The following is a 70592-nucleotide window of genomic DNA, read 5'->3' on the forward strand; positions in this document are numbered from 1 at the left end:
GACAAGCGTCAGCTCCCACCCAGCAAGCCAGAGATTCCCCTAACTCACAGTGCTTCGTGTTGTTCCTATGTTTAATGGAAATGCACACCAAAAAGTTCATTAAAAAATAGACAGTAACGTCAAGTAACAGTGGTGCCACACGTTCCGACCGGCCCGCCGCAAACACAGCTAATATAGCTCATGCACACCCCACCCACAGGACGTTCCGCCGCCCCTCCGTGCCCGCGCCAGCCGCTCCGGCCTCGCCGGGACGAAGACCGGGCAACACCAGGACTTGGTCAATCAGGATCTTTGGCCCCTTTTAAGCCTTCAGACTTATTTACCGCGGTCTTTCCATCGCTTTGGCAAGCAGGGAGCCCGACGGCTTCACCTGCTGAGGGAATTTTGCCTCCGCGTTGGGGGAAAGAAAAAAAAAATTCTCTTAAATGAAACTCTGGAACGGCCTACAGCCGACGTCCCCCCGACAAGGCGACAGGAGAAACGCAGCCATCACACACCTGCTTGCCAAAGCTGCCCCAGGTTTTGGGAGAAAGAAAACCCGCTTTCCAAAGCTCTAGGGTCTGAAATCCCTGGTAGCAAAAATTTATTTCCATGACTGAAGACAAGGAGAAATTTATAAACGTATTCTAGCAACCAACCAATAAAACAGTAAATATTCCATTCCTGTGACTTCTACGCTCGCCCGGCAGCACGACATCCGAAAGGGCCCTGCCGCGTGCCGCCACGACAGCCGGGAGCACGAGCCCACGTGCACGTCACCTGTCCTTCCTCCTTCCCAACCCTCCCGCGCCGGGGAAGTCTCTTTTGAAGGTCCACAGTGTGTCCAGACATCCTCCGAGTGACTAGTGTCCAACGTTAAAAGGAGAAAAAATAAAGCAGCACACTCATTTCAAAGCCCAACAAAGACATCGACATTGTTAGATTCTCCTAAAAATAAGTAGCTCCAATTCATTTTTTCTCCCCGCGGAGACCGTGTGCCGTGGCCAACGTTCAGCGCATGAGCAGGCTGTGCTTTGGTCCGTCCACTCTCTCCAGCTTCTCAAAGTGTTTTCTGGCGTTGCGGATGTTGATCAGCGTAGCCGCAGAAGCTGGGATGGAAAAGGGACAGGGGAGATAAAAAAAAAAAAAAAATTAAACGGGATGCGAGTAACCAAGCCCTCAGAAGCTAAGTGCTGCCCAAAAGCAACGTCCCTGCCCAGCAAGCTCTCTAATTTCACCGCCTCTGCTCCCCAGCCGTGCAGAATTTAACGCTGGAAGGTCCGGGCTGTTTGCTGATCCCAGCGCCGAGGAGCAGCCGGAGCAAACCGCCGTCAAGCGCCTCGCTCGCGGGGCCACAGCCACTCAACCGCCGCTCCCCAAGCGCAGCGGGACCGCGGCCGGTAGCTCGGTCACGGGGTTCGCACCGGGTTTCCCTAATTCAGCGAACCGTTCCCAAAGAGGGGGACAGGGAACAGCCACACTGCGCCCGTACGGGCCGGCACTGCTGGCTGCAGCTTCTTCTCTCAGATAAATAAATAGATGCTGCTATAATTAGAGCCCGCGCTCACCACGGCCGTTCAGGCAGCAGCAGCAAAAAACCCAACTGCGATCCACCTCTGCTTCCTCTCCAAAAAAAAAAAAAAAAATCAGCGCGGCTGCCAGGTCCGAACAGCCCAAAATAGGTTACTAGGCACGACCTGCTAAACCGGGTCACATCCGTCATCGCCGCTGCTACATCGCCCGCTCCCCAGCTCGGCTGTCGAGGCACGCGCCTGCCTCCCCAGAGCCGGTCGCTGTTTGCCCACTTTCCCCAGCAGACCCCTCTCTGCCTGTTAATTACAATGTTTAATTACAATCAGTTTTACTGCTCTGTCTGGCGTTTTCCAAGAGAAACACACTTCAAACTGGACTCATTTCTGTCCCTGCAAACAAAACCCGGCGGGAGGCTTCCACTTACGTATTGAAGGGTCCGACATAACCACCATCACGTAGGTATTTGATGTAAAGATGTCGATGAAAGCAGCAAAGTTAGAGTTCCTGACCTCCATGCTCTGGAAAGAAGCCGCCAGCTTACTAAGAGGGGAGGGAAAAAAAGAAGAGTAAGTGAACGATTACCGTACCATCGCTCAAACAGCTTTTGTGCGGACACAGCCGACATCCCATTATTTGAGTCGTTGGTCACAAAGAAGTGTTGGCAACAATACCAGGTGTGACTACGAGATTGGGGTTGTTTTTTGTTGGTTTTGTGTTGTTTTTTTTTTTAAAGGAAAAACTCCTTAGCTTCAGGCTAAATGAGAACAATAAAAACGATCTGCGCATTGGATGGTGAACGTAACTCCAGATACGCAACCCCGCAGTCTGAGCCTGCGATGCGCCAAGCGCCTCCAAAGCAAGCTTCCTGCTTTTCCATTCGAGATATTGATGAACCACGCCTGCAAGCCTCCTCTTCCTCCCAAACCAGCAGCGTGGCGCAGCTCCGACGCCAAGCTCCCCTCCGCCGCACCGTTGACCGCCACCGATTTACCAGTTCAGTCCTGGAACTTCCCCACCTCGCCCAGGAGGACGGGGCCCAGAAGAAAACGGTTGTTTCAAAAGAAAACCTCTTCCAGCCATCGGCAAAGGAGGAAGTTACAAAAGATAACAATGAACTCCGCCGTGTTTAAGCATGGTGCAATTCAACTGCGGCACCTCAGCTTGCTGAGGAGTCCCAGAACCAGCGTTAATCCGGAGAGCAGAGCCTTCGTGCCTCCGGATGAAGGCGAGAGACCTGCTGAGGTGTCTCCCCCACCTAACGATTAAACCAGCTCACCTGCAACTTAGCTTGAATTGCTTAATAATGTTGCTGATTTTCTCGAACCTGTGGACATCCCGCTGTTCTTTGCATTGATAGTGAGAGATGACCTGGAAGGCAGAGAGAGAGAACGTAGAGTTCAGTCAGTAATTTATTTCAGCGCAGGTTTCTCAGTCCCAGGACAGGGATTCCCTTCGCCTTTTGCTGACTGAATCTCGGAAACCATTTGGAACAGCACTTGCGGTGCTTTCAGGGCAGAACCAGACTCAGTAATAGAGTCGCCTGGGAGCGCAGACGAAAGCACACAAGATATGCAAGAGACACTACTGTCCATTCGAGGTCCAAGGTCCAAATACTCCAACTTAGCAGCTATTTAAATCCTGATTCAAAGAAAAAGGAAGCACTCCTAGACCATCACCTCAGGTAGGGGAAACACACCCTGGCCAAACGCTGGAATGGCTCTTCCTTCCTATCGCGCTGCAGATTCTCCAGGACCCAACCTGAGAAATTTCCCGTTCTGCAACAGATCGGGTGCACGAGCGCTGCTCTCAGAGGCAAAGCGAGCCCTCCCTCCCTGCGGAAAGCGGGACGATGGCAGCTGGTTTCCTCGGGAGCTCTCTCTCCAGCAGGTAACCCAGCCAGCCCAAGCCTGCGCTAAGCCGCCGGCACTCGGATCAGTTCCCTCCTCTCCCTCCCACACTGCGCTCCAGCGGCGACACGCAGACCTTAGTGCCTGGCTGCAAAGACCCAGAGGATCCAAGGTTTCCATGGCCCACAGCTATCTCTCCCCGACCACGTTCCCAGGGCTGGCAGGCTACGGACCCTTACTCCTCAGCCACATCAGCTAACGGGCCGAGAACCGCCTTTACTGCGTAAGGGAAGGGTACGCAGACAAACAGTCACAGCATCTTTGCTCCCACAGCAAAGCAGAAAGGAATCCTTTAAAACCCTTGTGCTGTGTGCTTCAAGCTCTTAAGAATCGTGAAACCAACGCCGCTGGAAGTGCCAGGTGCCCCTGCGCAAGGACGTTAAACTCCATGGAGTCACATAACAGGCTTGTGAGAACTAAGCTGTTGGGGTTTTCCTGTTCTTGTGTTTTGTTTTGGTTTTCCCTTGAGCACCTGAAGGTGCTCATCAAGGGAAGGATCATCACGTGCTTCCTACTGTTTAAACCCGCCCAGTTATTCACACAGATACAGGCTTAGCCAGATTCAGAGGTGACATTCACAGCAAAGCCCTCATTGTGCGCAAGTTCGTTCTGTAACTTTCCAGATAGGTTTTCAGGCTACTGTGATTGGAACACAATTTCAGAGCGAGATTTCACTTCAGGAGAAAGGAGTCCTGGGGGAAGTTTAAATATATGAAAAAAGTGAGAAGAAACAATCTTTTAAAAAGTCACCCTTACACTGAAAATAAGGATAGGATTTCTGTAGCAAAGATTATTCTTTATCAGTAAAAACCACACTTGTAACGCAAGTATTGTTACGTACCACCAAGGTGGAACTGTCTGCTCTCTACAAAAGGTCTAAAAGCAGAACCTGCCACGAACGGCAGGTGCTTACTTCTAATAGCTTAAAAAGGGAGAAAAGCAAAGGCTCCTTTTCCACATCCCCTCTGTCATTTCCAAATCAGACATTCGGCCACCAACGAAGGCACGCAAAAAAAAAATTCAAAATCATTCCTTCAGGTCAGCAGGAGCTTTGTAAAAAAAGCCTGAAGAGACCAATCCAGAAACCAGGAGTATAGACGGGCAAGCAGCAGCGCTGGTTTTAGCCAACACATTTCACCTCGCAGAGGCAACAGGTTGGAAGCACAGTTACCGCACAGCCGGTAACTTCGAAAGCTACCGCAATCCAGTCGCTTGTGAGCCTCTGTCCATACTCCGGGTTTGTAGAGCATCAGACAAAAAATAAAAAAAAAAAAGAAATCAAGACCAGGTAAAACGCCAGGCCAGGAGGAACTGAAAAAGCTTATTTCAAGCTAACGAAGGTTCTTGCCCTGTGCAGAAAGGAATTCTCAAAAAAATCCCATGGCTGACAACAGAATGGGGATGTGAAACCCTCTCAGAGCTTTGGAGAGGGAAACACCAACCAAGCCCTCAGCTCAGCTGCTAGAAGAGGAAATTTTGGGAAGGTCCCGTGAGCCACGGAGTCACAGCAGCTCCTATCAGCATCACAAGGCCTGGATCAATGCGTTCTGCCGTCTGGCGCTGGCACCTCTTTCTGGGCTACTGCCACAACAGCACTTCCCACCCGGGGAGCTCCCTCCCAGGCCGGGCAGAGGAACCCGAAGCGCAGAACTGCGGTATTCACCAGGAAAGTGGCTCTCTCAAACAGAAGCACTTCATCCGCCTCGATGATCTGAGCAAAGTTCCTCAGGTTCATCTCCAGCTGCTGCACATTGGGGATCAGCTGATAGACTATACTGGACCAAGCCTGCCAATAAAGAAGGACACAACATCAGCACCCCTCTGCCTCATCCTCTTGTTGTGCAACACGCTCAAAATCTGATGATTTGCAGTTCTGGGTGTTGAGAGCCTAAGCAAGACCGAGGAGCTTCTCCCACCTCTGTGTCCAGGTGTCTCTACCACAGTGGAGACCACCAGCGGTACCCCAGACCCAAGTAAACTCTTTACCAGGTCAGGATCTCCTCCACATCAGTCACAGACAAACCGCAACACTACTAAACAGGTTTAGATCATCCTAATTTTAAGCTGGAAATGCTTCTATCTACTGCTCCCAGATAAACCAGCTCATGTTTTCAGAGTTTTGTTAATCTTGGGGATGGTGAACATGCAGACGGATACTTGGCAGCTCGTCACTGACCTGACCAGAAAGCTCTGATCTAACCCAACGAGCCAGGAAGTGGCCCAGAAGGGACCACACACTGAAGGCAGCGGAATTTGCTTTGGAAAATTTGCCAGGATGCTGAAATCTGCCATCCCAAGTCCCACTGAAGTCAGGAGCCAAAACGGTCCTCACCTTCAGACAAGCAACTCCGCCGCTACGCTACCGACCCTGTATGAGCATTCACCGGCAGCAACCAGCGTGGGCCAGGCAGCACCCACCACTCCCGCGCCTCTGACGCTGCACTCAGGGGTGACCGAGAGCAAAACTCCCCACCCGCTCCTGCGAGGGAAGCGAATTCCCAGCAGGGTGAAGGCTGGTGTTTTAACAGTGCTGCAGAGAAACACAGGAAACAATTCCATGCCGGATAAACACGACTGAAGAGGCAGAAGCTCTTCTTAAGCGGCCAGGCAAAGCGTTCGTGCAGTATTAACATATCGACACCGTGATTCCAATGTGTGGAGGGGTTTTACTTTTTCTAATTAAAACCAGGCTGCTTAGACGCTGCTGACAGCAGCTAAGCTCCAGAAGCAGGGCCAGTCACTAACGAACCAGTACCAGTGAACCACTCGCCTTCCTCGTGCTCTGGTTTTGAAGTGGGAGGAGGGGAGGCCAGATACGGAGAGGAAGAGGAAGCCGTACAAACCTTGTAAAGTGTTTCATCCCAGATGGAAGTCCTAAAACAAACACATTCCAGGGGACGAGAAAGGCGCTTCAAGTCTTCCTCACGCTCCTTAAAAATCTGGGAAATAAAAAAAAAGATCAGCAGTTGAGTGTAAGTATTTCTGCCCTCGGTGTGGTTGCTGTATCGCATTTACAGCACTCAAGCAGATCTCGAGCACCTACAGCACTGGAGAAAAGACAACAGCAGAGCACGCTGGCCAGGATGGGCTGGCAGAAAGCCCTTCCCTGGAGCAGCAGGGACAAGCAGACCACGGGGACTCAACGGTGAAATAGCTACGGGTGTTGTGCAGTGGGAATGGAAGCAGACACGTGTGAGTCTCTCTGAGGACCTAAATTTGGACACGTCCCTGATCACGGGCAAAAAGCTCCGTCACTAAGAACAGGACAGGTTCATCAACATGAGCAGCTCTGAGGCGTGTGCTTATACTCTTCTCCCATCATACTCTGCCCGTAGGAGTTAAGGTTACAAAAAAGGGGGAAGCAGGGGAAACAGCAGAGACCAGCCAGCCTTGTGCCAGGCTCCCACAGAGCTGCTGCTTACAGCCAGCAGTGTGCGTCTGCAGGGGAAGACGCCACGACCACCTTCAGCTCAGCTTGCTGACTTCTTACTTCAGACAAAAGCCAACAGCCTGAAGGGGCCTCCAAACCTGCTGCGAGGCAGGGAGTGGCCAAGCAGCCAGGGACCTGCTCGTTTAACCCACAAAGCTAATTCTTCTTCTTTTGGGATCAGGAGTCGGTTGCTTTTCAGTTCAAGCTGAAAACGCAAGGTTGGCAGGAACTCCACATCTTCTGATCTCCCTGCAATATTTCAAAAGCTCCAAAAAGAGCAGAAAACATCAAACATCTCTGAAAGGCCGATCCCCAGCCTTCGCAGGATGCTTCTTGGGGCAGAGGAGTGCTTTAGAGGGGACCTCCGGGCAGGCAGGCCAAACTGACTGAGAGTGGAACCAACCAACAGAAAGCTCCTTCTCGTTAACTGGGAAAGTCTCAACTCTTTTTTGTTGTGGTTACGCTTGAGAACAGAGCCTGTGCTGGATTGAAAGCAACAGCTAAAGAGAAACCAGCTGTCACTGTCACCACCACCATCCGCAGAGCCATCCCAACGGTGGATTTCTTCGCTGGATTTCTTTCAGTTCTGCTTCCCTTCTGGAGCCAAGGTCTGGTTAACGTACTAGAATCAGTGCTACAAAAGAAAAGGCTTAGGGTAGCTGTCACTAAAAAGCATTAGTTCTGTTCTCCACTAGAATATACGCAAGAGATAGCGATGGCGCACAATTTAGAAAAGGTAGAAAACGCTTAGATGGCCTTGACAATTCTCAAGAGCCGAGAAACCCTTCTAGGAACAGTGCAGGTGGGGCTGTATCCGAACCTCGAAATCGCAATGCGTTAGCACAGTCAGAAGATGCTCTGTTCGAAAGCATTTCTATGGCAACTATCAGCTTCTCACCAAATCCCGCTGATCCTCCTGCACCAAGTCCATCTTGTGCACTAGACAAAAGATCTTTGCATCAGGAGAGTTCTGAAGAATTGCCTCCAAGCATGACTGGTAGTAGTGCATGTCCTTCTCCAGTTCACGGCTCTCCACATCAAAGACATAGATGAGGACTTCTACGTTGCGGAAGATGTTGTCCCGCTGACTGGTGAAGTAGTTCTCCATGAAGGTGTCCTGCCTGAGGAGGAGCAGAGCAACAAGGTTTGCATTTTGAGCTAGAGACCCCATCAAGAGCCCCACAGGTGGCTAAATCCCCCAGGACATCCGGCTCCCTAGGCGCTTCCCACCAAGCAAAGCTGGACACTCCTGAAGAGCATCTGCCCAGCAGCCTCACAGGAAGCTGCAGCTCCCCTCACATCGCAGCTGGCTGCTCCACGTCCTGCACAAACAGAGCTACGTTGGACCCACACTGGCTTTTGGAGAGCTGCACATGAAAAGCCACAGCAGCAGAACCTAAAATATAACCAAAACCAATCCGTGTGGCCTCTTATTACAGGATTTAAATCTCCTTTTACTTAACTGGCTTAGACAATGCCTGAGGACCTGAGAGCTGATGAAGCTTAGCAAAGTTGGCCAGCTCTGCCGAGGCTCTGTCAGCAGGACAGTGTTCCTGGAAAAGCTCCTTCCAGAGGCCACAGGATCACTGTCAGCCCTCAGCATTGCTTCTCAGCACGCATCCTGTAAGGATCAAGCTGGCGGTGAGCAATTCTGAAACCAGCGTCACCTCCCACCACCTCAGGAGAAAGTCCAGGTGAAGGGCTCAGGCTTTTTGCCCGCAGGTGAAAGCGGCTAGCAAGGGAAGGGTGGACCTGTGCACGGCTCCTTTTATGCAGGGATAACTCAAGAGACAGCATAATCGGGCCAACCTCTTCCACCCACAAGCCTAAGACGTGGCATCCATTCTTCCCAGAGCTGTCTCACCAGTTTTACAGCGCATGCACGAAGCTTGCTCTGTTCCCTTCACTCACAAGCCGCACACTGGGCCCTCCGAGGCAGGAAGATCTCCGCTTTGTTATGTCCCAGCCTTGCTCCCCAGAGCTAACCCCCAACAGTTCCAAAAGCAAAAGAGTAAACAGTACCTACCCTCCGCAGTCCCAGAGGTTTAACACCAGGTTTCCTAGGAATCTAACATGGGAGTGCTCCACGTCAACTGGAAAGAGACAGCAGGAGTTTAAGCGACTGTACCACGTGCCCGGATCAGAGCGACTTCCTCGAGCAGCCAAAACCGCCGTTGTTCGCAACACAGCCCACCGTTTGTAAAATCCCACCCAAACACCACCGTGGTGGGTAAATCTGTAGCCGCAGGCACTACGGAAAAAGACAGCTCCCAGGGTAACTCAAGCCTTCCTGCTCCTACCCAGGACGCTACTCTCCCGAGAAGCACAGCAGGTGGTCCCCCTTTAACAACACGTTCGCTGATCTTTGTGATATGTTAAGAATGACACTAGTTCCAGCACACTCCAGCACAAGGCCTTAAGAAAGCCTTAAAAATAAATCGGTAACACAAAGAATGTAACCTTTACGAACAGGCCAAATTCACAGCAAAGAGGAAACGTACACCAAACTGTGGAATTAAGTCCTCACAGTGAGGAGCGTTAGATGCTGACGATTCATATCCCTCCTTCAGAGGAATCTGCTTTTTCAGATCAGTGGCTTTGGAGAAAAAAAAAAAAAAAAAAAAAAAAAGTAAAAAAAGCAGCAGGAGACACTAATTAAGCCTAGCACATCATCCTGCCAAAACCAGAGGTGCATAGTGAGATCACTGCGCCTCCAGCCACACCACTGATCAGCTGGTTACAAGGGAAAGCTTCACCAGCAAGGAGGACCTGGAGGAGGCCCCGAACACTCCTCCAACAGCAGGCGTAGCAGCAGCACAGGCTGCTTCCTGATTAAAAAAAAAGAGTTCAACAATCAAGCAGTAAAACTGCAGCCAGTGCTGCCTTCCCTTTCACCCCAGCTTCCTACCTGCCCTCAGCCAAACTCAGCAGCGAAGTTCCCCGAGAGGTGTGGCAGCTGGGAGACCAGCAGACACCCACCTCCTCTGGGAGAGGCCGGGATCGCTGGAGGGAACAGCCTCGCCCCTTTAATGAAGGGGCTTTGCGCCCTCAGAATTTGCAGTTCAAACAAGAGAAGCCTTACTTGTGGCACCCAGGCGCCGCGTGTCCCTGGCGATGTAGTTTGCAAAGATAATGGACCTCATGCTGGTCTTCCCAGACCCACTTTTACCCATCAGCAGCACCTGGGAAGGGAAAAAAAAATAAATATAAATTAGCTACCGCAGAGCAGCAAGTCCTTCACGGCTCCCTCGGGGTTAAAATCTTACTGCCAAAGCCACCAAGAGCAGCACCACAGCCGGGAAAGCAGGAGACAGACGTCTTCACCTCCTTGCTACCCGTGGTCAGCGAGTCGTCGGTAGACTGAAAGCCTTTCCATCTTGAACCGTGCCCCCCACGCTCTCAGGGATCTCTGCCCTTCCAGGCATCGCACTCCTGTTCCTTCAACCAGCTGCCCACCACGCAGGGGGTGGCCCACAGCCACTGCCCACCGAGCCCCCTTTTCCCAGCGCGCTGGCAGGGGACTCGGAACCGGCACTCGGGGAAGAACAGGAGCTGCTCCCGAAGCTGCCGCGGCCTCCCCCATCCCCAGCCTGCTTTCCAAATGCTCTGGCACCACAGGGGAAGGCTGGATGGCTTTGATGACAGCAAAGGACTTTGCCAAGAGAAAAGAACAGCTTTATCTCAAGCCTTCAAGACCAGGCTGGAAAAAATGCCCTTGCCCGCTCAGCACTGGTATTCTCCACCCATCGCTTCTCTCCTAATCACGCTCTTTTCCTTCCCTTAACGTGACTTGTTTTCTCTTCCCCAACAGAAGTGAAATACAAGCTACGTTTCAAGTTTCAGGTGTCAGAATATCAGCAAAAAGTTAAAAGCAGATGGGACGGCCCAGTTCAAGTGCAGCAGGCTGTCTGCAGGGGAGACGCTTGGCTCCAGAGCCCTGTCTGCAGATCATCAAGGGAGAGGTAGCACCTTCGGTAGCCAAAAACTAGGAGATGATTGCAGAGGGGGAAGAGGGGAGACAGTCACACAAGGCAAGAACTCCACATTGTGATCTAAAAATACAACCTGAAAAACCCCAACGGTGACAGCCAGCATGGACTTGCTCACAAAAACAGCTGTTCCACAAGTTCCAGTTACAAAGTCAAAGTCAGCCTTTGGCAACCACTCTGAAAATCTATCGTCAAGGATAGGTTTAACCAGAGCGCAACCGGCCGAGTCTGCCTGCCCAGCCCACACCAGTGCCACACGCTAGCTGGGAAGGCGCTCGCTCGACTCCCGACCTCGCTCCGCGACTGCACGACAAGAGCTGCCAGAATCTCGGGGCAAAACTGGAGAGGCAGAATCGCACCATCCTGTTTGCAACGCTACCCTTCCCAGAGCGACTGCAACATCCCACAGGCGGGCGAGCGCCCTTTCCAAAGGGAAGCTGACCACACGCCTCCACAATTTGGCAACACGGACTTTTCCTCAGAGAGGCAGGCTGGTCAGGTCACTCCCACCAGCCAGCCGTTCTGGAACAAACCCCCAGAACGCTACGCTGTCTTCTCCCCTGAGCTACACGCAGAGCGGAGAGAGGGAACATCAACATCTCTTATTTCAGACCACCTGCAGAAACTCAATACAGCTCCAAGGCACAGCCCAAGCCAGCCCACAGGCGAATCCAATTCCCGAGTTTCAGACTGCGGAGGCCTTTCCAAGGGGCCAGGCAGGAAACCCAATCCTAGCACGCTACAGAAAGACAGCCGGACATTCTCTACGCAGCCGCTTTAACGGCTTTGAATACGCCTGCTGCTGGAACATCCGCCCCCCCCGACCCTCCGTAGGAGCGCTACTCCCTCCCGGAGGGTTAAGTTTCATCCTCCCAGCAGCCCTCAGTGAACTCTACGGGCTCCCCAGACAAGTTCTGCAGCAGAAGGGTCTCCCCACCAAGCGGGTGACAGCGCATCCTCTTCCCTCACGCTGCGGAGGCTTTTGCAAGGCGCACCAGAAACGCTCAGGCAGCCGTTACCGTGGATGGCCGACGGCAGCGGATGAGCCCAAACCCCACCGTGACTTCTGGCACTTTAGGCAAAGGGCGCATCTGCTGACTCTGAGAGCCGTAAGACGCACCTGCCAGCCAAAGACCACGCCAAGGTACAGATGGAAACGCAGACCGACACCAGGAAACGCAGACGGGGAAGGAAAACCCAAGCCAAAGGACTCTCCCTTCAGTCCTTACCTTTTTCTTCATGGCTGTGCTTGGCATCACCCACCTGCAGAGAGAAGACCATCCTCTTACACTGCTCTTTCCTCACACAGGCTCCACTTCGGCACCAACCCCCCCCCCAGCAGCCCCCCCCGCGAAAGGGGAAGCTTCCCACCCGGACACAACTCCCCGCGCCCTCCGCCCCTCCAGCCGCTTGACAGCTCCTGCTGCAGCCGGCTCGGGGAAACTTCGGCAGGAGCCTCCTGCTCCCCGAAACCCCTCTCACCCGCCCGCCGTCAGCAGAGCTCCCGCAGTCGCCCGGCCGAAGCAGGCCTCGGCGGGAGACACCCGCACGGCTGCCACCCCGCTCGGGTCTCCCCGCACACGGCGGCCAGGGCCGCCCTCACCCGCAGGCCCCTTCCCGAGCACCGCCCGGCCGCCGGGACCCGCCCCAACGCGGCCCGGTGCCCGCGGCCCCCCGACCCCGCTCCCCCCACGCTCCGTCCCCCCCGCCCCGCCTCAGCCAGGCCCCTCCGCTACCTCTGGCCGCGACAGGCGCCTCCCGGGCCGGCTCGGCGGTGCCCGCCGGAGCTCAGCGGCACCGAGCGCCCCCCGCTCCGGGGTAGGCCTCAAAGCCGCGGCCTGGCGTGGTCCCGCCGCGCCGCCGGGGTCTCGCCCGCTCCCGTCGCGGCGCCCGGGACCCCCCCCGGTCCCCGCCCCCCCCCCCTCCCCAGCGGCGCTCACGAGACCCAGCGCTCGGCGGCCGCCGCCGGTCACGTGAACGCTCACCCCGCCCTCTCCCGCGCGTCCGTGCCCCCTCCCGTCATGTGATGATGCGGCGGCAGCGGCGAGGCGGGCGGAGCGAGGAGAGGGTAGGGGGCAGGTCGGGGCGGCGGCGAAGCGCCGGCCGCCATCTTAGGTACGGGCACCCCTTTCTGGCAGGAGGGGCTTTATGGACGCGGAGGGGGCGTGGCCACCGAGGGTACGGGCCAGCGTAGGGCTATGAGGCGGGCGGAAGAATCGCCTGTCAGCGCCTCCCATATGGTCTAGCGGTTAGGATTCCTGGTTTTCACCCAGGCGGCCCGGGTTCGACTCCCGGTATGGGAAGCTTCAAATTTTCTTTGGGCCTAAATTGGGGGACAGAAATCCTTTTTTTTTTTCCGCAGAGCGCCCCGCTGCCTCTTTCGGACCGCAGTTTTGCACCCCAATTTCTCGACCCCAGGAGTCTCCCGAAGCTGCAGGAAGCGCGCTGCCACTGCAAACTCCATCTCAGTTTAAAACGCTCAAGCAAATTGGACAACGGAGTACCTAACTACATGGGTTTCTGTGCATTTTTCTCCAACGCAGGCAAGAAAATTGCTGCTTGTGTCCTACAGTGTGTTTTAAACCCCCTTGACTATTGCCCAAGGCAAATACTATTGTACCGCGACTCTGAAAATCTGCTAAAGGCATACACACTGAAAAAAAGCAGATATATATATTGCATATACGTAAATAAGTGTGTAGGGGCAGTCATTTACGCTACACCACTTTGCTCTTTGCTGCTCTCGCGTGCCTCCCTGTGACAGGACAGCAGCCTGAGGAGGAGGTTCACAGCGCTCTTCTGGACTGACTGGGGAAGGCGTTTTCTTCCTTTTGTAAATCAAGGAGAGGTGGCTCCCGGCCAGAATGTCTGTGAACGGGAGCTCCGCATTGTCATGTGCAACGAGAATGTTCTTTCTAGACTGCTATGAAGAACGGGGCAATTGCACATTTCCTGTAACAGCAACCGAAGAACTCGAACAGTCACTTTCCTAGATCAAAGAACAGATTGCCTTCTGCTTGAGAAATGCCTTTCTCAAGAGACGCAAGGCTCTTGGGAGCCCCCTACAACCACAGGCTGTTATCCACATCGCTTACCAAGCCACGCAGACGTTTCCTTACCTACTTGAGGGAACAGACATGTAAGTAATGAAAACCATTCTAGAGAACTGGAGACAAGAATAGGCAGCTACGAAGTGCGTAAGGGTGCAGAGAGGACAGACAGGGCTTATCGAGTGTCGGAAAGACAACCTGCATTGGTGGGCTAAAGGCAGATGTAACAGGCTGGTGGACTGCTAGGAGATCCCCCTCCCTTCTCCTTAGGCAAGTAACCTAAATTACTACTACTTTAATTTAAAAAGAACTTGTACAGTTAAAATACTCCAACACTTCCCTCTGACAAAATGACCCTTAACTACTTAAGCGTTGGAATAGAAGCGATTGCCCCAGAGGATTTCAGGCTTTTAAGCTTTAAGCTTTTTTAAGCTTTCAGCCTTTCCCCCCACCCCTATTCCCCATTACTGAAGGCTTTTAAGAGCCAGCACAGACGTGAAGAATGGTTTTACGTGTCTCCTTCTAAGAGTGGGAAAGATGTCAAGAAAACATCCACCCCGCTCCCTTTTTATATTTCTCATTTCAAACCCTGAGTACAATATCCTCATCAGACCTTGAACCTGAAATTGTGGAGCTCTGTAGTTTTGTCTGACTCCCTGCTGTATTTATTTTGCGTTCACGCAAACTGTCTTTCAGCAGCAGCTATGATAACGACTTTGTGTTCTGTAACAACGCGCCAAGGTCCACCTCTGCCATGGGAATTTAGAGGCACTTCCCCTCTTCATTTCTCTTGCTGAACCCTTACATGTCTCAATTAAGCAGAAAAAAACCTATTAGCTGTGAAACAGCGTAGAGCAAGCTTCTGTCAAATTAATGTTCTGAAAAGCACTGTGTGTTTAGCAGTTGCTAGGTCATAAAACACTACTTTGCATAACCACTAGTACAAGCTACTGCTACTAGGTAGCTGATTGCTCTTCACTTCTGGAGGGAAAGTAGAATAACACACGTTTTTTCTCCCCCGCCCCCTTCCGTATGTACACTGCCCCTATTTTTAAAGCACATTTTCAAAGAAAAATGTACAAAGTCAGATTACTCCGCTAAAATCCATCTAATCCCCTGATATTCTTACAGGAGAGAAACTTGTCTCAAATTCTAGAACCGAGTAAATTTTATAATTTAACTGCACAACGCCAGCACTCACTCACTGCCAGCACCTCATCTGAGCTATTGTTATTTATAAAGTGCCTTCTGCTACACAGACTGTACATTGTATACTCCAGCTGTTAATGCTAGAAGCTTTATTGGCAGAACTTTCCCTTCAACAATCCAAAAGGCTCCAACGCTACAAAAAATTACAGCTCAGGGACTGCACAGAAATAACACCACTACTTCACGAGACAATCTGCAGGCACTGAACAAGCAATCGTACTTCTTCGGACTTCCAACCTCTTGCTTGCACGATTGTTACAATAAATCACCAGAAGAGCTCCAGCTATGCTATTTCCTTGACAGCCTGCTCCGGGTTTTGTATGAAGCGGTAAGGGGCGTTTGCACGCAGACAAAAATGTGAAGATACCAGTACTGTGATCATCTTTTGCAGTAGTACAGGAAACAAAGTAGAAAGACTTTGCTCTGTTCCAAAAATATCTGGACTTCGCTAATTGTGGTCCCACCCAAGTGCCAGAAAGACCAGAACAGCTTCATCACGTATCTACTGTTTAGTTGGCTTCATTGCGCTTAATTAAATCACACAGTGACTCCACAGGATTGTCACTGTTGATCAGCACCCACCTTCTTCAAACTGAGCTGCCAAAACTTTAGTAAGACAAAACATTTTGGCTAAGAGTGGGAACTTCCCGCTCCCCGGGGTGAAAAAGCAGCCTGTGATTCACCGTTGTCTGACAAAACGCATAGTAAGCACTCGAGCAAATTACAAGATTTCTTCCAAGGTGTCTGACCACTGTACCGCCTTCACGGCAAGTTCTCCTTAGTACACTAAATGTTTTCATCTGCTTTAAATGCTTTTATGTAAGAGAAACCGCAAAACGAGGCAATACAAGATTTAATTTTCACGTGCCCAGGGTTTACATCAGTAATGTACGCTTCTCGCGGTGTTTAAGGAATGAATACGTGCTCCTGCGCAAGTCTGGCTGCTTGCAGAAGACTGCACGTGTCAGCAGGTGACACGGGGGCAAGCAGGGACTCACTCTTGTCCTCTGGCCGCAGGCACTTCAGCGGACGTCGCCAAAGACGCTGTCTTCACGTTCTACTGGAAGGGCCTTCCCAGCATCGCCTGGAAGTACTAGGAGGGGAGATTTAAAAGGCAGGAGTTTGGTACCACCCTGAGCTGCCAAGATTAGACAAACTGCTCTAAGTAGAACGGGTTTGCACAGAAACCACAGACTCTTTCACAGAGGCACAAAAGTATTAAAGTATCCACACCAAAGGAAGTAAGATACCTAATCACCTCTGGAGCTATTCGCAATTTTAAAACAAGAGAAATAGACAGCCAGCCCTCCCTTCTGCCCCCAGCCTAACGGAAGGACATCAGTAAATCTTGTTTAGAAGCTTTTTACTCAGTCTTTAAAAAGACCCAAGCTGCAGGTTAGCAGTCAAACTCTCTGACACAGGTGAGGTGGGCTGAAAGGCAATTTCTTTGTGCCTGTAGGTGAACAGGCTGCCTCCCTTGCTACAGTGGCACCCCGTGTCAGCCAGGAGACAACTGCAGTACCACCAGAAGGGTTTCAATGCATTGAGAGCTTAATTTCAGAAGCGGATCACGCACAGCACGTACCTAGAAAAAAACACCCTGCACAAAGGCGTGAACTGACCCGTCACGCCCAGGGGCTGGCTCACGGGCACACTGAGCGCACAGCCCATTTCCACAGCGTGAATTCTTACTGAACACATCACTGCTTGTGAAATACAGCACACTGCAGTCATGCTTTTGTCCAGGGGGTGAGTCTGGAACAGGAGAGAGAAGAAAAAAAATAAATAGACGGAAGACAAATATGAACAGAAGCCATTTGGAATTCAGCCACTCAGCCGTTCTCGATTTATTGCCCGTGAAGTGCATGCATTCAGAGTTCTGTACATTTATTTTCCCAGAAGCCTGACGCCAGGCTGCAACGCGTATCAATGGAAAGAACCGCACAACTGCCTTGGCCTGTAAATTATTGGCTTTAACCAGTGGCTACAGCGCTGGCCTGCCTGCTCAGAGCTAACGTTAAAGCATCAGAGCAGCGTGATAAAGCAGCTCGTAATTCTGGAAGTGGACATAAAGGAGCCTGTTTTGCAGTTGCGAGCTGAGTTATAGCATTCTCGCTAACAACCCGCTGCAGGGATTGGGAGCTTCCCTACGACACCAAGGAGCTGGGTACCGATTAAATACCGTGTTCTGAAAGTGGGAAGAGAGATCTGAACGCCCATCTTCGACCAAACACTCGTGACATAGCAGAGATCTGGTGTACCTCTCAGGTTTGCTGTGGATAGGCTGTTCCAGCTTCTTTACTTGGCAGGTGACACATGCCCTATGAGGAAGCAAATAAAGCAAAAAATAAAAAAATTGAGATAAACAGATTTGAGAGAGCGTCACAGAGTTTCACTGACCTCTCCCCTACCACTTTTTGAAGCGCGTGGGTCAAAGTACTTGTAGTCCTGTGACCACACGCAGTCCTGAGAGGCTGATAACAAACGGTGCTTGTTAAACCGGAGTGAAACTATAACACTGTATAAGTTTAACAATCTCACATGGATTTGCCACACAGACATTACGATAAACCAAAAAGGAGAAGCAAAATACTTAGGAAATACTCTGTCCCTTGGCAAGGCTGCGTTCAGGTAGGCACTGAAATCCACCTCCAGCGGGGCGGATTCTCACCTGGACACAGGGCTGATCAGCGGGCAGCCTGCAGGGCAAAGCTAACGCCCTGCCAGGCTGGTCAGTTCAGCTTTTTCTAAGATATCTGGATGTCATGCAAACCTCAAGCTGACAGAAGAGGCAGGCTCTTTCTTGAGAGTTCCTCTGTTGCTTTTCGTATCAAACTGCTTCGTAGTGTCTATGTAACCCCCTTCTCAGCTTTACAAGAGTCATAATTCACCAGGCAGTGCATCCCCTCTAAAAAGGCAGAAAAACCCACAACTGACTGTCTAAGCAACACGTTTTGCCTACATTCTAACTTCTTTCACGAGATGTAATCCCCAACGTCCCCAGCCTCCAAAAAACCCACTTACCATGAATTCCGATTCCGGTTTCGGCAGCAGCTGTGACCACACAGACCTTTTCTCCAGTTGTTCTACAACCCCATGCAAAGCTTTTGGCTAGGAAGAATGACAGCACCAGAAAAAAAAAAAAAAAAGAAACAAAATTACAAATAACAAGAACCTTACTTATTTACCAAACTCTGGCTCACATATGTACTGTACATTGCTGTATGTATATACATATGAAATACATACATGAAATATGACAAGGATTACAACAATTGTGAGAAAAATTAACACAATTACAGATGTGAAACCATACACCTATCTTCCCTTGACCCCGCTCTCAGCCTGTGCTCGTTAGAAATGTGAGAACTTTTTTTCGTAGTCTGAAGCTGAGCTTTCAAAGTAATTAATTTGTAGGAACAATGTGAAAAATGTGTGATTTCATTCAGGTTTCCCCAGGGTCATCCTGGAAAGATTACAGACCACCCTAGGGAATCTGTTTCTCTTCCAAAGGGTTGCAGCTACGTGGTGAGATACTCCGTGGGACTTTAATCACTGCTTTATTCAGCTACTTGTTGCAATTAGAGGTTGTAAAATTACACAAAATCGGGGGTGAGGGGGAGAAGGATCGGAGTAAATATACAAAGTATTTCTGTACAAAGAACAAAATGTAAAATACAGAGAGAGGAGAAGTGACTGCAACTCTGAACTGGACAGGTTGAGCCCAGGGAAGAGGCTACTGTTGCAAGGACGAAATAAAACGTAAAAAGCCGCAGTGGGAGCCGGAGATGAGATCTTGGAGACACAGGCGCCGTTCTGGCGGCAAGGCACGGTACCAACATGACGACACGTACCCGTTGGGATGCGTCGGATAGGAAACTGGGATGCACCCGGAGAGGATCCATCGCCCTGCTCCTCTGCGCCTGGGAAAGTCACAGAAAGAAAACTCCGGGTGAGCCCTGCTGCCCCTCTTAACCCCACAGCTAAAGCCGGGCTTTGGGGCCCAACTCTGGCACTCGGCACCGACAGAAGTTCACGCAGCCGGTTCTCAGAAGCGCGTTTTTCTCGTAGAAACCCACCAGCGACCGTCCAAGCTTTGGGAAAAACGGATGTCCGAGCAGAAACATCCCCTTCCCTCGAACGAAAAGAGCGAGCATCGCCCTGCACCTCAAAAACCACCCAAAACACTTCCTGCTATGCTTTACAGAAAGGGAGTACAGGTGCTCTGAGGGCAAAACAAAAATTGACGCGGCTCTTTATAAACGAAAAAACACTCGCGGGCGTTCAGCCCCGCACTGCCCAGCCCGGCGGACGCCCGCAGGGCCGGACCCAGCACCCGCAGCGGGACACACAGCGCCAGGCGAGCCACCCCCCGCCCGCAGGGACGCGGCTGCTCCCCGCGCCTCACCGGCCCCCGGCAAACGCAGCCAGGTCCCGGCCCCGACCTCGCCCAGACCCGCCGCGGCCACCGGTGCGACCCGCGCCGCCCGCATGGCACTGAAGGCCGGTGCTTGGCGGCCCCTGCCACCGCCAGGCCTTCCCCGGTGCCTCCCGCTCGCTCCCGCCCCGGCCCACGCGTCTCCTTACCGCGGGTGGCCCGCGGAGCCTCGCCGGGACCCGCGCCGGGACCCGAGCCGCCCGCGAAAGCCCGCCAACCCCAGCGCGCAGCCGCGCAGCGCATGCGCAAGGTAAGTTACGCATGCGCCGTGCGGGCGCGGCCTGGGCGCTCGGAGGCGGAGCCGGGCCCCGCCGGCCTGGCCCCTTTCCGCGGGCACCGACACACAGGGCCGGCTCCCGGGGCACGGGCACCCCCAAATCAGGACCTCCCCTCCGCCTCAGCAGGGACGGCAATTAGATTATCTTCTATTCTTTCAAAATCTGCCGTAGGTGGAAGGCGCTGCTCTCGCTGTGGCAGGTCCAGCACAGCAGCACCCTGCGCGGTGCATAAACGCGGCGCGACTGCAAGATTTCAGGCTGAGGAGCAGTCTGAGAAAAGAAAAGCATCAGGAAAAGCGCAAGAGGACGCTGAGGGGAGCCCCAGCCCTGCTGTAAGGAGCAGCCCGGCTTTTAGGCGTGGCCACAGGGACAGAGAAATGTGTTCCTGCAGCGCATAGGAGAAGAGGGGCTTTTAAAGACCACCTTTAATTACCAAAACATGTAAATGCAGAAGGGACCGGAGGTGTCTACCAACATGCTATGGAGCATAGGTAAAGTGAAAAAAAAAAAAAACACAAAAATACAGAACAACAATAAAAAGTCGTGAGAACAAACTTGAAGGAAACTAGGATTCAGGGAAAGTGATGTGGCTCCATCACTCACAGTTAAAAGTTTGAAAGTGTGCTCTCCTGACACGATAACCGGCTGCAGCGCTCATCGCGGCTGGTTTTGCAGGCTGATCCTCCGAGGAAGGAGAACTTGGAGAGAAGCCGTCGCATCCAGCAGTGCAGTCGGGTTCATTTTAGCTCTTTTCCTTGAGGCAAGTGTCCCGAGTCCAGAAGGAATCTGTGAGAGGTATCAAAATCCAATAGACTGGAAACAGAGGGAAGATGAAGTGCTGTCCCTCTTCTAGGAGGTGAAAGATTGAGAGAACTGTGGCATAAGCGTGTGCATAATAAGCCTTTTAAGATTAACTGCCATGGCCAAAGTTAAACAGCAAATTGTAAACAAATGAAGGGAGAAGCAGCAGGACATGGATCTCACTCAAAGCTGCCTCCACCTCCGAACGAGAGAAATCCTGTTTCTCTCACTAAGGATAAAAGTCCTTCGTCTACAGCGGTTAACACATCACCAGCATCTCTGTATGTAACATACAACATCAGACATATATAAAGAGAAGTAACTTTACCTACAAAATATATTTTTAAGATCTGTGAGAAGCTCAAGCAAGTCACTTAAGTCTACAAACGCTTTCTACAGCACGCTGTACTTGCGCAAACTCAGTGCAAGCGTGGGGCCCGGGAGGACAGCACTGCAGCAGCCGTTGCCTTGAAGAGCAGAAAATTGCGCTGGGTGGAAGCCAGAGGTCCCTCAACGACAGGCATTGCAGAGCGCTGCGCGGGTGCCATGCCTACCACGCGGCAAGGTGATGACAAAGAGACTTTTATTACCGAGGCGATGACGAGCACACGGCAAAAATGTGCAGCTACAGTGTTCCTGTCTTGGGGAAAACAGCAGCGACTGTCAGTCCTTGCGGGGAAGCTGGCTGATCTGAGAAAGGTGTTTTAGTCAGGAACCAGCACAGGCAGCAGCTTCACAGCAAGGAGCACGCTTTGAGGGTGAAAACCCTGCGCTACAGAAAGGAGCTTGCTGTTCTGCACAGCTGGTCAGAACTGGACTTGGGTGCAACTGTTACTCACAGTATGAACACCAGCACCCCTGCTCACCACCAGAAACGGGGCTTCCTTGGCTGGAGAGACATCCGTTTGGTTTTACTACTTCAGTCTATTCACCTTTTTCTCTTCTCCTGAGCTTACAGATATTGTCTCTGCTCATTTTCACACATGCAATCTGATAACGAAACAAAACAGAAGCAGTGAAAGCAAAGCTAAGCCAGGAACAGTTAGCGATATCCACGTGGCTGGAATGGCTTATTTATTCCTCCGTGCTAGCCTAAGCAGAGAGAAATAACAAACAATTGTTACCCAGGCTGGGACACCTCCTTCTGGAGGAGTTTCTGGTGATACCAAGGATCCTCTAAACCGCGTTTCTGCTCTGTTATTTTATCCGGTTCCTTAGGGCTGCTGACCCGTCCTCTCTTGTGTTCCCTTCACCATTTACTGCTGGTTCCATCACTATAGCAAACAGATAAACTTTGCATCTGATTTAAATGAGCTACTGTAACATTTAAGCATCAGTTCTCACCACCTTCTTTTTCTTTTCTGTTTTCCTTAAAGGAAAGATCTTACAGCACCACTTGCTGTAAAGCACTGCAGCTGAAACTTTTTGGAAACAGCAGATGCCATGTTAAGCTTTGGTTATGAGACAGCGAGTCCCCTAATACCCCACCATCCCGTCGTCTGTTGCAGTTATTTTTGTTCTGGGTCAATCGCATTATTGCTTACAATAATTCTAATAGGAAGGAAGGGAAATCTGTCTGTGATTCACTGCTATGCGTTATTCAGCACTTGGTAAACATCCAGCACACAGCTCTTTCCCAGCTTCTCCAGAGCGCTGGCACGAGGCACTGCAAATCAACATTTTGGGAATGAGAATTTCATTCATTCAGCCCGCCCCCAGCCATCAAAACATGCGTCACGGAAGGCAGAGCAGCTTGAGAGCCAGAGCCTCCCAACCTGCCCAGCTGCTGGGTATGTTCATCGGGAAACAATTAGTCTCAATCAGCCTCCACGGAGGAGAAAAGCAGCGCTGACATCTCTCCCCACTCTGCGTGGCCACGCCAAGTTATCTGGCTCTCTTCAAACAACTGGAGGAGACCCAGCCCCTCAGCTGTAGCCTCGAGATGGCTGTCAGGAGTCCAGGAGTTTGCTTCCAGACTAACAGCAGAGGAAAGCGGTGCAGGGGTGAGGATGCTGAAAACGCGCAGGGCATTAAGTAGTATCTTCATCTAGCCCCTCAGCGTGGGCTTGCTGGCATTAGTTATGTCATTTTACAGAAAAAGCAGGTCAAATCTATTCTTGTGACTCACGTTTACTTCTAAAAAATACAAACTTGGTTATCAAGGATTCAAGTTCCACCTTCTTTGCTGAGGAACATAAGACAGTCAGGCAAATCCATAATGGTTTACTGGCTGAAAAATGCAAGCTCTGACCCATCTAAGTGCTAGTACTGTGCCACGGTAAACCCTGAGGAAATCTGACATAAATACCGAGTAACTGTCTGTAAAATATTCTCTGACACGCTGTGTTGCGCTGGCACACATCACCTGAAACGGGTCTTCGGGCCGTGATGCTAGTATCACGTTACCAGCGTATGAAGACAGCTTTGTCCAGGGAAGATCTCGATCTTAAAACCCCTTTGGTGTTTCCTCTTTCATAAAAAAACAAACAAACAAACAAAAAACCCTCCAAAAAAAACCCAAACAAACAGGATTAGTTGTGTAAATCAGGATTACTCCTAGAAAATCACATTCAAGGCATTTGTGTCTTAACAAGTCTGGGTGACATCAGAAACTAGTGAATTCAGCCGTTTTGCACGCTCCCCACGTCCCCCCCCAGATTCCCCTGACGGAAAAGCACGGTATAGGAAACGGATTCTGCAGAGACACAGCGCTGTGGTTAAGTCCCCGTGCTCAGCAGCTGTCACTCCTCCCTCTATATATGCACATCTGGAGCGAAAAGGGACGACTGAACTCGCACAAAGAGAAAGCTTCCCTAGCTTTTGTCTTTTATTGCGCTGACACACGTCTGTAGACTCTGCCGAAAGCACTCCGAGCGTTTCTGGGCTCTTGCTCATTACAGCAAGTATTAAAAAGAAAAAAAACCACCCGAAACTGTCAGATACAAGAAAGATTTGCCTCAGCCCAGTATCAGCTTTCCGGCAGGAGTGGATGGGATTAATGGCTGCTGGCAGGCCGTGCGGCTCAGCTGAAGCGAGTGCCGCGGGAAGACGGAGAGCTCCAGCAGGCTCAGAGACATAACTCACTCCAGATGCCTTCGCTCTGGGTTCTCGTTCTCTCCCCTGGTGCGATAATGACCCTGATTTATTAGTGAAGCCACAGCAGCACCCTCTTCCCAAGCGGTGTGCTGTCGTTACAGCTCGCCTGGCTTCTTTGTTAATACTCTTCATCCCTCCCATTTCAGGAAGAGCAACGCTACGAGGCGGAGGAGAAGCTGTTGCCTAGAGATCAGTCCATGACGCTGATATCCAGGCCGTGCTGTTCACCAAGCGTTATTAACCAAGCCCGGGCCATTTCTGCAGGGGTTATTTGGCTGTAAGCAGGTTTATGGGGGGCCAGTGTTAAAACAGGCAGGAAGGGCACACAGCCTCTGTTTTCCCTCTCGCACAGTGGCAGCACACACGATCAGTTCAGGTTTGCGATCTGCACGCTTTAAGGCGCGGCAGTTTTCAAATCCCAGGCTCACCATAAAGGTGGGAAATATTTTCCAGAATCAGACTGGATTTTAAGTACTGGCCTTCCTAGCACTATTGTCTTTCTTCTTCCATCCCTTGATGAATCTGGCTGCGGTCTACTGTCTGGACCTGAAGCGCCACACGACATTCAGGACCAGTGACAGACCCCGCCAACCGGCCGGCTCACTGAGCCCTCGGCACGCCGCAGCGTGTACGCCAACAGCACCCGGTCTCTAATCGCAGCATTTGCATCCGGCACTTCACACACACAGCATGAGCCTGGAACGTAAGTAACGCTACCCCGGCTCCCACTCATTTATGTAATCGCTGCCTCCACACAAACACGTGGTGAAACAGACTCAAAGGAAAGCCCCAGGCGCTCAGGACCTGCATCCTGCTGTCTGGCCCATCGGCTAAATCGAATCCTGGCACACAGAACACTTGCCAGGTCACTCAGACTCACTCTCCCTTGTCTAGGGCAACGCTAATCTTGTTGATTTGCTGGGCAGGGTCCCCGGGACCCCTTCGCTCTGGCACTGATCACCAGGCCCAGGCCAGGAAACAAGTCAAGCTTTCAGCATTGTGAAGTTACCAAAGCATAACCCAAAGCGTCGCCCCAAATGTCTGTTCTACGGGACACAGCCAGCTCTATGCCCATATGCCCTTTTCGTAAAGCAAGGAGGACCCTGGGCCAAGCTTCGGCTGGTGGAGCCTTTCTGGAGGAAAACAGGGCGACAGCTGGCATCTGACAAGGGATGTAAAGCCTGGGAGCATCCAAGCTGAAAAGCAACTCGATCTCCGCTTCCCAGGCAGGAAGCACTCGGGATTCATTCATGTCACTGGGTAAAATTTTGGTTTCAGGTAAATTTAAGCTAATTGCTTCCTCTGGCAGTTTGTTTCTCTCACTGAGCTCAGGTTGCTAAAGGTCTGGAATGAAATTTAAGATACAGCTTTTGTAGACAGCTCATTATAAGAAGTACAAGCATGCTGAGCCATTTGAAAGTTGGGAAAAGCAGGCACATTTTTACTAAATTATTCATTGTAATGGCTAAATACACACACCATCCTAAGGGCAGGGCACTAGCCCAGACTTTTGTTCAAGAAAGGCTGCTTGGGTGGGACAGCAGGATGGAGCCCCTGCCTATGCAGGAATCTTGCTGCAACCATCTATTTTTGTTACCTCAAGATGAGATTTCTACAATGCATTCTTTGTGGGATCGCACCCCGAAATGACTGGGGAGTAAGAGGTACCGTAAGATCCTGCTTACGAAGTCACACGTCACGCAGAGAAAACATCCCGTAACTGCTCTGGGCCCTGCACGCGGTGCCAGCAGGCTCCAGGTGGAATTCCAGATGTTTGGTCTTCATCCGTAAAGCACCGAGTTCTTTAGCAGCAGTGGGGGCCCTTTTCCCTGTGCCAGAATGCTGAAGCTGAGACCAGAGGCGAGTCTGGGGGATCGTTCGTGTGAGGAGGAGGGAGCTGATGGCAGAGAGCTCCGTATGGAGCTGCTGCAGCCCTCAAATCCTTGGCGAAGTTGGATAAAGCCAAAAGGTGATAGTCTCTTCTTGTGCTGAAATACTCATCAATATTTCATCGGTTGTAGGATAGTACAGTCTAAGGGAAAAAAAAAAAGGAAGTATTTCAACATCAGCAGCTCTGTTATGTATTTTAATGTATGGCACAGGCCCTTCAACACTCTCGTAACTTACAGCAGTTAAATCACAGCTACATTTGCTTTGTTGTTAAAGCTGGGCCAGAACCCTACCTCCGAGACTTAAATTGTCTCACATCCAGACTGTTCAGGGTGTAAACATCGTCTAGAGCGCTTCCCAGCCTCAAAACTTCTGGCACTGACAGACCCTGTAGCGGCTGACACAGGAGTCTGCCTGGATGCAGGGTGAACAGGTACGTAACGACGTTCCTTAGCTGCAGACGTCTCTTTAAAGACTCCACCCTCCCCTCTCTGTTCTAGAGTTTTTTGGCTTTTTTGTCCTTTCGCCCCCTCCACCCATTTCTCCCTGTCTAACCTTCCGCCATCTAGAAAGGCAAGAAGCTTTCTCCGCTGACAAAGTCCCTTCTTTTCTCCTTGTGTTAATCCTTCATTATCGCATTGTTCTCTGCCGCTGCCCTTGTCTCCGACCCGCAGCCCTGCCTGCCACCCCCGTCGCCCAGGCGCTAATCCACACTACGCACTGCTCCAGCCCAGCGAGACGGACCCTGTGTCACGGGCCAGGCGTGACGCAGAGCCTCGGCGTTTCTGACGCAGAGCGGGTGCAGGTATCCCCGGGGTCTCAGAGGAGCGGGAGATGCTGGGGAGCTCTGGAGCACAGCTGGGTCTAGCAGCTCGCACAGCCTCACTCTCCCAGCTGGCAGAAAGGGAAGCAGGAGGCATCTAGAGATTTGGGGGGATGGAAGGGAGGGGAGAAGAGGGCAATGAGACAGCAGGAACTGAACGCAGGGAAAGGCAGAAACTTCCTTGTTCTCTCAGATTCAACTATTAAAAAAAAAAGGGAGGTAGTCGTTACATTACCCAATGCTCAGGCTCCTTCTCAAGCAGCAAGGTACCTGCTTCGGAGGGACATCGCCCCTGGGACCAGTAGCGCTGGTAGCGCTGCCTATGCTAGCTGTGGTCAAAAGTAGATTTTTAAAGAAATTCCAAGAAACAGTTTTTAATTTGCTTTTTTTTTTCTTCAGTTGTTGTTAACAGGCAGTAGAAAACAAGCATTCATCTAACAGGAAAAGCTGGTAATAAACCGTCCCGTTAAAACAAATTACCTGGATCTGCTCTCCAAAGCTGACAGCCCAGCAGCGTTCAGTCTCCTATCTGCCTATGCTTGGCTTGTTATTCAATTAAGACAGAGATAGGGATGGCAGTCTAATTACACTGAAATGTGAAACTGGGCCTGGAACAGCACACTGTGTATATGGCCCAGGAGACAGCAAGGGAAGGAAGTTTCTGGGATGGAAAGAGAGCCGCTTTCATTTATTAATGGTTTTTCAAACGAGGGCCATCTTGGAACCCCAGCAGAGATGTACCCCCACCGTAAGGGCTGTACCTCAGGCAGTTTAACTGGGCTCTGTGTAACCCTCGCAACTGACAGTCGAAGGTTCGACCTTCTTCAGTCCGTCCCCCTGCCCAACTCATTAGCTTCTTCCTGAGCGGGCCGGAAGGGAAGACACAACGTCTCCTCACCACCTTGTGACTCAGAAAAGGTGCCTTTTTCTCCCCACTATCATTATCTGCCAATGCCTCAAAAACTACCAGTAAAGCCTTAAACAAAATGTTCCATTAAAGTATCGTCCCCTTGTTATTGAAATGGGGGCAGGCAGAGCACCGACCAGTCAGCGGGTGCAGCAGCCATCCTCTATCACCCTTCTCCCCCATCCTCCTTTCCACATTTAGACCACAGTTCCTCCTGTCAGAAGAGCGAGAACGATGGAAGCCTACAGGGAACCTGCTGCACAGCCCAATTAAATGCAGCTGCTCCAAAATACCAGCGCATCCCACAGCTGCAGTGTCAGTGTTAGCTTCCCTGCCTCGCAGCATCCCTGGTGCTTGCGGAAAACAGGATGGAGATCTCCTCCCTCCCAGCCCTCAGCTGGGCAGTGCTCACGCTGCCCAAGTGTCACCTGATGCCTGCTGCTTACCTCCTTTCCTGTCCTTGTCATCGCTCTCCTCAATTTGAGTACTGCGCCAATTTTCTTCCGTGCTTGACTCCTGGTTAGTTGAGGAGAGGGCGCTACTTTAAATGAGCGCTGGTGCTTGCCAAGAGCTGAAAAGAACAAACATGATCTGTGCACTCCTGAAGTGAGATGAAGGCAGCTAAGGCTCAGGATATTGAAGTTATATTTAAAAATAAGAACTAAAAGCAAAGTCTTTCCTGTCAGCTCATACAATGCTTCAGGAGAAGCAAATGTTTCCGTGGGCAATAGGAAACGAACGGGTATTTCTTACAGCGATACTCATGTCAGCATGAGACAGCCCAGTAACCAGCTCGCGGTATTACCTTCAGGAGTGTCAAGGGCTGAGGGAGTTGAACAGCTTAGAAGTCACTTTCTGGTTCTTTGCACCATCGGATTTCTCTCCAACTCCTGGCTGAGGTACACTGCGGAGAGATCACAGAAGCAAGTTTGATTTCCTGAAGCTGTTGGTGAACTTGCCCCATTGATTAATGCAGTTGCAATATCCCGAACTGCAAAGTTGGTTCCGTTTTTCAGCATTACATTTCCTCTTTTTTTTAAGAAGGAAAAAACTCAGCTGAACACTACTCCAGCTCCATTTCAAGTCTGCCTATCCCAGAGTGACAATCCTCTGACCATTTACTGTCACGCCAGGAACAGGATTTGACACGTTCTATATAGGAGATGTATTTTCAGGGCCAGCTAATGAGCTGATAGCTGTTTGTCCCCTCAACAGGCAGACAAGCAGTCGTGGCTCTGAGAAACCTTCTCAATTCCAGTCACAGGCATGCCAGTCTGGAGCGCGCAGATGAAATGGAAACGCTATTTTCATCTACGTTGAACATGTTTTCAGCTTCTGATGGAGATGGAAAGGCACTGGGTAGCATTGAGCGAGATGTACGACTAAGGAGCCGCTCCGGGCCAGCGGCTACGGAAGGGTATTAGGAGGGAGGACTGGAACCAAATTCATCTTTCCAAGAAATGAGCTAGCCATCCTCTTATCAAAACTGGACTCGAGCCTTCGGTTTGGAAGGGATCACGCTGTCGTAGTTATTTTTCTTCATCATCCTGAAATCCTCTCCTGATCCAGCTCTGAGAATGTGTCTGTTTGGAAGGCTTGCATGATCTCTGGGGTTTTTTTAAGGGAGTGGAGAGGGAGGGCTGGGTTTCAAAGAAATGTGTGAGGCAAAAGGAGTTCTGATAATCCAAGACTGCACTGGGATAATTTCCAATGACTTTTAACCTTTTCAGACCAATGGATTTACATCTGCTTAAACCAGCAACACTTTTTGATCCTGGTCTCTCATTTGGCAAATGAGGAATCTGAAATCAGAATTATTCTAAGGAATAACAAAATGTTTGTCGATCCGGTTTGCTGTTACAGCCTCACCATGTAAGCAGTGGAGCCTCAGTGCTCTGTGTCTGCCACGGCAGAGTAAAAGTGAATTACGGGGAGGCAGTTTCCGCCTCGGCTAAGGAGAGCAAATGACCGAAATGCCTGCTCCTGGTACATAAAAGCTGCAATTACAAGCTCATTATTTAAGCAGTGTATTTCTGATGCTTAATCTCCCTGGATTCATTCAGACACTTAGAAATCTTTCTGACAGGATCCTCAAAAACTCAGCAGGTCTGAGTAACTTTGAATATTTTACTCTACATTCCTTAGAACAGATTTAAATAAATTACATTATAACCTCTGTATTTTAATAATTGCAAAGCCTGCAGGGGAAGAAGTAAAACCACTTTCCACTTAATACGAGTTTACCAACATCATTTAAAAAACCCAACAACAATAAAACCACACAAGCACTCTCCCCCTTGATTTTAAGAACAATTTACTTCTTTTTAACTTTTTTTTTTCCCCTCTAATTTAGCATGGCAATGATACGGAGCTGAAATTAGCAGGAGTACTACAATAACAACATTATTTTCTCTGTTCTTTATGAGCTAATGGCTTGAGGCTCTGAAGCAATTTTGATGTCAGGCAAGATGGAGCCTGGCTTCCCAGCAGACAAAAGCACAATATCGTTCAGCAGATTAAGCCGCCCGTACCTGCCAGTGATCTGTTGAACTCCTTATTTATTGCTCCTACAGGAACTTTGTTGCATTGCGCTGTGGTTAGTACTCCTGTGGTCAGTGAGATCTGCCATACTTAACCCTCCTGCCAGGTTCTTTCTTCTCTTCATTATCCTGCCAGGCAATTTAGTTCTTTCTTAGTCAACAAATTGCTACAGAATTAAATTAGTATTGCTGTAGAAATTAGTCACAGAGTACAGGCAATATTATATGGGGCTCGATGAAAATATTCTCTTGAACAGAGCACGACAACTATATTCAACTAAATAAAAGCGATACATCAGTTCTTTTCAGTCTCTTTGGGTCAAATTCTATTACCTGAGTGTAAAATGAGAATGAGTTTGCTGATTAGATTGAAATCCCTGCATGTTTCACTCTAACGAAGCAGAGAGCAGAATCTGGCTGTTAGCCTTTGTCAAAGAATTTGCATTTCCATTATTTCCTTATTGATAATTCTGAGATTCAGCGAGACTTGTCCAATCCTTGCTAGCTGGCTCACAAAATGTTTCAGGAACAGAACAAAACAAACCGGCCATGTCATTTCTAGAAACTGCACACAATTTTCTTCTCTGCTAGTAGGACAGCACTGACCCGATGGCCAGTGCTTCAGAGTTTTATCTGTAACAGCCCTAAGCCGAAAGCTGGCTAACAATGGCCAAAGGGGTGTTATTAAACAACCAGCAGTTACAAAATGAATGCATGTGTCTCCTTTTAGCCCTCTCCTGGAAGATGCTGGGTTTGAAATAAAGGCGCCGGGAGAGGAAGGGGCACAAAAAGTAACGCCTGCGTCCACCACGGCTGCAGCGCGGTCGGGCTGCTGCCCTCCTAACAAATACAGCGACCTTTGAGCTCGCGCTGCGGCGTGAAGGTCGCTCCTGCTCCCTAACGCTGCACACTAATGCATTTACCAGGCTTCTGCGTTCTCCTAAAACCCTTTCATCTGCAGGGGTGAGCTCTGAAGGGACTCAGAGGCCAGCCAGAAGAAATTACTGCAGTTTTGCTGTTTCCACGGCGCTGTAACAAGGGGAACACAGAGTTAAGGCTGAACCAGGTGAGAACAGAGTTCTCTACCTCAGCGGTTTACTCACCTACGAGTGACCGTGCTGTAAAACTTGCCCCCACGGCCAGCTCCAGCAGTTCTTATGCAGCGGACACTGGAGATTCCCTTGTTTCACATGTATAAACCAGGAAAAATTTCTGTTCTCCGTTAGCTTTGTCCGCCAGGAAAGCAAAACCTCAAATTGCTTCATAGGGCGACAGAAATCATCACTGAACGAGACACAAATGAGGAACAGAGGAATGTAATCTCACTGCAAATTTAACTGTCCAGGGAACTGCTCGAAGCATGATGGGACGCAGGTTCCCACGCGTGAGTTCTGAGCAGGCTGGAATAGATGCTTGCTTTTGTTAAACAATGATGCCCTGGGTACCTTATACCTTACTCTCATACAGCTGCCATCCACAGCCACATTAAGTGACCCAGATAGAAAAAAACCTCTGTTTGGAGCATACTTATTTTGTCTCTTTTTGCTTATTTTTATTCTGTTTCTCCAGATAATAATGGTAAAACATGTGTGACTATGTCACAGAGTTTAAAAAAAAAAAAAGCCTGTGATGTAGTTCCCCATTTTTCCTAAAAGGGGATATCTGTGTCTGCTTGTCCCTTGCAAGCAACCCTAAAATATATTTAGACAGAAGCAAGTAAAAGGGAAGCCTACAAATAGCTTCAAACTCATGAAATGATAAACTGGAAAGAATAACAATTTGCCAAAAGATAATTAAGACATATAGCCCTCTGTCAGGAAAAAAAAAAAGATGAGTAGGATGTAGTAAAAATATCATGAGATGGTTCCAGTACAGTATTCTTTCTCTTCCCTCCTGACATGGGGACAAAAACCCCTTGAGAGAAATCAGCACTGTATTCAAATTAAAAACAACAGCTGCCACCTTCTACAACGTAGCAAATAAATTAATAACCATGTAGGGCGGGGGATGCAAAAAAAAGCCCTAGGCACACAGCGCAACTTGACTTGCTAACAATGTTCAAGTGGAAACCAGTAAAGCTGAGTCAGATGTTAAATGGATCTGCACAAGCAACGAAGGACAGCGAAGAGCCTGGTGACAAACGGCGCGGTGCTTCTTCCTGCTTATTCTGCTCGGCACGCAAGGGCTCGTCAAGGTCTCCAAAGAAACAGCCGGTCTTTGGGGATCCTTGGCAAGGAAAGCTCGTCGTGTGTCACCGACGGCTTAATAATGGCACGTACCTACAACGTGCTGAGGAATATTCCTGCTTCTTCCCCGCCTCTGTTGCTGAAGAGGGGTCCACATCAACTTCAGCTGACCCGCGTAAAACCTAAGAGGGGAAGAAATAAATCAGTAACCTGATTCTCCTCCCTATCACTAGGTGGTTAGTCTGCATTTTACAGTCATGCATCATCTTAAAGCACAGGCTCGCAGCTGAGAGTGAACACATTACAGCAAATTGCCACCTGCCTGCTAACTTGTCTCATGCCGTGCGTGTTCCCCCCCAGCCCTCCGTCCGTGGGAAAAGGATGCGACCTCACCGCTGGCGCAGACGGAAAACGTGCACGTCAGCTCCCCTGAGGGAAATCGTTCGCTAAGCCACTTCGTTTCTTTTGATCACGTGCTAACGTATTGGTTGTGTTTCCCCATTGTGGTTTGTTAGCAACTATGCCAGAGAAGAAAACCTGTATGGAAGGAAAAATTTAGGCCATCTCTACTTTGAGGCCAGGGGGTTTATCGGTGCCAGTTACTCCTGATGCTAAATGGGATCAACGAAGACTGAAGCAGACCAAAACCTACCGTTGGCTTGACAAGTCCTGAACTCCAGCATACGTATTCGACAAATTCACATTTCTGAGAAACTGTAATTCTGCCGTCTCTTAATTTATCAGTTCTTGGTCTTTAAATACTAGCATTTATTTTCAATTGCTCGCAGACCTTACCACTGACCTGTAAATAACTTTAATCTGATAGGTTATTTTGTGGGATAGTAATTAGCTCATTCTTAGGTTACTTCAGAAAATAAAATCTGGTCTGCACCTGGTTTTATTTGTTTCCAGAAACAAACCCAAACCAGTGCTGCCTTATGCTTTTGGGAATTTTGCTCCCATTCAACGTGTTCCCTGGCCACCTCATGACAAAAAATAGCGTTGATCCCAGCAACAGTGCTGCCGTGACAGAAGTGCACTACCCTAGCAACACTGCTCCGGAAGGAAATACCTTTTCACCCCAACAACTACAGAGCGCTCCGGCTCTCTAAGGCCCTGATGCTCTCTCTAATGTGCTAAATGTGTTCTAAATAACACTGGTGTGTTAGTATGCCATCCCTAATTGTTACCAGTTCTGATTCCCTTAAGAAATGGTACTTCATCCCTCTACCATTTGTACCTTTTCTTGGTGCTAACTTTTCCAGCTCCTGATGTTTAGCTCGAATTTTTGCTGCCGTAGCTTCAGGTCATCATTCTCTGTCCTGTCACAGTATGAAATGGATTATGCTGTCCCACAGGAAAGGGATTAACAAAGTAAGGGATGTGTCCTGGGTTACCTCCAAGACAGAGCCTCTAGTTACGTCTCCTCGGAGGAATCTCTGTCCTAAATTAGATGAATGTAGTTGTCTCTGTCCTTCCATTGCCCGCGTCCTTATTCCAATGCCCTCCAAGACAGAACCTGTCCAACAAATGGCATGGTTTATTCTTGATCACCAGTGATTAAGTTACTCTGAATAGCACAAGAGTGCTAATTTTCTCCCAAGAGTTTCACATTCTCTTGAGAAACAGTCACATCCTTGGGCTTCAAAAAAAAAGTTTGGGCTGCTTAAACCATTCAAGGGAAAATTGTCCTAAGGATTGATGCTAAGACTCTCATAACCATCTCCATGAACACCAGCTTATACACAGCATGCTCAGAGCAGCCAGAAAGAGGAGGAGATGTCTTTTACAAGACAGATGATCCAATCAGGAAAAGCTAATCCGAGCCTGATGCTACGAGTCCTTGTATAAAGGACAGAGAGCAACTAATCTGAGCAGAGACGCTGCAAAGAAACCAACTGATTTATTTGTCTCAGAGCTCGTATTGTGGAGATACGTACTTCAGAGCTGTATCTTCCAGTAAAGGATGGGAAGTATGAAAGAATGAGCTACTCAAATTGGCAATGAAAGTAAATGCAGAGTAAACAACCTCACAGAATGTATAAGGCTGCTGAAAAGAGTTACAAATTAAGTGGCCTCATTGCTGCTCTTCAGAAAACCAACTGGTTTTAGCAGAAGGATGGCAAGGAGAAGAGGGCCTTAAAGAAGCCCTAATCCTGAGAAAATGAATCTGGTGGCAACTCAAACAGATGAACTGGCTGAAAATGAATGAGAAGGACTCTTTACTTGTATCAGATAAGGGAAAGTCATACCTCTTTATACCCTAAGGGAGAATTAGCCACCTCATCTGAACATATCAACAAAATCATCTGTTGCAGACAGGGTGAGATCTACCTCACTGAGGTTTCAGGAAGTTGAAAACCTCCGCCTAATTGTTTTGGGATGAGATTAAGACTATCTAAATACCCCTTGGGCTTGTATTTGATGCAATTGTGGCAGATAAGTCCCTCAGAGGATTCAGAAAACTGATGCCCTGTGCACTCCTGTATTTGGAAGGACTTGCCAGTCAGTCCGTCGCCTCTGGATCTTGTGCTGATGCAGCTCCTGGCGTGTAGCGCCCAAGGTCCAGAGACATGCAGATATGTTGCTATGTAGCCCAGCTCACGTTGGTGAACGAGCCTAAAGCAAGAACTCCAAAATTACCTTCTGACACCACTTAGGGCCCCTCTGCAGCCAGTGGGGAGAGGATGGTGCCTCCCTTCGACGCTCTGGATCCCTTGTTGGTGGTAATCAGTCTGTCCACAGGCTGGAGAGGAAATTCCTTCTTAAGACGGCTACAATGCCTCAATCTAATTGTCTGAATCTGGGCATATGAGGTCAGGAGACGAGAGCCATGTGCTTTCACAGACTGAAAACTGAACAAGAGCTAGAAGGGTGAGCGGGTTTCAGAAACAGACTGCTGCAGAGAGAGCAGAGCAGGCTCTCAAAGGGATTAATTGTCATAGCTCCACTGAAGCCACGGGAGCGATGACAACTGGCTGGCAATTTGCCTCAGAGAGAACTTCTATAGTTATATGAGCAGGATAAAAGATATGCATAGATGTGGTCTGTGTCAGACACTCACCCACAACTGCAAGCTTTCTCTTTAGACAGGTACCGCCGTAATTGTTCTGTACAAGAGCCCTTAAAAGGCAAGTGGCTGCTCCTCAAGACTGCAGAAAGGATGAGATGAGGCTCCGGCTATAACCTCCTGCAGCAATTTCCATCTTCCTACAGCCAAAACTATCTGAAGAAAACAGAGCTGTGGGATTTCACACTCTGTACGTAGATTCTGGTGCCGCCTGCTAGTCCCACTGTTTACACAAATGTGCAAAACTCCCCAGCAAAGTCATCCTCTAGCCAGCAGAAGGGCTACGTTTTTGCCAGGGCCATCCCTCGTTTAATTCTGTGAGTGGAACAGGAAAATATGCCAGGGCCTTGTCCTCCATTTATTCATGCCATACCAAGCCACATCAGACAACGAAGTTACGCTGGTACAAAAAAACCCAAGCTTTTGTTTTCTTTGTGATTATCTGTGTCAAGCAAAGGGCTGAGCTGTATACAAGAAATGTCCAATTCTGTCTGAAATACCTCATTTCCTTGCCTTTGAACCAGGCTGCAAGGTATTAATTTAAGAAAAAAAAAAAAAAAGTGTCATCCAAAATCACGGACTTCTGTTTATTAAAACAAAAAATGTTCAGCGTCTTGGGGCTGTAATGAGAACAAGAGGTTTATTAGCAAGTCTATTTTCTACTCAACAATCTAACCAGTTTCTTGCTGTGCCATTTCCCTAATGGGCCTGTGGATTAAATGCAAACTTTCCTCTACTAAATGAGGCTTCAGACTAACGCTGGAAGAGACCGTGTATGTCGATGAAGAGAGTTTTAAAAAAAAAACCAGAACTTGTTTAAGCCCTTTGCTGCCCTCTGGTCCCCCTGGAGAATTCAGAGTCAGAAGCGGACTCAGAGAAGCAGACTAAACTGGAGGCTGAACTGGAATGTTCTCTGCCTGTTTTGAAGACTGGCACGGACACGGCGGTGACACAAGCGGCATACGAGAGGCCAATAGCAATGCCAAACCTCAGACCCACACAGAGTCCGTGGTATCATAATACCTACCAACAAAACAACTTACGCCACAAAATTATTAAATTATTTTCATGACATCTGCGTCGATAACTCCTGACTGTTACCAGCAGGAGCTCTATGGATATGACGGATAAAATATTAAGGGAAGTTCTAAAGAAAAGCTGTTGTGAAATACACAGACTGCAGACTTTTCTGTGTGGTGTCAACAGTTAAGGGAGTTCCTCCCCAGTTTTTCCCATTTTGCTTTCTTACTTGTACTTGGTGCTGCTGGGCCAGAGAGGGGGGCCACCAACAGAAAATCCGTGTTTCTCCGAAGGGGCAGACCACGTGCCATTAACTCTGCAGCTCCAGAAGATCGTACCACATACTCCTTATAGTTTAAGTGAACAAATCTGGTGTGTGTGGAAAAGCTGACAGGTATTTCTGGTTACACAGGTCTGTCAGTAGTTTACCATTTCAGAACCATTTCCTTCCAACCGTCCTTTACGATCTTGGATACTGAGAGCTCCTGTCAAAACGCAGCTCTGCCAACACACTTCACCCAAATTTACATCATCAGCTATCCTGTAATCCTCTGTCCAAACACTCACTGGGCAGCGGGCATCCATCCACACCCACTCCTGCGTTTGCCCGTTCGCCCCTTGAGCCACCCTAGAGCTCAGCGGTTTCGTTTCAGTCCCTACTGGCACGGTGCCGTTATTCCAGGACCAAAGGTCCTGCATGCAGAAAGCCAGGTGTATCCACTTGGCAGGAGTCAGGAATTGACGACGACTGAGCTAGAATGGGACTCACCAGATGAGCTAGGCCTTGAACTTGCAGTCCCAATGCTGAAAAGCCAGGGCTCTAGCACGCTGCCCATGAGCTGCCCCGTATCCGCTCACACGATCGCACCCGGTAGAGGCACTGAGGCAACCCCTGCTTCAGAGAACGTGTCCTCCTGGACCCTGCCTTGAAAGAAGCCCCAGCACCGCAGGAGGCTGTTGCTTCCACTCTGCGGCGGAATGAGCACTTCTCCTGGCACAAGTTACCGCAGCTGAAACCCCTCTGCGTGCCAGCACCGGGGCGGGTACCTAGCCCAGCTGGCCCTGCAGTATTCCATCCAAGCTGTCAGAGCTCATTTTCGATCTCATTATTCTGGGGGCTGGGGCCCTGCCAACTCATCTGCGATGCTCGGGCAGCACGAGCTCCCCTGGGATGCGCTTTGTTTTCCAATCTCTCTCTCCAGCCGTACACAACACAAAGCTCCGTCACGAAGCCTGCGCAGGGTGTGAGGTTTCTGCGCCTACCAGACACAAACCAGCGGCACACGCGTCTGAGGCTGGAGGTCTGAAAGCCTCTCCTCTCCCTCCGCTCTCCCCTCCTCTCCGCCTCCGTGCGCGAGCCCCATCCCGTTTCCTCAGCTCCAGCTCCAGCACGTCAGCCCCAGTGTGCGCACTTATTCCCTTTGTAGCAAACTACATTTGTTGCATAATTTATCTCTTAAACATCTTTAAAAGCAGACAAGTAGCGATGAGAAGTCTAGCTTCACTTGGTTATATTTTGAAACATTTTTTGCGGAAAAAGACACTAAGAGGCATGCAGACAATTTTGACAAGCTTGCTTCTGCTGTGGGTTATTGTTAACAAACAGGCACGGAGGCATCGCGCTGTCAGATTTAGATATTCTTCAGAACACATTTGTCCCAAATACAGCGATGCTACCATCCCCAGGATTTATATCAGCACCATGCCACGGTGCTGCAAGGCTCCAGGCTCAGCCCCGCTGATCCCGCAGAGCCTACAGCGTAAATCTCAAACATACGACAGATCCCAGAGCTTGTGGATAGAAACCCCTCTCAGGTGTCTCAGTACCTGACTCACCTTTTGCACAGCCAGCACTGAAGTGTCTGCAGTGAACAGAACAACCTTACAGCTGTAGAAAAAGTCAGCCCTACTGAAAACTGTATGTACTCACCTACTTTGCAACGGTGCGAACATATTTAAGCGCATTTGTCCTGCAATTAGCAAGTCTGCTTCTCTCCCCAAAATCCGTTTGTATTGGGATTGCTGCGAGCAGGGTCAGTGTGGTCATCTGAAGCACTGGGAACAAAGAAGACGCTGCAGATCAAAGCCAGTCGGTCTTAGGCTGGCAGATGGCAGCACGGATAGCCTCACCTCCGTGCTCTCTGTTCACACACAGGCACACACGTGCACACGTCAGCCTGTTGGAGAACACTGACCTGCTGGACAGGGTGAGGCTGCAAACACCGAGTTTTTAACCGAACCCTCAGGTGAACATACTCTTCAGATACGTGTCCAGCTGTTCACACAGAACATCAGGCACAAATACTGACTTTTAGAGCAGGGACCTTGGAGATCATTCTTGAAATGTGCAAAGCATCTCAGAAACCTCTGCATCACTAAAAGATTCAGACTGGTATTTTCAGATAGCTTGATCGCTTCCACTTACACCTAAGCGTGACCTCATCCTCCTGTGATGAGACTCTGAAGCGATGAGTTATTACCACAACTGTGCCCCCAGATGTCCGATACGGTGGTACACACAGTGCAAAACACACGGATGCATCAGACCCGTGGGCAGAAGTCAGCTGGCTCTGCAGTGCTGGCATTTGAGTTACAGGATATTATTTTGGATTGGTTTTGTGAACTCCGGTTTTGATCCCTATCTGAATATGAAATAATTAGGTATTTAGTATTTTGACATACCTGTGACTACCTTTGACTACTCTCTCTACAGTGACTGAAAGATTCTGAATCTGCCTGCTGCCAAAAATACCACTTGCTGCTGCTTGGCCTTGCGCAGAATCTCTGCTGGCACCTTGCTGCCCCGTTTAAGACGCCTTAAACAACATATCAGTCCCGCAGAGACCTGCTGCAGACGTGGACCTTCACCAGTTCCGTACCAGCTGGCCACCTTAGAAAACTCAGCTTCAAGAGAGAACAGTGCTCATTTGACCATCACAGACAGGTGACACGGAACTGATCTTAGTCTCTCCTGGAACGTCCGTAGCAACAGCTTCAAGCAGCCAGATAACCTCAGCAGGGCTCTGGGATATTCCTGAGGCTTTTTTTGAATGCTCACTGATAACTGTCATGTAACGCACATATGCCTGCTCTCCTCCTCTGTCTTGTTTTCTAAATGCTTATTTCCCCAAAGCAGGGGGATGCCGGCTAGGCAGAGTTCAACAGCCGTGTGCGCTAAAACACAAGTTGAGAGGAAGGGGAAACAAATGTTCTGCATTTGCCTTCCTTCTTCAAGCCTTACCAAGAGCCTTAGCAAGCGAACAGGAAAGGATTCTTGCTTCATTTGGTATGGCGGTGCGTATCACAAGATTATTCTCTACCGTTGTAATGTCAAGTGCCCTACCCGCTGCTTTCCAGCATCAGCACCTTGCCAGGGAGGTGATCCCCACCTAATGCATCTCATGAGTCCGCATTCTCACCTTGTATTTAACTTTCAGTCTTGTATCGACCTACTACTCCCTGCTGTAACCTCTGGCTATGTAACTGCACCAAGAGCTGCAGTCCTGCATTTAGCTGCTGTATCTCTAGACACAGAGTTCACTGCAGTATCTTTGCCGTTTCAGACCATAACTTTAAAAATTCCAGTAATTTCAAAACATGATGCTAGCATATATAAATCCTTTTTCATCCACAGAACTCAAAGTGTCTCTCGCAGATGTATTATCACCAGAACTCTTTTTTCAGCAGAGGGTAATATTTAATGTACAGAAAAAGACTCTTAATAGAATTCTTATATTAGAATTGAAGGAGACGACGCAGCAGCAACCACCCAACTGTATGTTCTCTGAGAACAACGTGGCTTCAGGACTCCACCTAAAAACTGTTCAGCAGCAACAAGAAATGAAGTTTCCAGCACTGTGCAAGAAAAGTGACAGCCAAATAAATTCAGTAACTTGTTCAAGATCACTCCAGAAATCCGTTTCAGTGCTGGGAACAGAACATACTTTGTCTGTTTTCCTGCTGTTTATGTTATTCACTGACCCAGGTGGCTCCTCCAGGGCTCCCTGAACAGCCTGTCTCTCCCTTTTCTTCGTATCCACCCAGTTCTTTACCTCCTTGCCGTACCCTCCCAGCTTGCCCTTAAGGCAAATGATGCATGTTGAGTAACATTCAGCACCTCTCCAAGCCAGTCCTTCCAATTCCTTAACCATTTTGTTATCTCCCTGACTTGTCACTCTGGCACGGAGGGAACAGAACTGAATTAAACACTGTGAATCCAAGTTTTCTGCAATTCAGAGTGATGGAGACCCGGAGGCATGCTATCACTCCTCCAGTCTGTGGTGCAGACAGCCCGCGGGGCAGGAACCGGCTGCCTTCCCTCGCGATTCCTCCACCCGCGCGCTCCCTCCGGGGCAGGCAGCATGTTCCCTGTCTCCTGACACAGCTCCCCATTACCAAGATTACCAATTACTAGTTTTCTCCTCCTGAACAGTAACAAGTAACCCAAATCAAAGCCAAAATCTCCCGTATTAAGTTTAAGACAGTTGTGGAGAGTAGCATGATCTCCTGCAGCTCTGTTGATGATATTAAAAATTAATTCATCTCAAGACATCAGCAGAGCTTGCCACAGAAACTGAGGAATGCATTCTGCTCTGTTCCGTACCAGCTTTATTTTAGATTTATACTTGAGAACGGAGCTGACCTACAGCAGACAATTCAAACTCCCTTTCTATATGGACAGGTATTTTTTTTTGGCTGTCATCTACCAGTCAGTCCAGCTGCAGAGCCCAGAAACGATCTGTCCACAGATGCTTCATTATGACACCTGGGAAGAAATCAGCAAGCAGTTTACAAAATATTTCAGCTAGAAGCTGCCCTTGCCTGTCAGTCTCATGATAAGAGGAGACCTAAGAAGTTTAAATGAAAAAAAAAAACTGCCTCAGAAACTCACCAGCTTGCTGTGTCCTGCGATACATCCAGAGGCAACAAACCATGGGTTCATTTTCTCTTCTCCGCTCCTTTGCCCCTCTGCACACTCAGGTGTGTCCTGGCTTCATGGTGTTAACAAGCACCTTTTCCCTCCTTCCACCTGGGCGCCTCACAGGAGCTGCTGGCAGCGTACCAACCCACGGAGAATTTCGAAGGTGGCCACGTCCTCCTTTACTTTCCAGGAAGACTACTGGAGTCCACACTCCCAGGGCAGAAAGCAGAAGAAATTCTGCATCATCTTGTCTGAACTGGACAGAAAGAAGTGGGACGCTGTCCCTTCCTCAGCTGGGAAGATGAAATACTGACACTTTCCCGTAGGACATAATCCCTCCAGAAATCCTGCTCAGGATTTTGACTGACAGACGTTAAGCTTTGGAGGAATGTCCACAGAGGCTACATCCAAACGTTAAAACACTAAAAAAGCCTGTTAATACTGTAATTATGTGACATCCCGGTACCGGCGCAATTACATACAAGAGCCCTGCACGGGGGTAACTCCAAAACACTGCACGCCACTCTGACGCATGACTCTTTATTGACGAAGAGTGAAGAAGGACAAACGTTTACACCGCTTCTGTGACCATGAAGACCAAAACTATGACTGAATTCTGGTGAGATGGACATTCAAAGGAGACCAATTTCAAAGAACAACTGGAACTAAAGTGTTTTCCAGCACTAGCTTTCTCCTGCTGGATCCACCTCCCTTCGTAAGTGAACTGTGCAGCTCCGTGCCGCTGCGGCCGCCCCACCACCAGTACCCGCGCTAGCGAGTTTAAAGCAAATTCAGGTATAGCTGAATCTTCTCTGTAGATATACCTTGTTGCTTGAGGAAGAAACATCGCAGCCCACATCCCTCTCACCACCGAGCAGCAACATCCCAAGACGAGCTATCATCTCTCGGTCGGTGTCCTTTGTCACCTTGATGTGGACTTGCAGAGCAGAGCCACCCTGGGGATGTCACAGCCCATGCCGAGCTGGGATGAGCCATCATCTACCCAGCCCCCTCACACATTTCTTTTCCTGTCAGCATTAAAATTGTCAGATTGGCATTTGCAGCATGACTCTGCCAAGATGAACTTGAACTACACACACATCTGTCTTCTTCACATCAGTGTGAATCTTCTTTCATCGCTTCCAGGGTTGTTAATCCTTCTCCTGCGAGACTGCACCAGCATGGTCCTTTCTCCTTGAGGATAATCAGACTGTCAAACAGGATTCTGGAAAGGACAGAACAGTTCCTTTAATTTTCCTTACTTCTTTATAATTAGGTATTCAGTCCCATTGGAGCAGAAAAAGGATAGACAGTTCAAGGACGATTCTGGGATTTTTTTAATGGCATTCATAGGTGATGGTCAATCAGAAGCCCATTTCAGAACTTAGAATTAAGAGGAATCCTAAAGATGAAGCTAGCAAACATTAAAGTAAGGAACCAGAGGGGGTAGGAGAGAAAGAAGTATTGACTCGCAGAAAACGGCTGACACAGAACTGTTCAGACAACTGAAAATGGGGGACCCAGCAAGCATAAGGCAGCCCAGGGTGGTGGTGGAGACGCCATCCCTGGAGGAGTTTGAAAGACATGTAGATGTGGTGCTGAGGGACGGGGTTTAGTGGTGGGCTTGGCTGTGGTAAGTTAACGGTTGGACTCAGTGATCTTCAAGCTCCTTTCCAACCGACTCTATGATTCTCTTATTCTGCTCCCTAGACACGAGTGTAGCACAAGACCCAGCGCATCAGTGGCATGCATGTTCTGGTTGCCTTTGGCACAAGAAGAGAAGAAAGAAGGTATTTCCTGCTGTGCCTATCTTTTCTCTCCCCTCTACACTGCATCTACAAATTCTAACAAAACACAGCCACTTCTGCCAAACACAGAACACAAAACAACTGGGTTCTTAAAGCACAGGGAGCTTTCAGTTTACTACATACGACACCAAAACTAGCTCTATCAAACTGCTACGTCTACAGAAAGTGAAAAACCATAGTTTACCACCTCCCCTGGAAAACCATTTTCGGCAGTATAAGGCTCCTGGCAGCCAAGGGTCTTGCTGGTTTATTGGCAAATCACAAGAGAGAGAGCATCTTCAGCTGAAGCATCAAAGCCAGGCAATGATTCCTCCACAATCCTGTGCTCACAGCCTTGGAAAATTGCCTGGGTGTCCCAGCAGAACCAAACAGGATAAAGAGAGAGTGATTCAAGTAACGAGTAATAACAAGGCCTGGAAAAGACTGGCTACTTACAGACAAATGTGCTCTTTGCAGTAATTAATAAATCATGGAATCATGCAGTGGTTTGGGTGGGAAGGGACCTTAAAATCATCCAGTCCAACCCCCCTGCCCCGCCACCAGACCAGGTCACTCAGAGCCCCGTCCAACCCGGCCTTGGGCACTGCCAGGGATGGGGCACCCACAGCTCCTCTGGGCAACCTGGGCCAGCGCCCCAGCACCCTCACAGGGAAGAAAATGTGACAAGACAGAGAGGGGCAGATAGTAAAGTAAGCATGAACAGGTTACAGTTCAGATCTGATACAGTTTAAAGTTTCCACTCCCAATTTGGAAGCTCTGAATTTTGTTTTTTCGTTTATTTTTAAGCTGAACCACCCCAGCACTCAGATCTGGATTCAGCTTTTCATTTCACCAGAGGCGAGGAGGATCTGGGGTTATACTTTTTGGACTGAACCCACCACAGCTTCAAATACTGGCACTCAGCCTGACAAAATTCAGCTGCTCTACTGCGTGAGAAAGTATTAATTGCAAGGTGAGTGTAGATTGAACCTTCCAATAAGAAAAGTCATTTATTATGAGAACAACTTCTCTCTAAGCAGCGAGTCGGCGTAGTCTGAGACTCGTTTTCTATTTTCCTTGTCAGCGCAGTTTCACAAGACCCGCGTTCATTAGCAGTCCCTACTAATCCCAGCAGGGCTTGTAACCAGACGTACGTGGGAGAATGAAACATGGTACTGGCCCTGAGGAGCACTCCTGAACTTCATGTTTTATCACTACAATTCTCCTAGAAAGTTTAGTCACCAAAAAGTCATCCCTGGGACAGACAGCTTATAAACTGTCCTCGGAAAGGAACTCCCTGCTCCAGGTTTCAACCTGACAAGTAAAGCACAAGATAGGAACGAGAAATGATCTTTCAAGACCACACAGCAGCTCAGCAACATGATTGTGATCCAAACCTGAGGTTTTTTGGCTCCAAGGCTACAGTTCCAGCAGCCAGATGAAAGGAAAGCAGCACAGGTATTTTCACCATCTGAATGTACATCGCCCAGCTAACGCTCTTCAGCCAAAGCATACCCTGAAATAAATGCTGCTGGGTGCTGAAGATGCACCCAACAGGCTGGTTTCTCCATAGGTGGCTGTGGTGAAGAACAACCTGTGGGCTGGGGCTGGCTCATCCACTCCCCCGGGGACGCTGAGGCCGCAGCAAGCCCGCAGCGCCGGCACTGCGCACACCGCCTCAGCTCGGGGTGACATGGAGAGGGGCACCGGGGGCTCTCCCGTCCTCCTTGTGTAATCATACAATCAGGCCACGATCCCTGCTCTGTTTTTATCCTGGTGCTAGAAGGTGAAAGCTTGCTGTTCCCAGCCACATGTATTTATCCCTTCACTCCGGTCTCCATGGAAACAAGCCATGGTATTACCGGCGGCAGGAGGAGGTCGGGAGGTCTGCAGGAGCTGCTGGGAGCCGCTGTCACAGAGCAGAACAAACGCTAAAACTAGAAAAGTGTAATTTCTCTGCAAAGAGCAATGAAATAAGTGGCAGGAGAGTTGAAAAGCACTAAATGTGAGAGGCCTGAACTTAATACCACTTCAATTATTTAACAAGATTGTCTCGTCGCTGTGTTTGGATGAGTACGATCGAGCCTCAGGAGTGCCGAGGTCGAATCATCGCCGCTCACAGACAGCGCTGGCATATTGTGTCTCTGCGCCCACTGGGCACCTTTGAATTGCTTTTTATCAGCCTCCTCTAGAAAAGATCAGCAAGGAAAAAAAAACCCAAAGCCAGACTCTCGGAGCTGAGTTTGAGCCCACAGAAATCCATGACATCAAGTGAGCCCAGCCTCGGTTCTAAACAAATAACCACAGGTAAGAGCAATAACTCAGAAATGCAGGCGGTGAGCACACGCCGCGCAGCCTGCTCCAGCGGCCGGGGACAGGGCTGCGAGGGACCACAGCCTATGATTAGTTCAATGCCGACCAACTCTCCCGCGCTATTTAAACCTCTTGTCCGAGCTACAGAACAGAGTCTAGAAGGTGAGCCCAACAAAAACTCTTGTTCTAAGAAATAACTGCAACGCCTGGAGAGAGTTTCCTGCAGTTCATCAGTGGCATAACTACAAATGAGAACCCTACCTGCAGTCTCGGCTCAACTCAGGTTATCTTACGCACTTGTCCGCCACGCTGAAGAGCAAAACGAGTTTTGTTCCCTGCGCACAGGCTGTCATGAAGTCACTCATAATCTCTGCTTGCTAAATACGGTACATTCAGCTTCTGGAGTCTTTTGGTAGAAGACCAAACACCGATCGGTGGAAAAATTTGCTGCTGTATTTGACAGAATAAACATATGATGGTGGTGGGTATCTTAAATATGTGTTTGTTCATTTTGCCTTTGCTTCAGACACGCCGTTCCCACTGCACTAAATTGCAAAGACTTTTCCCCAAGTACCCAGCAAACATCTGAATTCTCTGAGACGGAAAATTGTTAGTGATCTCACAGTAGACTGAAAAGACTCTGAATCTTTAATAACCAGGTCTTTAAGAAAGGACATATTATTTTCTAGTACTGAAGTGCCAAGTTATTCCAAGTTTTCTGCTGCTTCAAAGTCAGCATTGGTCCCAAAAGCTCACAGAAGGTGCCAGAGAGCCCTCCTAAAAGCTGCCTATGAGCCAACTCTGTTTTATTTTTTAAATTAATTTGGAATAACATGTAAGACTTGCAGGATGCCTGTGGAGCATCACTGCAAAGCGGTTTGTTTATTTGTTTTCTGGCCAAAAAGCAACAGGTGCTATTACTGAGAATGTCCTGAATACAAGAATTGCAAATGAACTCTACCTCACAAAGAGTCTGGGGACAGATTTTCAAAAAGCAGGTCTGATATATCTGCAGATTTTGTGTAGGCATGCTTGTGAGCATCACCAGCACTTCCACCAGGTCCACGTGCAAACTGCTGTAGCTCGCCAGCAGCGGCTCTGCGGGGCCAGGTATCACACCGCCAGCAGCGGTTTGCTCAGACGCTGCCAGCAGCAGAGCATACTCAGAGCTGTTTAAGTCACGCACTTGCTTTTGACATTTTGGCCTAAAATGTAAACTGAAAAAGCCGATATCCATCAGCTTATCTTTAAGAATCTAGAACACTAAAAAGAACACAGGATTTGTTCCCCAGTTTACACAGAAGAGGCCGTACCAAGCATTCGCCTGACAGAGCACATTAGATCATGTGCATGTGACCTAACATACACTCAAAGGACATCATCGCCCCTACAGCAGTGCCCTGCAGAGTTGAGTAAGAAATACAAATCTGCCGACCATTTTAAATTGCGCTCGAGAGTCCCCTGCCAGATGAGGTGCGCACCAGCTCCGTACCCTGTCCGTCTCACACCGAACTGTACTACGCACCCGCGGTGGAGGCAAGCCAGTGAGGCTCTGACATAAATATGCCCAGAGGCAGCACATCTATATTGCCCTCTCAACAAGAAAGAAAAGAAAGAAATTGGAACTAATTAGTAGTGTAATGTGTCGGAGGCTAGATTTAGCATCATTCAATGAGCACAGGCAGCAGAGGAATGAAGAAAAATGGATCCAATTTGTGGCTCGGTATTTATAAGCATTTAGATAATACGCCCCATCCATCATCTACAAGGCACGTTTCGAAAGTACCAGCGCTCCTGCGTCCTGAGTGCCCAGAACCCTTGTAAATCGCCTTCCTCGGATCTTGCCGAGAACAAAACACGTCCGTCGGGATGCAGCTGCTGGGGGAAGACATTTTTCCCTTCTGATGGAAATCAAGACTGATGATACAAAGGAGTCATAAAATGAAGAGGCTGCAGATTAAGACAGAAGGAATCCGCTCCTTCCCACTGAGGTACATCTCTGATTTACAAGCTGCCAGGTACAGCCACAGGATTATGGGAATAAAATGCCGGTTGACGTTGACAGAGACAATTTGAAAGCATCTGAAAACCTTCAGCCAAGTTGGCTGCTCCACTGCCCAGCTGTTATTTAGCAGGGCACAGAAAGGCAACCCCGAGACTACAGAAAAGGGCCTGCAGAGCTCCAGAAAGGAAAACATTCAACACGATAGTCAAAAAGTTTGATTCCTCTCTTTGTCCACAAGATAAGTAACTGTGGAGAGCACCAGGTTCAGACAGGTCTGAGCAACAGATCCACTTCCAGATGTGGCAGCCACCACTCCTGCGAGCAGTCCCGACAAGCACTCCGGAATGAGTCTTGTACACGCTGTTTAAAGCGTGGTTTAATTTCCACAGGGCCATCATTTTGCAAGGAACGGGTTCTTACCATCACTGACGGCTTAGCGCAGAGCAGGAGACAGCGGCAGAGGTTCACGGCTCCGCTGCAATCTTGGAAAGCACATTGTTTTTCTCTGGTTTTCAAGTTCATCCCCCAGGAACTCCAAGACCAGACTCCCAGAAATCTCATCAATTTCTGACTCAATAAAATCCTAAGTGGCTGAAATTAAAGATACAGAAAATTAAACATATACTTAGGCACTTTGATAAATCAAGGCCTATAAAAATTAAACACCAAATGAATCTTTTCATGCAGATTTCTGCTTTGTTAAAGTTTTAATGAGTTTTGACCTTTCATCCCACTTCAGCATGGGAGACACATTAAAAAATCTTACATAAGCTCCATGAAAAATAACTTCTTGCCTACTTTTATTTAAGAAAATAAATTGTTCTGGGCCTTAAGCAGTTGTCAGCTTGAAAACAGTCAGGCTGTTCAGTATTTGAGTAGCTGTTAACTAAAACAAAAGGAAACAAAGCAACGCATTTCATAAGGAGCATCTATCTGTAATGATTATAAATGATTAATGGTGGTTAATTTATTAACGTAACAATGACACCGGACTTGGTATTCCTAGCACAGACACATAATATCTCAAGTTATTTGTTTATGTATTTGCATAATCTTTGACGGCACAGTCAGGTTAGATGATCCATTTCGGAGTAAAATGATAATTCCTGGGCTGTTACCAGCGGATACAAAGACCCAGCAGTGGTGACAGAAGAATTACCTCACAAAACATATTTGACAAATAGATGAGCTTCAAACTCTGCAGCGGCTCGGGATTATAAGGAGGAAGGAGGTCAGTAAACAGGAACATTTTACAGGCAATTAATATCAGTGCCATACCACCACGTATCCCAAAAACAGTTAGGAGACACCGAACGAGCAGTTGGGTTTGCTGAGGTTTCCGTGCCAGCAAATACTGGGGATAACACACACTTAAAACAAGACCAAGGGGAGCCGGCAGCCCCACCATCCAATTGCTCCAGCCCAAGCTGCCCTCAGAGAGGCTGAACCTCCCCGTCTTGCTGCGGACCCAAGGAATGAAGGCTGCACAAGCCTTAACACGTACAACAGTCCCACCTCTGGGGTGGAACGCACCAGTTTTAACAGTGCACATGACAGCTTGGAAGAGGGAATGGAAGGAGAATGGTATACTCCAGATGAATCGTTTACTCCAAATGAACCCGAGCCTTGGGATGGTGCAATGTAATCACACCCTGGAACGTGGCCAAGGGCCTGGACTTAAAATCCCTTGCAAAATGTGCCACCTTGTCTTCTAAAAAGTGCAAGTGATCGTTATCTTGATTGCCAGCATTATCTGAGCAACACTAGTTCCTCCCAGTACAGAGAGCATGGAATAAGAGTGGCTACCACATCTATCTCCTCGAAGTCCACAGTTAATGGCCTGGTATGAACGGGGATGACCCAGTTTGTTTTTTCTAAACTTGTCAGAAATAATGCACTACCTGCAACGGTGTGGCGGCGATCCTGTCTTTCTCTGACCATCATCCTGTTACGCCGTCCTGTTCTTGCCCGTTGGATTATCTGGAAAATCCAGCCAAACTCATGGCTGAACTTTTCTATCTTAACTATTGGCTCCCAGATAAAATGCCGTTTGACACTTGACAGCCTGGGATCTTGCAACTTCTAGAGTAAAGTACGTGAGCAGAAGTCTCCTGCTAGAACAAAAACTGAGCCTGAGAGTAAAGGGCTTTCTCAGGGGATAAACAACTCTCCAGTTGCTCAGCTGCTGCACCCGGTGTCAGCAGCTGTAACAAATTCACGACAAGGATGGAACAGGGAGGAGAAGCTGGCTGATTTTGTCAGCCTAGTCCACAAACAGATACAGATGCGGTTAAATCAAAAATAGGCAGTATACTAAAAAAAATATGAGAAATTAAACACACGAAGGTATAGACAGAGTTCCGGAATAGTGAACGGTATGCAGGTAACGATACAGCCGTATAAAGCTAACGTGTGACCCTCTTCTCCAGTCTTGGCCACCCCACATTATGGCACCCCACAGGATTAAAAAAAAAAAGGGCAGATGGCATTTCAAGTGCTGTACTGGAACGCCACCTCTGCACTGTCATCACAGCAATGGCTGTTTTTTTTAAGTCAGAAAGCCTCTATTAAACCCAAGCAGCAGGCAAAACAGCTGAACCAAAGAAATGACTAACAGCACGCCCAGTGCCAGCGCCAGCGATACTGGAGGGGGTACGTGGGAATGAGACGAGTGCTTTTTTCCGTTCTAAACACTCCTGCCCTCTCCGTCTCAGCTGAAGCCCACCTTCTCCCTGCCTTACCCTTTGCTTTTGCTCTTTCGGAATATATTTCTGCATTGTTGCTGCTCCTGGCTCGGCGTCTGCCTTCTGCTAACATTTCTGCTTGGGTGATCGCACTGCCTGCGCACCTGCACCTGTGGCTCCGCAGTCTCTCCGCCTGCCCCCGGCTCCGCAGTCTCTCCACCCACGCCGCTGCAAGCGAGGAACGTGTGTCTTGGTGCGACGAGTCCTACAAGACGGGCGAAGTGCAAGCGGGAGGCAAAACTTTCAGGGTGTCTGTCCCTGGAGGGTTTGATTTGTGCAAGGTAGAATGTGAAAAAGAGCATGTACATCTAAAGTAGTTTGCATTTTGTTTGAAAAAGCTACAACCTGCCACAGCCCCCACACTTGCAGACCTCGCAGGCTGAGCCAAGGATCTCATTTTCTCCTTGATCTGGTGCTGTGCCCTTCCTGAAAGACCCAAAGCCTTGGGCCCAGCCTGGGCTACGTCAAAACGCCGTGAGGGCAGGCGCAACCCGTCCTGCCCACCCGAGTGCTCGGCCTGGCCCATCCACAGCGAGAGAAGGTCCCTGCTTTCAACACATCAATCAACAGCACGCAGCCCAAGGCTCTCCCTCGGCTCGCCCCAAAGTTTACTGAAAGCTGTGCTTGAGTGTAGGTTTGAGTCCAAACAGTGTGATGCGAGGGGCTTCGGGCTCAAGCACTGATGCAAACTCACACCCAAAATATCGTATAGATTTACCTGCTGTCTCTGATGTCAAGCCTAAATACACAAAAGTCTTTTTCCTTTATGATGAATATGCATAAATTTGTGTCTTCCTGTGCAAAAAGTCACATCATGGACACGTAATCATGAAAAATGCCGCACAACTTTACTGAAGACCTACAGAAATCCTGCACAATTAATCGGTTTGTCTAAAATATACGTAGCATCCATCGAAGAAACCTGACAGGCATCTCATTTCAGTTACCGCCTCGCGTTGTCCTGTACATCTGCTGCCCCGCTGAGCCAACGTCAGGTTCACAATATGCATCCTGCTTCTAGTTCTATGGCTATTCAAGAGGAGTTACAGATTGTCATTTCAAGGAAAGTTCACGGTTCTTCCTGAATTACTGCATTTTTACCGGCGCACAAGCACAAGCGCACCTCACAGGAATGAGATTGTGAAAAGAAAAGAGCATGAAAGGCTCCATCGGGGAATGCAGGAGCCGTTCAAGGTCTGCTCAAGATTAACAGCGTTTTTATGGAGATTTACTTGCCCGCCTTTCTGCTGATGCTCTCAATAGGAAGCTGCAGTAACTTGACTTAAAATGAAATGAAGCTACTTATATGCATAAAGTTAACCAACCACTTAATTAGTTTCCTAGTCAGTCTTTTTTGTAAAACAAAAGAGGGGGAGGCATTCATGTTAATTTGTCTCACAAATAAAACATTTTTTTTAAAGGAAGGATTGATGCTTTGCTGCCTGCCAACAGGAAAGAGCTCTGGTGTCTCAGTACGAAAGCGCGCTGTTCTCTAAAAGAAATCTAATGTTCATCAAAACCACACCGTATTTTAAAATGCCTCTCTGAGCACCTCATTCGTTAACAGCTGCCTGCACCGTGGGTGGACGGAGCACACTCTTGCACCTCAGCACACGCCTTCCAGTGATGAAATGACAAAATAACAGAAGAGACATCACGGGGAAAATGGAGGAAGACAACCCCTGCGCAGGGCCTTGCTTAAGTGGAAATCAGCTGTCTCATGTGCTTTGTTAAGAGCTGGCATCCCTGCCATTTCACAGCTCTTCCTCTCTCGAGTTTCCTTGTCCCTTATAATACACTTCACAGCTAAAACCAGCACGTCCCCTTCCCAAGCACACCATCCCAAGGCTGCTCGCCCAGGGCGCCAAACTTTACTGTGCCACCGGACAGTCTCGGCCGGGCAGACGGGTCGAGGCCAGCCCTGTGATGGTTTGAAGATGAAGTGCCTCCCTGTGAGGACCCGTCCTAACGCTCTGTCAGGGTTCATTGGCTATCGAGAAACAAATATCTCCGGGGGCTGAGAGGCTGCAGTCATGATTCTCATCGAGGAGAAGGAGACAAACGTGAGGCGTTGCTCTGAACTCATTTCTCTCCTGAGGTCTGGCAGGGTGACAGTGGAGAGACACTTGCAACGCATGCAGACATTTCAACAGCCGTGTCTGCTGCCTTGGATCAGGATAACGTGGTCAGGTATGGTTATGTTATTTCTGCTCTCAGAGGCAGAAGAATCAGGGGGTTTTTAGAACCTCCATGACAGTTTATCTTCAATGCTTTCATCATGCATTTCAGTGCAAAGTGAAAAAACACTGATTTGTTTTTCCCCCTAGAAATATCCACAGCCATAGCAGGGAACTGCATGAAAATCCATTGTTTTTCCGTGGCCTGTGGTAAGGACAGTGTGAACCAGGCTGCTTGCTTCCTGAGAAAGGACCAGCAATTCATTACACGCTTATGAAGCCTGCATGAATCCCGACTTTACCATTTTCATCTGCCTACTGCTTAAACTTTATCTTTAAGGTACTGATGACTACCATCAGTTACCAGATTCCCCCACAAATATCTGGGAACAAACCTCAGGTCTGAAAGATTGCCCTAACACAGTCAGGAAACATTCTTTTAAGATTTTTTAAGAGGAGCCTGGGACAGCCTGGGAGCGTGGAAGTCCCCATAACGTTCCACGAAGCAGGCAGAGGAATAAGCGACCTAACAGGCCCTTGCCCACAGATTCCCAACCTTTCTTCTTAGATCTTCATCTTCCTTCATCATCCTGTTACATTCTTGTATCTGAAAACCTCCAAACACACGGACGGCAGGTAAAAAGCAAGGGATATCTCATCTTGTAGGCAAAGTGATGCGTAACCAGTCTTAAGCCCAGATCCTAATGCTGAAAGCTCTCACAGACTTCAAAATTAAGACCAGTGGTCTTAGATTAGTTTGAAGAGAAGCAGATTTAAAAAAAAAAAAGGCAACTAAGCAGAGGCGTAGGCCGAGAGCCCATCATTTGCCTCAACTGGACAGCCTGATCCTTCTGCTGAGCTTAATGGAAGCGCCCCTTACAGCATAGCAAGACGACAATAATCAGACACCAGTTAGGCTGAAATCTGGGTTACAGGTATGGCTGTATGACGAAATGAGGGTCAGATTGGGTAATAACACTTACTCTGTAATTAAGATTAAATGCTAACAGTGTTCTCAAACGCATTGTGACTGCAGCCAAGCAGCGCTCAGTCCGTGTCGGGCGACGGCAGGCTGCAGTGGAGCAGCAGGTGCAGCTAACATCGATGGCTGCCTCAACGAAGAAACCTTTAATTGCAAAGAGAATGAAAAGGCACATCTTCTCTTTCTACTGCCTGCAAGGAAAAGTTTAATACATCTTCTGTGTTGTGACTTGTGCTAGCTAAAGATAATAGACAGAGATGCCACATCCTTCTGTTCCCGTGCTTCCGTGTGGCGGCAGATGCGGTCAGGCCAAGGGCTGATGCAGACGTCTGTGTCACTGTTCTGATAAGATCTGACAATATTAACGAGATTCAGGAACCGCTCATCACGGTGAAAGATCAGAAACAGCTTCGTTTTACTCTTGAATCCTGACAGGAAAAATTGTGTGAGTAGGGAGAGTGGCATATCAGAATGGGAGGAGGGAAAAAAAAAGCAGAGGAAAAAGGTAATTACAGTCTGCAGCCAGTCTGAAACACTTCTCTTGGACGGACTGGTTACCAACACCACGACCAGCATTTCACCTATCACGTAGTGCCTGATAAACACTGATGTTCTGTTATGAACATATTGCCATCTAGTATCCATTAACGCTCGTTAGTGCTCCTTTCGGGGCTAGGAGAACCCTCCCTGCGGTAGTATTTCCCCCTCTCTCTGCATCTTCTTTCCTTCCTCTTTTTTTCCTTCTGTGGTCAGACAGGAATCAAACAGTGAGAGTTTCTTGCCAGCTTCTTTTGACATCTCTGGTGAGGTTATCTGGGATCCTAACGGTACATCCTAAAGTTAGACTCAAAAGCAGAAAATCACTAATGGGCTCCTGCGAGCAGCGGAGATTCTGCTCTTTTTAAGGCTTTAAAGCTCCCTGCTGCGGATTGAGCCAGTTTGTATTTCTGACACGGAAAAGCTGTCAATCATCTCAGCCAGTGCCCTCACTAAGCAAGGCATTTCATACGCCACGTGACCCAGCCAGTCAAGACACGGAGCGGGGAAAGGCAACAAGTGCTTAGATCCGTGTGGTACGGCGTTATTAGGGACAGAGCTGGGAGCTACATGCCCTCAGACATCGGCTGGTTTTTCCCCTACTCTTCACCTTTGCCTGAAAGGCAATGTATCAACAAAGGGAAACTTCAGCAAGAGTTTAATCAAAGCTTCAGACAAAAAGGCTGGAAGTCTGTCCATGTCTGTTAAAGCTGTTAAAACTTTAAGGTCTGACAGTGGCCGCACTCATTATGCTACATTCTGGACTCATTACTAGGCTAAAATGAAGGGCCCATTTCTACGCAGTGCAGAGCTGGGAAGAGACAAGAATGAGCCCCAACGACTCTTCCATAAATCAGATGTCCTTGTTTGCCACTCGCTTTGTTACTCCACACACATGGCTTTTCCATGCTGCTCTATTTGCCTTTGGCTCTTTGCACAGCAAAGACACCATTCCTTTCTTTTTTTTTCTCTATAGAGAGGATCATCAAATGAAAGGAAAAGTTGCTCCTGATAGAGTATGTGTAAGGACCAAAGGGAGATGGTTGGTTTTCTCAAGCTGGTGTTGAAGTAGAGAAAAAGAAGACAATCCTCGGAAAGAAAGTTGCTTTGACTTCTGTTCCTGTGCTCCAGCTGGGTACTGGCCAACGACACCGAAGAAGGATGAGATCAGGCTTCCATTGCCATGAAGGCTGCTGTCCTGAACAGCGGCTGTTTCCACTTCAGCTCAGGACTAGTAGATAGGACACAAGAAGTACCACAGAACTGCAGCTTCCAGTAAGAAGGATTTACTGGACCTATTTAGTGGCAAAAGGAAGTACGTGACCAGCCTCAGAGCAGCAGGTAGCGAACAAAGTTCCCAATCACATCTCGTAGTGTGTGGGTCAATGTTCAGTGGGTCAATGTTCAGTGGGTCCCGCTCACACACTCATCAGTGTAGCATGCACAGTGGATACAGAGCAATTTCTAACCAGGAGGACTTTTACAGAGGGTATTTTTAAAAGCCTTTTGTTCTTATTAGTTGTGACGGGGAGGGGAGCAAGAGAGGAAAGTGGAAAATGGAAAGGCAGCTAACTTGAGAAATACTAAAATTGCAAGCAAGTAACTGTGAGGAAATAAAAGCTTGAGTTTGATGAATTCCTGCCTATGAATCTGATTGATTCTACTTGAAGGATCAAATTTCATCCCAGTACATGCATTTCCAAGGTTTGTGGGAACTACTTCAGCTTACATACTTGTACATACGACTCATTGTGTCTGAAAGATTGGAAATGCCCAGTACAGAAGTAATTGCACAGCAAATTTCCTTATTATGAGCAAAACTGGTTATTGAGGAGAGCAATATTTCTGAGCTCACCTACACGATGCAACCTTTCTAGTAAATAAAACCATACCTCTTCTGCTAGACTCGTGGAAATCTAGGATAGGTGGCATCCTCTATGTTATGCACTCTGATATTCCCTGCAGCATTCTTCTCTAAGAGCAGTTCCCTGCAACAGAAGAAATGAGTGGAAAGCAATTGCCACATTCAGTTTTTGTGTTCTATTAAAAAAGTAAATGAATGATGCATAAAGCTGGCAACGATATCTGACCTCAGGACAGCAGTCCTCTAGAAAAAGATGTGATCATGTAACTAAGGAGTGTATCATAATGCAAACGGGCCAAGGGCTAATTAAATTCACAAAATCAACCTCCATTCTGCTATTTTCTGATTGTGGAGTTCTTCAGTTTTCAGCCTTTATAACATTAGTTTAATGTAACTTTTTGTGTACAATAAAGAGCTTCCTTATTAGCTGTGGCTTCTCTATTCTCTCACTCACATGCCTGCCTGGACTGAGTCACAGCACAGTGAGTCTCTTGCCTCCTGATGTCATGTAATTATCTCAGGATCTTAAATTAAAAAACAGGGCTCTCGTAAACCTCTCTGTTCTGAAGAAAAGTGTGAGTAGGCGAATCCAGAATAACCAGTGTGTTTGTGCCCGTGGAGAGCCTGAAGCTATAGTTTTGAGAGATATCAAATGTCGTGTGTATCTTAATAGAGAACTAATTATTCCGGTGACTCTCTCAACACCATCCCGTTAGGGAACTCTGTCACTCCAGTGGATATCTATGGGAGCAAGAACTTGGAGAAACCTTGCTGAGGACCCTACCTGTGATTACTTCTGTTTCTGCTAAAGATAAATCTCTTTGATCTTTCTGGGAGAATAAACGAAGCCAGTACTCGAAGTGCTTAGGTCCCTGCCTTAATCCCCGGGCCTGCTGTCCTGAGCCTGGATTTCCAGATGCCATCTGCTGATCTCTGCCCTAGCTGCTTTGTCTTTGCCTCACGCTCTGGGGATATGAAGGGGTGGAGAAACTGCTTGAACTCCTGCATTTGAAGGACACAGCTAATCGCGGTGTGCTCTGAGAGCTCCTACCTCCAGGACAGTCCTCGGGAGTGTCAGAGTACACAGCAGCACCAAAAGCAAAGAACCACAGAGAGACAGGCTGCAGATCAGAGATGTGAAGTTATTTTTAAGCCATCTCTCACACACAGGCAGTTCATGTTTATGGAATATGGCACAGGAGGTATCTTAAAACCAAAGCGTCTCTCCAGCTATGCATATCCAGGACAAACCTGAGGTGAATGATACCCTCTAACTTCCTTCCAGAGCCATTTTAGTGGCAATCAGAAGAAACATTTCCTAGAAAAACAGTTCATATCAAATTTATAAGCCTTCTCTTGGGGAGGAAACATCCATTTCCCCTTCTACCTTTCATTCTTCTACATTTATTGAATCAATAAAGTATGAAATTTGTCAGGCTTTAAGTAAAAAATGAGCTGTTCATATCAAAGAGAGCCTGGATGGAGTAAAAAAAAATAAAACTGTTAGAACTGAGATTCAGTTAATAGGAGTCAAAATAAATAGAAACAGAATCTAAATGTAAATGAACATTACATCACTACTGGCATTTAAGCTCATTTTCAAATACAGAATTAGAAACAGATTTAACTTGCTGCAACTTGCTGCGTGTTTATACAGATACAGCTGCTTTGGGGGACACAGGCCTGAAGGTTTTGTCTGTAGCTCCTGCTCCCCAGAGAAGCCGCAGCTGGAGATTCTTACTGGACAAGAGAGGAAGAAGAGGGACTATGCAGAGGGGGCAAATCCTTACTTTCTGGTCAAAAGAATAGCTAAGAGGTTAGGAGGATTACGGTTAAGTTCTCGCTTCCCTGTCCTTTGTAAGCTGATGCAATACGACAGCCCGTACGTCTGAGTCACCTTGTCCCTTCTGGACGGTGTCTGAATCTACCTACCGCGCTGCAGCTTCTATGCTTCCAGTCTTTAATAGAGGTCCTTCATCTGCACAGATGCAAGAGAACCACTACTGCCATGATTTACATCATGAAGTCCCACCTGTCCGTGGATCTGCCATTTGTCATTTCTCTGTTATCAGGAGGGCACTGCTCTGTCTATGGGACAATCCTTGTTTCACCAAAGGCAGCCAGGAGGTCTGCAGCTGAGTGAAAAATTCCCAAATACATGGTGAGATACACTTCTGTCTGACGAGGCAGTTGAGTATCACACCATGATGCTCTGCCTTTAGGGCTCACAGCTGATTTCTTGCTTGGCTTGCCTCTCTACAGCCTGAAAGTTCTTCCTCTCTCGCCTCTGGAGATCATTGTTCACACACCTATGTTTTCCACTTTACATAAGGAAAGAAATTGCTGGCAGTTACTCTAACATAACATTATCACCCAGCTTTTCTGGGTGTCTTCAAGCTTCAAGGGCATTTTACAAAGCTAACCGTCTCTATTCTGTGCTCTGACTTCCAGCCTGATGAGTGTAATTTTCCTCTACTCTAAGGTGAGCTATTCTGTTCAACTACAAGCATGGGGTCCATCATTCAGATGAAGATGCAGCAATTATATCTGAGTCTGGTTCTTTTGAGCGTGACTGTGTCCCACATTGCCTATTAAAGAGCAAAGTTTAATTCTACTCTCACTCCCACTAATCCTTTTGTGTAATGTCACATTACGCATTCGCTTCTATTTTTGTAGCTCAAGGTCTTAACTTGCATCTTCCAGCTTCAACTGCCTTTGAAACCCCATTACTTTCAACACTGAAGATTTGTTCTTCTTTCCTAACACACACACACACATGCACAGAATTAATTTTTTATCCCACAGAAATTACAGCACTTACACATTTCTTTTCTTGGGACACATCTTTGCTCGAGGATTTTTCAAGTTCAGGCAGCTACGGCACGAAGAGGGGAGAATTTCTCCCTCCAGTCACCGCTACCGTAATAAGCCTGCAGACCAGCCCCACAGATCCTACAGCTCTGTCAAATCCCTCTGCTAGCCTCTGCTCTGCCTGGATGGTTTTATTAGCACATTAGCACAGATCAGCAGGAAGGTCTTGTTTATTGCTAGCTTGTTTGGAGACAAGCAGAGCATGTAGTCCCAATGAGGTGGGATCTAATTGTTAAGGTTTTAATGAAAAAAAAAAAAAATAAGATGATGAGATGTTTTATAAGGTATGGAAACCACCTGTGAGAAATCAAGACCTTGCTGGCTGACCTAGCACCACACAGCTGGTAAAACCAGTCTTCAGGCTCATTCTTGAAGAGCAGGAGACATATTCCGCTGTAGGGTTCACCTCAAAGGGCAGCTACACACCAAGAAGTTGCCTACATGTACTGTTCTAAATGGCTGTTTCCTCTGGAGAAGTAATCTGGTTTGTGTGGGCTAGCTGCAGCTGAATTCACTCAACATCAAGCAGATTAAAGGTGAAAGCATATAATTTAATTCTAGCACAGAAAAAGGTTAGGCTCTTCATTATTAAGTGAGAAAGAAGATTACAAAAAGAGGAAAATAAACCAAAATGTAATTTTAGCATCCAATTTATTTCCCAGCTATCATCTCAAATCCTTGAAGTACACATCAAACTCAAGGTATAATTTACAAACTGAAAATACACCTTGAGTACTATCTCTTAGAGTAAGACCTTAAAGCTGGTGCACCTGGATATGCACCACAGCCACACACAGCAGCAACCTGCTCAGTTTCTCCTCTCCTCTCTTGTTCGAAATGGTATTACCGCCCGTACTGTTAACCTCGCTCACCTTTCCATCTCTTGGGGCAGAACGGCCCTTCCTGTTCAGGACAGCTGAGGTGAAATTGCTCCGAGTTACAATTCAGTGGCACTCATTAGTGGATTTCTTCTGGCTTAAGTGGCCTTTTGGCAGATCACAACATTTTGAGGACTGTCAGGATATAAATCATAAAAAGAACAACTCTGATAACATTATTCAACGGTTCCACTCATCTCATATGACAATTTTGCCCAGCAGGACCTAGGATTTTCAGGGAGACTGCAGGTGAAAACATGACTAAGACAGATTACAAAGCAGGCTCTTTGTCCAACCCTCTTCTCCCTCCTTTTGTCACTTTTAGGAGCTCACGCCACCACATTCATCCTTCATAGACATGGATCCCCTGGGTCAAAATCCTTGGGTTATGAAAGGCTTCTACCTGGAAAACATCATCTTCATCTTGGGGAAAGCGAATCTCTAACAGAAGAAAGAGTTGTAGGAAATTATTCACTAGATGAGCCCACAGCTCATCTCCAGCATCTTGTCCAGATGCTTACCTCAAGCATCCCGGCTCGAGCAATGGCGCACTGACAAATGCTTCAGGAGTCAAAAAAAAATGTTTCATAATCTGCTTATTAAGACAATCTAAGCCCTAACCAGCAATAACCACCAGGTGTTATCCTCAGGAGGAGCCTGTTCTGCTGGGATCCCTTCTGCAATCATCATCGTCCTTCACCACATCTTCTGATTTTGCTGCCTGATTTAACAGCTAAGTCTCTTCAGCTCTCCATGGAATAACGCTCGGGTTATTGACTTTTTTGGACTTATGGATACTGTGAATCACAGAGAGCAGAAAAACGATCACTACATGTCCCTGAATTCAGACCAACCTCTGTGGATACTGAGTTACACCATGGCTGCAGATCAGCAGCAGGAATGGTTAACAGGCTGGATGGATGGGCAGATGATAGCTCTGTAACCTAACAGTGAGGCAAGGACTTGCTGCTAATACATCATGGAATTCATCAATTATTTTTATGCCATATGGAATTTTTTTCTGACTTTGTTACTCCTAATGTCACTTCTCTGAATCACTCTGAGCTAGAGAGGCAAATTTTACAGATTTGGAAATATCCACAGAGCCATTTTTTGATGACATGAAAGGAATTGCTATCTGTTTAAAGTTCCCTCAGCATGTTTGGGTATAATTCAGTTTGTAACACAGTGATATTAATACAAAATTATTGAATCCCTAAAGATCTTAAAGAAAGACTCCTTATTCCCAAATCCTTACTGAGGAGAGAGGAATAAACCATCTCGTTTCAAGAAAGACTCCTGACAGATGAAGAAAGGCAAATGCATGCAAAGCAGACTTCAGAAAAATTTGAAAAAGCCAATAATGCTTCCTTCCTTTTGATGAAGAAAATTTGGAGCAACTGTATTTCCATTCATAACCAGAAAACAACATTCTGTTTTCTGAAAAAGAGCTGTGTCCAGGAAGACTAACCTCAAGTCTAATACAGCACAGGGGCAATGTTGTTCTTGGCTGTGTCTCATCTCCACCTCTCTGAATAGATCTTTTCTGACCAAGAATTCTGTTAAAAGATCAGTTGAATGCTGCTTCCAGCCTGAAATCATCTTGTTGCGAAGGATCTGAGACCTCAAAACTGAACATTTTTCCTTTCTTATACGCCCACACCCATGCGTAAGTTCCGGCATCGGAGGAAGCTTTTATCACTGGTGGGCTTCTCCCTTCATTTGAGACAGTTCAGTCTTTCCTTCCGTTTCCCTAAGAATTGGCATTTCACCAGGAAAGCGTGTCATCTTTGCGATGGAAAGCCACGCGGCGCAGGAGAGGGCAGGGAGTGCGTACAGAAGAAGGTAAAGCTCGTTATGCTATACAGCAACGTCTGCGTTCAGGTTGAAGGGAACAGGGACATGAAGCAATTTAAATCTCAACTGTTGAGCCTGCGTGATGCGTATTTAGGAACACGATAGGCACAGACCACCCCAGATCTTGGTGTTTGTCTCCTCTGCTTCTGCATTAAGGCACAAAGAAATGTTTTCCATCCCCTGCTGTAAATTCGGTAAGTTACCAAGTGGCTTATCCGGCAATTGCGTGTTGCATTCCGGCTGACTGCCGAGAAGGGGCCTGTGCTGCAGACCACCCAGCTCCAGAGAGCGCCTCGCAGGCGAATTAATAATGACACATCTGGTGATGAGAGGCCCCGTGTCTCGAGTGCTACGTGCCTGTTTGCTTTTAATGACAAACAATTTGTTCGGGGAGGAAAGAGAAAGTTGAGAAGCCTCGTTTTGTAGGAGCTCTCTGCAGCACTTGGTAACGTGGGAAATGCCTTCGTTTTGGGACCCAGGCTTCCGCAAGCACAGAAGATGCTCCGTCAGAGGCAGTTATCTTTGCAAGATGCTTGACATGCCCAGGTCCTGGGGACTTCTAGGGAACATGGGGAGAATTACGTAGCCTTAAACATGAGGCTTCTTATAAAGAGTTAAAGTTCAGTAAACACAAAGTCTCCATGGGCAGCGGAAGAAGATTTGAGATGACTGTCCCTTATTCTCCCACACCTTAGACATTCAAATTATTTTGTTGAGACTGGGGTTGGTATGTAAGCTGCCAGGCTTTGAACAAAATTCTTAAATGTGGGAAGGAGAGGGGAAAGGTGTCGTTGCCTCTCATTTGCAAGAATCAAGAATGACAGAGGAAAAGGATGTTAATTTAGCATCTTACTGAAGGAAGGATGGCACACTGAAATTTAATTGTGCCTGATATGGCAGATAGAATTACTTTTTTTAACAGGAAAAGCTTAAACATTTCACAAAATATGCATTCTCTGTGATTATTTGTAAAGCATCATAGATGTGCTTGGCACTTTACTGACGGAAACATTGGCAGGTCTCTGCCTCGAGGAATCTATAATTAGAGTACAGCAAGGGAAGATGATGGATAGGAGTGTATGGGAGGACAGGGATACAACAGCGAAAGATCATGAAGAGCTTTAGCTATTCTTTTCTCAATTTTTTTTTGTTCTTTTCATTTAAATGTGGTATATTTTAGATCTAGGACTAAGAACTGATTGAACTTCAGATTTTTTGCTCCAAAAACTTTCTTCTGTTCCAAACTGGAACAGAAAACCGAAGTTTTGAAATTCCTCGTGAAATAAACACACGCAAGAAGGGTGATCTGGAAACAGCCTCGCTGAACTGCCTTACTTTCCTAAGTAGAAGCATTTCTTTCCCGTTTTATAATTCCAAAAAAATATTACACTCTGACACAAAGTGAAAAAAAGCATCTAACATTGCGTGTGAAACGCTCCCGCCCACAGCACAAGGAGGTCTTGAATGTCTCAGTGTTGGTCTGTTGAAAGTTCTGTGTAAGTACAAGTTTCTGTGAAGTGGTTTGGTGTGGCTGAATCGTTTCTAATGGAAAACTTCAGCAGAAATCTTTCAACCAAATCCAGCACTAAGACCATGGAAGAATAAGGGGGAGGAATCAAAGAGAAAATACTAGACAGAGGATAGCGGTTTTCATTAGAGCAAAAAATGAAGGGAAAAAAAAAATGACTCCAGAGCAAGCACCCCTTAAAAGAGGCCAAGGGAGCCCAGAGAGCTCTGGGTTTTTCCAGTATTTGAAGCGGAGTCGTAACTGGAGCAACTTCCTTAGCAGGTAAGAAAGCAAGGAACTGGCACGTGGGGTAAGACGACCGTGAAGACAGTTCCGTGAGAATACTACTGTGGTACCAAGCTCTCAGAAACCCCTCTGCGTGCAGGAGCTGTGAGGGCTCGCCACTTAGAACAAGGCTGGGCACTCTGTATTACCGCTGTGGCGCTGGAGGGACGCCAGAAGCGAAGCAGAGGGGTTTGCATTTCATTGGCCCCTTGAAAACTTGAGAGGAGCAGAAATTCATTGGTTCTGCCATCAGAGGAGGGCCCAAAGCAGGTTCTGGGACTCCCTCCACGCCTACATGCAAGGGTTGCACACAGGATACTTGAATCTAATTCTTCATTAAACTCTGTTTCTGATTTTTGAAACTAGCCAGGGGGTTTCACGGAATGCTGCCACCCTCCTCAGCCTGTAGCTACAGCACATTTCCTCCCATCCATTTTTCAAATGAGCTGGCACGTCCTTCAGAGTCCAAAGTGATGGGCACATGTCATTTCCTCTGAACTGATCATATGAAGTGACATCTAAAACCTTATGCAGTCAGCCCTCAAAGGGAACTCAAAAATGAGAAGGCAGACATATTTCTGTAAGATTGTGGCCTCTTGGATCCAAAGAGAACAGCTGGGATGAATCCACACATCCCCTGGGAGCTGAACAGAGATCAGCGATGACTGCCTAGAGGATACTGCTGGTCTGGAGACATGAACAACTTCAGATTCCCAGCAGCATGTGGGAAAATTGAGCAGGGAACAAATTTCCAGCCCATTTCAAGTCTATTAATGCACTTCTGAAGCACACAGCCTTCTCTCAAACCCATAATTGTGATTTGGAAGTCTGGCTATGTCTTGCACATCAGTGAGTCACTCTGTATTTTGCTTCTGCCTAAGAAACAATCTGACTATGCAGGAACGAGAAAGGCACAACATTTTTGCTCTTGCACCTGGATGCTCAGTAGAAAATAACCTGGGTTAAGCACTTACTTGATTTGCGCTCAGGAATAAGCCCTGGGGTCTCCGATATCCCTACTGGGGAAGGAGAAAGGTCCCCGGTTCGAAGCCGCAAAGGCAGCTGCGGTCACACAAACACATCAGGTAGATCAGTAAACGTACCCCGCTACAGATGAATCACAGCCTTCCAAAATGAGATGAAAAGAACCTCCCCTCGGAGAACAAATACAGAATGGCCGTGAGGTACGACGGGGAGAGAACTGCAGTTGTACAGCAACCGCAAGAAGTAATTCCAGAGAATATATGGAGAAAGCTGCAGCAGGGGTGTGGAGGAAGGGGAGGAGTGTTTGGGCAATCGTAATGAGCCCGGTCTTCTATAGAACTGTGCTCATTCTCTTTGCTCAGCATCCTAAACCTCTTAAATCTCCCCATTTTCCCTCCTATCCCCCTGCGCTGTGGTCATCGCTGTGAAAGCTCTGGCTGCAAGGGGAAAGGGTTGTTAACGAGGACAGGAGAATGACCTGGAAAACTATTTAGCTTCCTGGCTCTGAATAAAGCTAACGAACACCTTTGAAAGCACAGGAAAAAATAAAAAAGCTCAGAATGAAGCGTATGTTTTGCTACCTTCCATCCAGTGATCTCAAACCACGTTTTACATACGCATCAGTGCATTCAGCCTCATGACACCTCTGTGAAGGCAGCAAGGCAGGCGAGGGACAAAGCAGCAGACAGCAGCCACAAGCCCCGACATTCACCCTGAGCTGTAATCAGCACAAGTGCCGCATTCCCCAGCCTCACGGAGTATCCGGAAACCTGGAAAGTGGCAATGAATTACTCTCAGCAGGGTAAACTGCATGTCTGCGGAGAAAGAATTGTGTTCTGTGCCGTTCATAACATGAACAGCATCGAGTCAAAGGTTGGCAGGAGGCTGCTTCCCCTGGAGCTGTAATTAATATTATCTGAGCAACGCAAGGAGACGCAGAGAGTGCAGGTGTCTCCTCTCGGCAACCATCTGTGAAGAAGCAGGATACCAGTGCTGATGTTAGGACCCTTTCCCATGAACCAGGAAACGGCAAAGTTAAAAGGAAACCAGGTAATCTTGAGCAGCATCAGTCAATAGTCTGACTCTACAGCACGTGTCTAGGCGTGGAAGGTGTCGGTGACCAGCAGTCAAATCCGACCTTGCAGCATCTGCAGCGATTTCACAGCCTGTGAGTGGCAGAGAGCTGCTGTTTGCAAGGCACAGAGGATGTGATGAACGGTCCTCATGCTACCAAAGAACTATAATCAGCAGAAGACCTCCCACTGGGAGGTTGGGGTGTACCACCACTGGCAGAATTTCCAGTCGGATTTCTCATCAGGCCAAGGGCTCTCCCTCTGCTGTTCTTACAGCTGCATAGGAAGGCACTTCCATTATTTTCCCTCTCTTCTGCCCTAAACACACCAGAGCATCCTTTCGTCTCTGCTCCACCGAGGATCCTATCTCCCCGAAACAGCCGAGTCTCTGCTAAAAGTTTTACTGCCAATGTGCTGAATCCAAACCACCGATCTGCAGACTCAAGTGGTGCCTACATTGAAAGAACAAATGTGCTTCAGCCTATAGAACAAAGGAAAGAGGTAGATCTTTTCGGACTGCTTACTATATCTGCTTTCCTCAGGTGTGCTCTCTGCCTTGCTCTGTTGACTGTAAGGAGCCAAGGTCTGGTACTACCGGACAGCCAGAGACCTGCACCCCTCGGTGCAGCAGTGGGACTCGGTCGCAGGCTGCCCTGCACCGGCAGAAAGCTCTCCTTAAAGCAGTGACTGCAAAATGGCTCTGCAGAGATTGGAAAAACCAGAGAATACTACACTACCGCCTCAGATAAAAGTGAGCAGATGAAAAATGACAATGTTCTGCACATCTCAGACCACCAAGCTGAGTTCCTGCTTTGTGCTGCTTGACTAAACAAGCTCTGGATAAAAGGCATTTTGATACCACGCTGGCTTCCCCTGCAACAAAGTGCTTGAAGATGAACCGAAAGGCTTTTAACTCACCCTCAACGTGCCTGCACTGTTTGTGTCTTGCTGTTGCCGACATCTAAAGCAGTTCGGGGAGCGATTCTCCTTCCTCTGAAACTTGCTTTCACTTATTTGCTCTGTGGATATAAAGATGTAATCCTGCTAACGGCCAGTTTGCAACGAGACTCACTGGAATTATTTACTTTTCTTAGGACCTTTGGAACACCTTTCACGAGCTTAAACTTCTACCTCCTCTTCCCACTGAGCAGTAACTTGCTAATGCATGACTAAAGAAAAATGCTTTTCAGATGAGATGAGACTTACAGGCCCTGGAGAGCAGAAGTATTGATCTTGTGAACGACCAGCATTCGGAATTTCTACTGACTATAGCAAGCAGTGCTCTGCACCTCCTGAGACCAGACTCCAAGATTAATCGGCAACAGCAACAACACAGCTCTTTAAAAAAATGAGAATATTGTGCTAAGCCATCCTGGGGATGGAAGACACAAGTTCTGCAAATTCCGTGAGTGGACCTTCAATATCCGTAACCTGCTCCTCTCCATTCCCTGGCTTTTCCGCTTCCCTTAGACCTTCTGAGTCACAACTCACTGAGCTTTGGCCTAAACTCCAGATCAGTAAAGCCTCTTCTGCTATTTCTCTGTGCTCTAGCAAAGTTCAGCCGTAGCAAAATAAAGTCAGATTCCTAGGACTGTTATTTTCTTCTGTTGAAAAAAGAAAAAAAATCCTATTTTAAACGTGTCTGATTTCCCTTTCTCTGCGAAGAGCTGGCATTTGGCAGGACCTTTAACATGAGGCAGCACTAGGTGAACAAAAAACTTAACCTCACATAGCTTCCCATCCTCTTTCTTCCATGCCATTTCCAGTGATCAGGAGAGAGGGGAAAATGTAAATACTGTTTCAGCTACTGTTGCTACACTTCCCTGCAGCCTCTATGGGTTTTCCAGAGTGCGAGCTGTGCCTCAGTAGGCCTGACCTGCTTAGTCTGGATGTGATCCTAAACCTTCCCGGATATTCATCTCATGAGCAATGAAAGTGTTTTTCGAGGAATCGGTGAATAAAGGGACACAGTAAGCGTTCTCTCTTCCAGATGGGACTGACTGGCTTATAGATCCACCGGCTGCCATCATACCGATTCACTCAAGCTTCCAGTTAACAGCCCCAGTTATACTGGTCCAGGCTTACTCCTTCCACATGCTCCAAGGATCCTGTAGATGCAGTAAGGGAGCCAGGACACCTTTCCTCACAGGCGGCATCGCAAAGACACCAAGTAGCATTCTGCCCAACTACAGATGCATCACAAAGAGAACTCCAACCCCTTGGCCAACGCCACCCTTCTCCGAGGTGGACGAGCACGTCCTGCCGTAGCTTGTGCTGTGCCCAAGCCGCGAAGCCCTCAGCCAGTTGTTGAGGCAGTCTGATCCCAGTAAGATCTTCCGTCCGCAGGTGGCCAAGCCGCTCGTTGTTGAGCACCCATGCTACACTGTACATGGTTGCGAACAGATGGGTCTTATCCGAGAGCCAGAAGCTCATTCCTAATATCCCTGCCTCGATACTTGTTAAAATCATTAATTCTAACTTTATGCAACAACAAATTATGTAGGACAGCTGTGCTGGCAGCATAGCAATTTGTGTCAGCCCCCTATGGTCACATTGAAAAAAGTCATCTAGGAACACATACGCCAAAAAAAGACAGTGATTTTCTGCGGGAGCGTTTTAATGAAGGTATCATTAACGTGGCCAGTGATTGGTATCATCTGGGTGGAACAAAAGGAGCGGCTCTTCTGCTGCCTTTCATTCCTGTTGCCAGGATTCTGCACTCGTATCTCAATAATGTCAGTTTGCCGGCAGCATTAGCGCCGCTGAAAATGGCCCCCTGAACTCCTAACGCACCTCCTATTTAACCACCTTCTTCAAGGGTGCACCAGTGAGAGGAAAATACGTATTACCGCTGATCGGATAATGAGACGCTCCTGGACTGTGGCGGCCATCCCATGCTTCAGGCTTCAGCAGGTGCCATTTCACCGTGTGCTGCTTTCTGTAAGCCAGCTGCTGGGAAGCAGAGAGGTCACTGCCTATTACCCGCAAAACGCTAGCTGCTTCGCTTCAAGTGCAAACCCATGCATGCTGCACAATCGGGCTGTAATGACAGTGTCCTCGGTGCGATCTGCACTGCCTGTTTGTCCAGAACAGGCTCTCAAACGCCCAAAATATCACACATCCACTCTGCTGGTAAAAGAGTCTCATTGAAAAGGCAAATGGTGTCTTCAGCAATGTCATTTACAGATGCTACAGAACCTGCAATTAATGATCTCGAATATCCTGGGGTACTTCTGCATCCGCACAAGTAATCAGGTAATTTCACCAAACAGATATGAAAAGTTTGGGTTTCTCCACATTTTAGCTGTGTAAATCAAGATGGACTCTGTTGGATATGCACTGCTGTAAAAGCCTTGTGAAAGGAGAATGAAGCCCTGGAATTGTTCTTTACGCATACGCTGACGTTGAAGAAATGTCAGGCCTGGATGTAGAAAGGGCTGTGACCAGTGGTGGTGGTTCAGTGTGCTGTGACAGGAGAAGGTTTCTAGCACCTTCTGGCCTGCAGCAATGTGTTCTGTCTTCAGCTTGCCCTAGAGACATCTCCAAAAAGCAGGGTCACCAGGACTGGGCTGCGTTATCTGACATGGGTAATTGGGAATCAAGTCTCCGTACGGATCACCATATGCAGTCCTCTTACTCACAGAGTCCTCGAGCAATACACAGTCTCTCAAGGAGTTAACAGACTATCTGCTTTCTTCTTCTTCACAGATGACAGAGCATAAAACACTTTCCTTGCCCTGCAGCAACTCCATTTCTACAATAAAAATCCCAAGGCAACACCTTCAACATCCCACAGGAAGACAGACATAAGCGGATGTTACCAGTTTACTCATCTCTTGGCTGCCATATGCTATACGGCAGTATTTTGGGCTTTTCGAAAAAGCGTTGGTTTTCTACTTTTTTAATGTGTGTGAGGAAGTGTCTACCACCAAGTAACACTGCTCCATTGAGCTGGAAGCAACGGGTCCAAGGATTCCTGGAGAATTTTGGTCCAGATGGGGTATTCTATCACTTGTTTAATTCCCCTGTGATGCAATAGGCACCCACCACCCAGCTCTGCAGCAGACTGACGACACGTGAAAGATGTGCTGGAAGAAACCTGATGAGTTAAATCCCACTGTAACCACGTCATTCTCTGCTACGTCGGGTCTGATTCCAGCCAGCATGATCACACGTAAGACAAAGTGACAAGCTGCGCTAGGCTGTAGCCTGATGCAGAGTGACAAAAATACAAAACTCCCCGAAACAGATTTCAGGAAGTCGCTTGTTGGAAGGGTGAGTGGAGGAGGGCGGTAATTAGCAGATCTGCAGCTCACCACGGACTCAGCGCTCAGCTGCCACTCACCCGCTCACGCACGCCTGGGAACCTGTGGAAGACATTCCTGTCTCTTGGAGAGAGCACCCCTCCACGTAATGTGCAAACGGGCGTCTGTGAAGGAAACTCTTCTGCTTCACCGTTCCTGCAAAAGCAGAGGGCTCCCTGTCCCTCGCCAACCAACTCCCGACCTGCCCAGCACCGGGGCGGGATTTCTCCTCACAGTTACGCATCTGAATCCCAACCTAAGATCATGTGTGAGTGCAACACCAGGAGCCGAGCGCTCCACGGAGAGCTAATGTCATGTCATCTGGCAATCTTCTGCTGGACTGATTCTCAAATCGTTATAGTTTGACTATATCCTTTACTTTTTTTAGTAAATTTAGTACTAGTGAGAGAACTGTATATGTGATCTAACTCACTTATCTCTGTTGTACCAGTTACAGTAATTCAGGCTCTCTTCTTCACCTTGCTAATCTTATATAGTGAATATACGAATATATTCCTTATCTAAAATGAACGGATCATTCCTCAAACTAAAGCGGGAAGCGCGGTGTTTGCTCTTGTTTAGCTGTCGTCTTCTTTCCTAACATAAGAAGTGTCAGTCCACCTGCAGCGATGACTGAAATTGTGTGTTGTTTTTAAGAGGGCTGTATGAAACCTTCCAAAATTAGGGGTTAAAGACCAACAAGCAATCCCCAAACTTGAAAGACTAGCCTGTAGTTAGAAAGGGAGGCCGCAAAGGATTTTCTCATCTCTGAAACACCTATGTGCTCGTGTAAGTACGCTGACACTCTCATGCAAATGGGATATATATGGATATATATATTTCATATATATATTGGGAATATATATGAAAGTATATATATGGAATATATATGAAAGTAACATGCAGGTTTAGAGCACATTAAACAGTTACGTTTCAGGAAAAACTCTATAAAAAATCTTTTTCTGTGGTGCTCAAAGGAGTCCTCATTTTAAATCCCACATTCTCTCTGCGGCAGGGATCCAGTGTTCAGAGACACGCACAGATCTCCTGTCATACTTGGTGATTTTCAACTAATAAGCAGGACAGTACATCTCACGGCCAGGAACTTTTGTAGCTAGAGTAAATCCAACAGTCCAAAGTGAACTGGCACAATATCTGGGTCCAGTGGATGTTGTTGCAGTGTTACCACTGATCCCAAGTGTCACATCCCACATTATTCCTACATTTCCATCTCCCTGAATTAGAAATACATTTTAACGGTTGCAAAATAAATCATCGAAAAGATAGAGGTGTATTTGTGAACGGCTGGGGCTAGCGTGGCGCTGTGGCGATGTCAGGAGATGAAGGGCGGTTGCAG

At 48.0% G+C, this 70592-nt stretch overlaps 1 protein-coding gene, 2 long non-coding RNA genes and 1 other non-coding gene across 12 annotated transcripts; 1 reads left to right on the forward strand and 3 right to left on the reverse strand.

Moving 5' to 3' along the window:
• Positions 1-554: 554 nt before the first annotated feature.
• On the reverse strand, positions 555-12731 carry LOC104474044 (ras-related GTP-binding protein A). Of its 2 annotated transcripts, XM_086756077.1 has the most exons (10): positions 12575-12730; positions 12068-12101; positions 9932-10031; positions 8876-8942; positions 7748-7970; positions 6263-6358; positions 5083-5205; positions 2789-2880; positions 1937-2052; positions 555-1088 (listed from the first exon to the last, which is right to left on the reverse strand). In XM_086756077.1, the coding sequence occupies exons 2-10, from the start codon at positions 12092-12094 to the stop codon at positions 991-993; spliced, it is 942 nt and encodes a 313-aa protein (XP_086612203.1). In that variant the 5' UTR covers positions 12095-12101; positions 12575-12730; the 3' UTR covers positions 555-990. The 2 variants fall into 2 exon arrangements, with proteins under 2 accessions (XP_086612203.1, XP_086612204.1); XM_086756078.1 differs by lacking the exon at positions 5083-5205 and having other exon boundaries at positions 12575-12731.
• A 338-nt stretch (positions 12732-13069) lies between these two features.
• On the forward strand, positions 13070-13141 carry TRNAE-UUC (transfer RNA glutamic acid (anticodon UUC)). Its single transcript has one exon. It is a non-coding gene; the product is annotated as a tRNA-Glu (tRNA).
• Positions 13142-15935: 2794 nt separating this feature from the next.
• LOC147599350 (uncharacterized) lies at positions 15936-22866 on the reverse strand. Of its 8 annotated transcripts, none has more exons than XR_015259647.1 (6): positions 19506-19625; positions 18952-19020; positions 18122-18208; positions 17359-17418; positions 16790-16852; positions 15936-16682 (listed from the first exon to the last, which is right to left on the reverse strand). It is a non-coding gene; the product is annotated as an uncharacterized LOC147599350 (long non-coding RNA). The 8 variants fall into 8 exon arrangements; XR_015259646.1 differs by having other exon boundaries at positions 17280-17418; positions 19506-19621; XR_015259650.1 differs by lacking the exon at positions 19506-19625 and adding an exon at positions 20417-22866 and having other exon boundaries at positions 15936-16852.
• Positions 22867-24987: 2121 nt separating this feature from the next.
• On the reverse strand, positions 24988-32237 carry LOC147599351 (uncharacterized). Its single transcript, XR_015259652.1, has 4 exons — positions 30974-32237; positions 28136-28234; positions 27777-27901; positions 24988-25742 (listed from the first exon to the last, which is right to left on the reverse strand). It is a non-coding gene; the product is annotated as an uncharacterized LOC147599351 (long non-coding RNA).
• Between the last annotated feature and the right edge of the window lie 38355 nt (positions 32238-70592).

Source organism: Chlamydotis macqueenii, chromosome 11 (assembly GCF_036417535.1).
Source record: "Chlamydotis macqueenii isolate bChlMac1 chromosome 11, bChlMac1.mat, whole genome shotgun sequence".
NCBI lineage: Eukaryota > Metazoa > Chordata > Aves > Otidiformes > Otididae > Chlamydotis > Chlamydotis macqueenii.

Coding starts and splice junctions, on each gene's coding strand:
- LOC104474044 (XM_086756077.1), bottom strand. CDS start 12,094: ATGCCAAGCACAGCCATGAAGAAAAAG. Junction 10,032..12,067: donor GCACAGCCATGAAGAAAAAG/GTAAGGACTGAA, acceptor TTCCCTTCCCAG/GTGCTGCTGATGGGTAAAAG. Junction 8,943..9,931: donor GCGGCGCCTGGGTGCCACAA/GTAAGGCTTCTC, acceptor GTCTCTTTCCAG/TTGACGTGGAGCACTCCCAT.